The 72,089-nt window shown below is 30.9% G+C and overlaps 1 protein-coding gene across 1 annotated transcript; it reads left to right on the plus strand.

Annotated features, from left to right (window-relative positions):
* The first annotated feature begins 23,396 nt into the window (after positions 1 to 23,396).
* LOC124370914 (transcription factor Adf-1-like) lies at positions 23,397 to 27,639 on the plus strand. The gene is made up of 2 exons (XM_046829219.1): positions 23,397 to 23,758; positions 27,349 to 27,639. Exons 1-2 carry the CDS (start codon positions 23,623 to 23,625, stop codon positions 27,543 to 27,545), a joined length of 333 nt encoding a protein of 110 aa, XP_046685175.1. The 5' UTR covers positions 23,397 to 23,622; the 3' UTR covers positions 27,546 to 27,639.
* Positions 27,640 to 72,089: the final 44,450 nt, after the last annotated feature.

The raw sequence follows: 72,089 nt of genomic DNA on the forward strand, positions 1-72,089 counted from the left end.
TGCGTAAACGTTTTAATATATTATCAGGCACACTCTATGAAAACATGTTAATTATTGAAAAAAAATATTGGACTGCCTAGTATTACAATTACATTATGCATTCAAAATTTTTACAATTTATTATAGTTGACCGTTTCAAAAAGAAGTCAACTAGTATTACCGTCAGGCATGTAAAAAATCAGTCCAGCTCCGGTAGCCGAGCTGATAACAACTAGCTCGTGTCGCTCCGCTTCAAGGTCACGTGCGCTTGTCTAATCGTGCAGCTCAACCTACACATTTGTCTTATAACGTGATTTTACTTTAAGTTTTATGTTTAATATTTAATAATGTCGGCCTGTGGCGTCTGTGAATTACAGTGTGACTCGAGTGCTGAAGTTTTGAAGTGCAGTGGTTGTGACGTTGCCTTTCATCTGAACTGTGTTGTTAAGGATGGTGGTGAAGTAAGAAAAACTAGATCTGCAAAGGATTGGAAATGTAAGAACTGTGAAAGCCAAAATTCTAGCCTTCAATCTCAGCCAGGTACCTCAATTACGAAGGATTTTTTGATCAGTGTTCTAGAAAGTTTTAAGAAGGAGTTGTTTATGGAGTTAAAAAGCTTTCGCGATGAGATCAGCCCGCTCACTCAATCGGTGCAGTTTCTGTCTGATAAGGTGGACGACTCTAACAACCTAATGGAGACTCTGAGAGAGGAAATACTTTCCTTGAAAAAGGAAAATGAGTCTCTACGGGCTAAGTTAACTGATTTGGACAAAGGCGTGGCGGATCTGAGGGAGAAGGTGCGAGGCCTGGAGCAGTACACCAGGCGCCTCAACGTAGAGATCAGCGGAGTTCCTGTCTCACCGAGGGAGGACATCGTCAGCGTGGTAAAGGATGTGGGAAAGGCGATAGGCGTTGAAGTCCTAGACAGCCACATCGCAGTAGCTCACCGAGTTCCGTCACACAACAAGGAGCGCATCCCCTCCATCGTCGTACAACTCCTGAATAAAGAACTTAAGGGCACATGGATCGGCAGCTTTAAGCAGAAGAAGACAATAAGGGCTAAGGAGGTAAATGGTGCTTTCCCTAACGATCTGGTATATGTTAACGATCATCTGTCGCCTGAAAACAAGTTCTTTCTATCCAAACTTAAAAGGAAGTGTAGAGAGGTAGGGTTTACTTATGCATGGTGCCGAGACGGCAAATTCTATGCGAGAAAGGCATCTGGAGAAAAGCTTAAAAGGGTTTTTACCTATGAGGACATTGAAAATCTTGTTTAAAACCTGAAAGCAAGGCAAAAATTCATAAATGGTTTTATAAGCTGTATATATTAACCTAGTTTTATAAATAAATGATAATTTCAGACAGTCAGGTTGTAGATACAGATATTAATAGTTTTTTTGCCTTTCAAAGTCCCAATAGTGAACCCTTTTTCACCTTAATTCACGTCAATATAAGGAGTGTAAGGAAAAATTTTAATGGTTTAATTGCCGAATTGCACCAGTTAGGAACCAAAATCACTGTTATTGTTCTTAGTGAAATCTGGATAGGGACTGATGAATCTGATTTATACAATATTCCTGGCTATAATTTGTTTACCCAGTGCAATGACAAGTATAGAGCTGGAGGTGTTATGTGTTTTGTCAGGGAAGATATCGTTGCCAGTAAGCTAGATGTAAACATGACCACTGCTGATTTTATTTTATTGGATTTTAAATTAGGAAATTGTAACTATCAGTTATGTTGTGTGTATAGATTACATAGTTTCTCTGAGATCGCTTATGTAACCGAATTGCAACAAACCATTGTAAAAATTAATAAAAGCTCTTTTTACGTAGGGGACGTTAATATTGATATTTTGGATACTATTTCACCTCATGTTCAAGACTATTTAAGTCTAATGTATAATAATGGTTTTATGTCTTTTATCAACACTCCAACTAGAATAAGCTTGACTTCCAAAACCTGTATTGACCACATTTTTGTTAAGTGTCGAAATATTGATTGTTTTCAAAGCGCAGTTTTTGATATTGACTTAACGGACCACTGCTTAGTTGCCTTAAAATGTAATTACAATGGAAAATTAAATAATAATCCTGATTTTGAAAATATTCTCTATAATACGATTAATAAACCAGTAATAAATATGAAGCTTTTTGAGGAGAGAGTCAGAGATGTAGACCCTAATCTGTTTCTTAATGTTAGTGATGTGAATATTTGTTTTGAAAGTTTTATCACTGTGCTAAATAACTGTTTAAATAACTGTAAAAGCAATATTAAAAATTCCAATATTAAATTGTTTAAAGCCAAACTAATTTGTCCTTGGATTAATACAAATATTTTATATAAGATGAAAAAGAAAAAGAACTTATATAAAACTATAAAAAAAGACCTTATGATTTAAATTTTCGTACATATTACAATAAGTATTGTCAAAGGCTGAAAAGTGAAATAGAACTAACAAAAACGTGTACTTTGAAAATAAGATAAAAAATTGTAATGGTGATTCGGCTCAGCAATGGAAGGTTATTAACGGGTTGACCGGGTCGTCTTCAAACAAGTCGGTAGATAAGATAGAGCTAGATAACGGGGACATCGTAACGGAACCCAGCAAAGTTGCAGACCATATCAACAACTATCTAGTTTCAGTGCAGTCTGATAGCAGCACTAATCAGATAGTTCAGACAGCTAATCAGTTACACCGACAAATCTATCCGCAATCTTTCTTCATTCCTCCTACTAATGAATTTGAAGTTCTAAATATAATCCGTTCTTTAAAAAACAAGAAGTCATCGGGTTTTGACGGAATTACAGTTGATTTAGTCAAAAACATATCCAATTTTATTGCTCCCATTTTAACTCACATAATAAATATTAGTTTCAGTACCGGTATTTTTCCTGAGCTTTTGAAATCTAGTGTTGTAATTATGATTCTAAAATCGGGAAAGTCCATAAGAGTTGATAACCTAAGACCAATAAGTTTACTTTCAGTTTTTTCTAAAATCATAGAAAAAATCATCAGAAAAAATTTAATTGCTTATCTTACTTCAATAAATTTTTTTGATCCGAACCAATTTGGCTTCACAAAAAATAAATCTACTGAAGATGCCCTAATCCAATTCACGAACTAAATTTACAGTAGTATAAATACGGGTCAGAAGACCACGGGGCTCTTTATCGATTTTAAGAAGGCATTTGACCTTGTACCCCACCGAATACTTTTGGACAAAATGGAGGACGCAGGGGTGAGGGGCGTGGCTTTGGACTGGTTCGGGAGTTTCCTCGCCGGCCATACCCAGCGGGTGCGGGTGGGGGATCACCTAAGCCGGCCACTGCCGGTCACCAGAGGGGTTCCACAGGGCTCCGTCATCTCTGCTACCCTCTTTTTGATTTTTATAAATGATCTTTGGAAACAAGGCTTCGGTGGGAGTGTAAGTGCATTTGCCGATGATATTGCGTTTTTATACTCAAAACCTGATCCACACGAACTATATTTGGTTATTGATAGTGACCTTTCATTGTTGAGTTTGTGGTGCAAAGAAAACATGATGCAAGTAAATGTGAAGAAGACTAAGTTTATTAACTTTGACAAAAGAGGCTTTGATTTGCCTTTACCTTTGGTATACCATGATGTAGATTGAATTTAAATCCATGTGTTTGCCAACCTTTATAAAAAGTTGATAGTTTTAGATACTTAGGTGTGATTATTGATAATAAGTTTTAATTTGGAATATACACATAAATACCCTGCATAGTAAGCTTAGATCTACTGTTAGAACATTCTATTTTTTTTAAATTTTTGTGATGTCACCCTAATGAGAACCATTTATTTTGCTTTAATTGATCCGAAAATTCAGTATGGCATAACGTGTTGGGGAGGATCTTTTAATTACTTGATAAAAAAAATTAGAAGAACACAAAATTTTTTATTAAGAATAATATTGAATAAAAATAAAAGAGAGAGTTCTTTCCCCCTTTTTAATTTCTTAAAAATATTGCCTGTGCAACATCTTTATGTATTCAAAGTTTTAAAAATATTTTACGTAAGAAGTGGGAACAGAGGTACTTTTAACACTGCTTTCAACACTAGAAGTAATTACCAACTAAACTTTAGATTACCCAAAGTAAATAAATCAATTTTCAGGTTATCCTTTGCCTATGTTGCTCCCAAATATTTTAATCAATTACCAATAAATGTAAAAGAAAATAATAATTTAAATAAATTTTGTAAAGCTGTAAAAAGCTGGCTGTTTGAAAAAGAAAATCTTAGTTTTTTAAGTTTCGTACTGGAATAATATTTAACTATATTTTATTAAGATTTGTGGTTTAAGTTAAGTTTCGTTTTTTTTTGGTAGATAGTAAGTATTAGTATGTTTGATTTTACAATAAGTGCAGACGTCACTGAGCTATTTTTGTTTTTATGTTGGACTGGACTCATTTTTGTTTCCCTGTAAAGAACTGTACGTTTAAATAAGTAATGCTGCCACGCAACTTGTTATTGTGGTAGTATATGATTCCTGATTTAAATTTTGTATGTAATACGTATTTATGAAAAGGAATACAATCATTTACTTCATCATTTATTTCAGATGCTTATTGTCTGTTATTGCTATTACTCCAGGTCTTCGCCTTAGTAATTTTATAGCCAATAAACTGAGCGGATATGAGCGCCTCGCCGTCAGTCATCAAAGGGAAATTGGAAAATACTTCACTTTGACACCAACTACTCGAGTTCTATACAACGAGGAAGTGTCAATGTCGGATTTAAAAAAAGGAAGCTCAGAATTTGTTAAAATAATCTTAAAGGCAAACTTTTTGTCTTACCATTAAAGTTGTAAATACGTTAATACAAACTGAACAAGAATAAACAAGCCTATTTTACCAAGCTACTGTTAGTATAAATTAAAACTCGAAAGTTAAATGATAAATTTTGCTTTTGAGATTTAATTCACTGCTCTATACATAACTTAATGTACAAAAAAGTTATTTTTCAATATAACGGCACAAAGCTGGTACAAAACGTAAAGGTATAGCAGAAGATCGATAGATAACAATTTATAAAATATCACCAATAATACTGAAACACTCTGAAACACTAATCTGTCTTTTTATTTTGTAGTGCTATTTACTTTAGTCAATTTACTCGTAATTTTATTGTTATAAATTATTTTTACATAGGGATATTATCTAAAATAAGTATACGTGTATACTCAGGAAATTAAGCCCAAAATAGCGCTAGATTAACCTGTCTGTAAAATGTAAACTCTTATCTTACAAAAAAAACTTAAATTAAAATTGTACATGATTTTTTTAAGGTTAGATTGTGTATTATGGTTGTGTGTTGACAGTTGCCCCTTGCTTGTGGAGTATACTGTTTAACCGTCTTAAGGTGTAAGTCCGTTTCGATGGGCACCATTTAGAAGGCCCATAATTTTGGGTTTTATCATTAATCCACTGAAATCATTCTTTCGTGTAACTTTCAAACTTCAGGTGCTACATGGGGTATGAAGGACCCTGGCGTTAATGCATTATTAAATTATGGAAGGTCTCTCTATTTTTGGGACACAAGGCCTTTGAAAGCCTTATTTCTTTCAATATTCCATGATTATATATTCAACATATAAATTCTGTGAGCAAGAAGAAAGGTTCATTTGAGGATTGGGAAACCTCTATATATGATAGAATGAAGATATGTTTCAAAAAATTATTATACTACACAAAGGTTCTTCTCTGGCTATCTTGTGTTTAAAATAGTTCCGTATAACACGGATCCTTAGGTTGCAGGTAAGTATTCCACAACGTAAACAACACAACCGACAGCACATTCTCCCCAACCTATATCGGATAAGAGGATAAGTAATATGATATTACTTCTGTGCTTTTTTCGATATCCTCACGTACTCACAGTATTGAAGATTGGATATAAATAATTTTCATTAGTGGAGCCGCTTATCAATATCGCTGTGGCACTTCGACAATAACTAAAAAAATTTTCAACACCTAAATTAATATTGTAATTTAACCGTTAATCTAATAAGAATAAATCTGTTCCAATACATGTCTTAAGAGAAATATTGTTTTAAACTATCTGATGTCGAAATGGTTTTTTACTGAATATTATTCAAGGACTTGAATATTATATTGAATATTATAGTAAGGTATTATTTGTTCTTTATGCACAAATAATATCCATTGCTTACAAAGCATGTACCCTCAATCCCTTTATTTTCATGCATTACATTAGAAGTATTTTTATATTGAGAACTTTGGAGCAGGAAGATTGTTACATTAGTATTTTTCTGATTTTTTTTAAATAATTGGAAGATAAATTATTTTAATTAAAAAAACCGATGGCAATGATCATATTTGGGAATTATTTTTCCCCCTTACGTCATATTTAAAAACAGTCCCAGGAAGTAACAATGCATCCTGTCGTTCACTTAATGCAGTTACCTAAAATATACAGATATTTACCCAACGTCGTGATCCACTCAAAACTCGCTAATATTTGCATTCATCACATTGAAATAGAATAAAGTATTTTGACGTTAACGAGTTTTCAAACCTTATTATCATAGTATTAGAATTTTACAGTATAAAAGCTAATAGAAGCAAGAATAATAAGAATAAAGGCACTCAAGATTGGAGATCCACAGTACCTAATCGAGAGACTCTTGTACCGTGCGTGGGGAGGTTTCTGAACGAAATCCAGCCAGGATGTAAAGCTTTACTTCCCTAGGCTGTGGTTGGAAGTTGGGAGGAGGAGCTTCGCGTATACCAGCCCCCATTAGTTTTAATGCTCTTCCTGGACACATCAGAAATGTTTTATATTGTACTATATTTAAAGTATAAATTGTAGAAAATTATTAACTACAACATTTTATAGATAGGACTAGACTAATACATGAATTTTTGTAATGTGTATATATTACACATGTGCTTTGTTTTAATAATTCAGAGCTAGATCTTGATTTGACAGGAGTATATTTAAAAACATCGATGGTTCACTATAATATGGTCGCTAAATATAATGCATTTTTATGCAATTTGTATATTTAACAGTTTTATGTGAAGCGGCTAAAACCTCTTATTAAACGTATTGACGCAAAAACTTTCTTACAAGTCTCTCAATCAGTCCATCTTAGAGTACGGTCTGTCTCCATTTTTCAACTTTATCATATTAAGGTAGTACAGTTCCATCTTCAGTAACATTACGAATAGATGTAAAATTGATCAAAGATCGGTAATGAAGTATCACAATCGCTTTAGTTTCTACATGGTTTAGTTGACGTCAATGTTTACTAGTCCAGTTCAGAACATTTTTTATTAGTCCGAGACCCAATAACCATAATCATTGACTTAGAATATGTTAAAATACAAATAATCAAAACTCTCTAGTGAGTTTTGTTTTTACTATTCCTTTTACTTAATTTACAGTCCTAAATATTAAGTACTAACCTTTCTGGTCATGGTTTAGATCAGCAGGTCGCGCAGTCGATTTAGAAGTTATAAGCAGAGAGATGCATTATTCTTGATAAACACTCATTCTATTTATTCATGAAAGAGAAGTTTAAGTATTATTTTGTTATAACTTATTTAATTATACATTTGACAATGAAATATAGTTTTGCATATCTCTCACTATAACTTCAGTTTGAAATTTTTTTATCTATTTCACAAAGAGAGAGAGAGAGAGAGCTCTAGTGTAGGTTTTAGTAACCAATTGAATGAATAAAAATGTATAGACTATATTTTTTACAAAACTTTATATATAACACTGTATTTAAAGTTATTGAGTTTTAACAATTAAACGTTAGTTAGTAAGGCAATACTAACTTAGTCAGCTGGTACAAATTATATTAAATTTATTTTTATTATTTATCCTTCTAAAACGCTAAAAAGATTGCTTTAAACAATTAGCAAGGAAATACTTCTCACAATCAGCTGTATATTTTTATCAACTACGTAAAAGAGTTACATAATCAACACTGATTTGTCTACGTAGAATTTAATTATCACCTATTCTCGCTGGACTCTTTTGTTACAGAGAGGATTACATCTAAAACTACGGTCAATAACTTCTCTATACAAAATGAAAGGAAGTTTGTTAAAAATCCTTACATAATAATTGAAATTCGAATAAAAATATCAAAAAAATGCAAGTTTTGAAACTATTAAATATTTAAAGTTGGCGATGGCATATAATTTTGCTTATCTCTTACTTATCACATCAAATGAATATTTTTGTATCTATTCTGCAAAGGAAGAGAGCTCTAGTGTAGGTTTTAGTAACCAATCGAATGAATAAATGTGTATAGACTACGTTTCCTTACATAACGTTATAACACTGTATTACAAGTTATTGAGTTTCACAGTTTAACATGAATTAGTAAGTCAATACTAAGTTAGCCAGCTATCACATATTATTTTCTATTAATTTTAATTTTTAGCCTTCCAAAACTATAAATAAATTGATATGAACAATAAGTGAGGAAATACATCAAACAAACAGGTGTATATGTTTTACAAAGTACGTAAAAGTGTTAAAAATTAACACCGATTTGAGAATGAAGAATATTATTGATCACCTATTCTCCCTGGGCTCTTTTGTCACAGAAAGGATTAATAACATCTAATACTAAGGTTCTTCCTATATAACTTCCCTATACAAAAAAATGAAGGGAAATTCGTTAAAAGTTACAATACCTATATAACACAAAAGGAATTGAATGAAATAATAAACCAATATAAATGTTTCAATACAAATAGGATGTAAAAATGCTTTGGGTAGTAAGATATAGTAAGAGGATAAATAGTGAGGCCTAAAAGTAAAAGATTACTCAGCCATGTGAGTGCTGGTCCTGGTCCTGCCAGGACTTGTAGTGCTTCTCTGAATGCTGAGTTAAATGACTAATAAAGAAGTTGCGATTGATCAAATTAATATTTTACTTTGGTGCAATTGCCCCTATACGTGTGTTGGGGTGATGAAAACCAAGTGTCAGCCACTGAGGACAAAGAAAACCTGCCTACGCTCTTAACAATGATGAAATATCAAAGTGTGAATACACATTAAAGAAATTTAGTGAAGAAAAATAAATTTACTTCTAAGAATTCTATAGTTTTTACACACCAAAAGACGTGCTAATAGGGTCACAAAAATTTTACAAGTGTTGAGACAGTAACTATTAATGTTAAAATCGAGAAGTTTACTTTAGCAGGCAATATGTTTGTATGATCCCTGTTTAGATGTACAGTTTTTCCTATCTCAAAAGAGAAATACGCATACTATTAAACAAATGTATTCTAATACCTTTTGGTTAAGCTAGATTGACTTGGATGTAACAATGTGCAGAAGATATAGAAGCACTATAAAGGCTTTGCACGCATATTTAACTTCTGCTTGAATTAAGTAATTGCTTTCTCATTATAATGATATGTAAGTGATTTTCAGTATTGTATCAGATGTTTAGCGTATTATATACAGTAATATCAAGAATTATACCATTGTTTACATCTGTCGTACACAATCAATGAAAGACAATTTTTATTAATTTCAGTGATCAAACAGAACCACATAAATGCCCAAAAATTCCCAATCCCTATCTTAATTACAATAGGCTGAGGATGTTTAAAGCATACGATTTAAAAAATAAAGTTTCTAACATTTTCTTATGTTTTCCAAATTACACACTTACATTTAAAACTATTTTAACTCCACTAAAGTTGTTAAATTCACTGACTGATTGAATGATAATTAATTCTTGTTATTTCATTATAAAAATAAAACAACGTTCAGGGAAAATATTCGGAAAATGTAAATATTCTCCAGTCATGTAAAATAAAGATCCACTGCTTCTAGTCACAAAAATGCGATCAAAACAATAAGGAACAACGTAACCCATCATTATTTAAAATATGCTCACCAAATTTCCCCACACAATTTATTATATTTAGGCATGAAATAAATTATACTGTTATTTGTAGTGAGATTACATATAAAGGTGACAATATAATATAATAAAGCGTTCCTGTAACTGTATCACTTCAATTAGCTATTTGATTTCTCTTTTATGTGGAAGAGAGATCTGGTGGCAATCACAGTAACTAATTTAATAAAGTAAAACTTTGAGGCAATATTTCTTCTCAAACCTATACTATTCCGTTTTCAGAAGTTATTGTGTTCAAAAAATTAAACCTAATTAATATATTAATTGTAACCTGTCAAATAGTATTCACTAATTTGAACTTGTTGCCAATATTTACCCTACTATAAAATGTCAGAAAAATATATTTTAACATCTATAAGACAATAAATCTCTTAGTAATATTATCGCTTGTTATAAAATATGTATGAATAAGTTAAAACGTATCTGAGCATAGGTTTGGAAAAAACACATTGTTAAGCGATTCTGTCTGTACACTTATGGTACAAGAGAATGACAGCCAAAAACATAAATTGTTTATGCTTAAAAACAAGACTTATTTGTAAATTATGATTTATTTTATGAAACATGAAATAAACTCTTTAAAAATCCCTTTTAGATTCAAGTTAATTTAATTATAAATAATTCATAATTTCATTTGATCTGTTTTGAGTATCAATAAGTTTCAGCAGAGACTGTAACTACAGTATTAGCCATAATAAATAGTACTGAAACTGAACCAGCTGTAGTAGGCTTCTCGATCTTATAATTAAATTTATGATTGTTGCCACGGTTTCGTGTTCATTACTTCTTTCTTATTTGATGGTAGGTTTTGCTAACATGGTGCTAACAATGGTAGAGAAAGTTTTTATCGAAGAGCATTATTTTCGCTCATACGGAATTGGACGAGCGGGTAGGCCAAGCTTGCATACTCTGCATTACCTTTTCTGGAACATTTCCACAAACTCTCGCCTAGTAATGCTGTGATTCTTAGTGTTGTTGAAAAATTTCGAGGAACAGGTGTAGGACCTGGCTTTTTATGTCGCCAACTCCTGTATGTACAAAGGAAAACCACGGAAGAGTGTGTGTTGCAGCAAGTGTTACAGTCACCGAATGAAGCCTAATGCAAGCTTCTATAAAATTTAATAGCCAGTATTAAAATTTTCCATAGATAAGATAGAGTTCAATGGGGGTGCAACGTGAGGTTTATCGTACTCCAACGTGTTTTTTTTTAAATATGAAATAATCCTTGCACTGAGTGTGGCTAACGTATAAACTAGTTTATGATAATTACTGTGCGATATTATGTCTATATTTATTGTACCTATACCAATATTTTGTGTAATACTACGTTTAAATAAGTTATTGTGTTTTTCGCATTGCAGGTTTAGTAGTTGGGTTTCTTCTGTAGTATCATACCAAATACGTACTATGATAGGATTTTTACAGTAATTAACGGTTATCGTTAAAGATAAAAATCCATGTTATTAGTTACAAGTGCCTGTAGTTGTATTTCTACTCAATTTAATAATTTGTTCCTGAAAGGAGCATATATCGAAAGGTAGGACACATTCTTTTTCAGTATTTGATTCATGTTTTGTAATTGTTGCGGGGACGGTTAGCGGGCTACCCGAGTGGCAAGATAACCGGTAAAAATGTTCACCTTGAAGAGTAGGAACTCAAGATATGAGTCGTTACATCGGGTTTAAATAAGTTTATTGAAAATAGTCACTTGGCACAACTCTGTTCACAACATGTAAAATGAAAACACCTGTATAAAATTACTATTGATAATAAACTTTTAACACCATACTTTGTAGTACTTATGTTTCACAATTCCAACATCTAACTATTCAGCCTACTACCGTGACCGTTCCTCACTGTGCAGTCTGCGGAGACTGATGATTACTGCTGCGCCTTGCAGGGCTTAAATAACACAACCCATTAAGAGCGATTATCGCTCTGTACATATCATTGTCCAAAGTGCTAATGATCTGTAGATTGCTCTGTGAGCAGTGACAATTTGTTAATGATAATGTTGTATATTTATTACTTATCTAACGTCTACTCTTCTCACGCTAACACTATTCTTGTTATTGGTACACATTAAATAATACATACAATCATGGCTACATGTTCTTACTTACTAATATGATTACAAAATAATATTACTATACAACATAATGTTTTTCTATTTGTATATTAAATAATAGACCTATGTAACAGCCTAAGTATTAATACAATATACAATAAACGCTTGATTACTTTATAAAACGTTTCAGTTATGGCCAGCAATACTGACAGGTAGAGGTATGTTTTAATCACCTTTTACTTTTATAGGGTGAAATTTAAATCAGGTATTAGATCTCAAAACAACTATTTATTCATGGAATTTTTACATACTCAAATACTTACAAATCTTGAATAAATGGATGATCATCAGTATTATAATATAAAGTCTCAAAAAATCAAATTCTCAGAGATTTATTGATATTGCTATTCAATTTACATTCCTAACGAATATCTAATCACGGGTGGTCTTCTCAAGTAGGTATTCACCTGAAATAAAACTAAAGCTATCGCATATCCTGCACAACTACTTTTATTTCGTCGTAACACCGAAAATAATTATTACTTAATGGTGAAAACCTCAGTATTACAAGCGACAAATAAGTCCTAATCTTAGTTAAAAACTAAACATTGTACATTTAAAGTTCTGTGGAAGAGTGCTCTGGTTTAAACTCCCGTAACTAATTGAATGGGTTAAAAAATTATAGGCCTAATGTGTATTTACTAAATTCCACTCCTTGTTTTGAAATGTTGAATTTATTACATTTAACTTGGTTTAGTTACGCGTTCTTAATCGTTATTGGTGTTCATGCACTAGTTTAACTTAATTGTAAAAAATTTTAAAACTTTCTAAAAAATGCTGAAAGGCTTCTTACTGTGTGACATACGTAAGAATATACTTCTCAAGAAAAAACTATAAAATTTGTATCAAGTATGCACAAAACACATAAATACCACTATGGATAATATATATGTCTAATGAAATATTAAAAAGATTCTCCCTGCACACTTTGGGTACAGAGAGGATTAAAATAAGATCGAAACAAAAACTAGGCAGGTTATTTATTAGGTCAATTCCTATGAAGGCAATATCGAGTTCGATTATAGTGCATACCACTGCATAAGGATTGGCTGATCATTTGCAAATCTTTACACATTGATCTTAGGGTAAACAATGAATGAAAAGAGAAAATGTCCTAGGAGATAAAACTTTGAGCAAAATGAGTACGAAAAAATAATTTATAATTTGCGAAGGTGATTTTTATGAACAACTAGTGGATACCTTTATTTTAGGAATTTCTGTATATGCCAATAAAAATATCCTAATCTATTTTAACAGTCATTTCGTTAATCCTAAAAATTACCAAAATTGAACAATTTAAAACCTATAAATTTTAAAGATTTAAATATCTGTAGGAGATTGTAGGTTGTACATACATTTAGTTGTATTTGTTCTCATGGATATGTGCATGAGCTTGCATAGTATATCATATAATCTGGTGTTACAGAATCTCAGCCCTTTTTAACCCTTATATTGCGCGTCCTCACAGGCCATATCAAATAGAATAAGGGGGAGAGCCGATACAGTATTTACTACTGATAAAGTGCAAGGGTCACAGGCAGAATTTGAACTTGCGCTATCCGTAAGAGAGACTAAGTGCAACGTCTTATTGTAAGCTTAATTAAAGGTTATAATACTTTATTTTAAAAAATTAAATATTAAAAATTATGTTTTTTTCAACACTTAATAATAAGTGTACGATTTTATTTACGGGACTATCACAAAAATATTTTTTATTTTACGTGTATTTTATACAGAATACATTGATTAGTTTTCATTGTAACGTGAAAATATCATGACAATTTTTATTATTGTTATTTTTCAATTGACTCATCACAGCAAATTTTACATTTAATGATTAATCATCAGTTATTATTAATAATTTATCTAAACAAAGAATCACTGTACTCACAAAAACTAAACGAAGCTATTTTACTTATCATTATTTAATATATGCTATGCAATATTCTCAAGAACGTTTTATTATATTCTGCAATGGAACTGTTATTCGACACAACATTATTATTTATAGTAAAAATATAATATTGAAATACGAAAATGTAAAATAATAAGTTGTTTCTATGACTATATCACTTTATTTCGTTTCTCTTGTGAAATGGATGAGTGCTCTGGTTGTAATATCAGCAACTAATTCAATAAATTAAAAGTCACAGACCATATTTCTCTTGAGATGTGCACAATTAAGTTTTTATATTTGTTGAGTTTAAACAACTAAACTTAATTAAGTTACCAACTTTAGTCCTAAGTCACCCAGCATTCACTAATTTCAAATTTATTTACATACTTACGCTACTATAAAATGCCTGAAAGATGACTCTCAGACACAATTAAAAAATGAATTCTATAATTAATCTTTACTCTTTTTATTAAATATTTATGAAGGGATCTTAAGTAATTTTGATTTAAGCCCTAATAATTTAAGGAATAATAATAAGCACAGGAGGTCCCCCAAATGCGTCTTCCCATGGATGACTGATGACATCGACTACAACTTCGACAGCACCACGACACTTCACCCCACTGACAGGTAGCGAAAGCTACTAGAGCTTTGACCCTCGAGACACAAGGTAAAAGCCTAACCGGCAGAGGCCTTGATAGATGTGGGTGATCCACCCCCCCCCCCCCACCACAGTCACAGCGACTTGGACTAGGACTTGGAAGTAATTTTGAATCTTTAAATAAAGACAATGTTAACTGATTCCTTCACTACAGTTAGAGTACTGAAAGGATTAAAAACCTTAAGTCTGAATTTATACTGTTGGCCTACAAAGCATACTAACTTTAATTGTTGATTATGATAATCTTTACGTAATAAATACAATTGTGAAATTCCTAAAAGATTTAAATCCTGTTAATTTTAAATGTGTTATATTTACACATTAACTGTTTATAATTGTTTAACATAATATATAATAAACACATTCATATTTGGTAATATCTGCTTAATGGTGACTAATGTTTTGTTTATATGAGGTAATCCTTGATTGTGTTTTCATGAATAATCAATATTTCCTCATGTCTTAGTTGGTTATAATGTAAAAGGTTATAACACATAATTATATACTAATTTCCAAAGTTATGTAACCTTATTATAATTTATAATAAGGTTATATTATAATAATGCAAATAAATAAATAATATAAATAATAAATAAGTTTTTTAATTCATTTTCAAGAGGTTACTCTTAATTACATTGGACTCCTCGTTAATCAAATCCATTGCAAATTTAAGATATTAAACTTTGACTATATCATTGATAGTAAACGTTGGACTAGGGATACAATAGAAAAAGTGCATGCAGGTTCTTTCTCAAGAAGATATTAAGTACACTCTTATCATATTAATAATATGCAAATATTGTAAACATACCCAATATAATTTACATCGCGTTTTTATATCTAATTATATCTGTATTACAATTTAGATTAACAAATATTAATGATGGGGTAGAAAAAATCAAGTTTTGATTTAAGGTTTGATTTCATAAAGTACAAAGCACGAGATAAAGAATAATCTCATTAGAGACGGCTACAAAATACCATCATACTGTAGTAAAATAGCAAATCCTGGTAAGTATTAAAATCTTATCTTGTCAGGTTTTATTTCAGTGGCCAAAACAAAAGTTATAATTATGACTGTAAAATGTAAGAAACGTTTCAGTTGATCAGGTAAATACTTTTATTTATAAATTACAGCTACGTATAGCACTTTTTTAGATGTACTATGTTCAGACAACTAAAATGAAAATATAGCTGAATATAGAACTAAATTAATATGTGTTATATCTGCAATGGTAGCTACATTCATTACATGATATTTTTTTAAATCTATTATATAATAAAATGTTTTTAAAGCATCTTTTTAAATTAATCGTACATCGGGATTTATTCTGGTAATTTTGTAAACTTTTAAAATGTTTTCAAGTGGTCATTAGGTGCCATTTCTTTTTTACGTGTAGAATTTCAAGATTGTTTCGATATTTGTAGACTTTTGGCCAATACGATTTTGTCTTCATTTAATTAAAATCTAGTAGTTATACTTAGTTGTAGTAGTAGTAGTAGTAGTAGTAGTAGTAGTAGTAGTAGTAGTAGTAGTAGTAGTAATAGTAGTAGTAGTAGTAGTAGTAGTAGTAGTAGTAGTAGTAGTAGTAGTAGTAGTAGTAGTAGTACTGTGTGTAAAAGCAAATCCATAATTCATATGATAGATTTCTCTTTCTAGGGTAATTGTAAAACAGTTCGCTCTGTACGCTTTGGGTAAGGGGATTAACTTAACAAAGATAAAAGTGTACTAGCATGTGTACAAAAAGTATTATGTAATTTTATGACTACAGTAATATTTTTAGTCCAAGAAAGAAACTCAATAAATATTAAAAAAAAAACTAACTAAACAAGGAGTCTGGTTCTCGTCCTCGTTGCCTTCTATATTTTATTATAATTTGGCGTGCAAAAGGTTAATATAATTTTATAATAGTGAAAATGTAATAATGGTGAAAATGGAATCTAAAAAGTTATCTCTGTAACTGTATCACTTATTGAAGTGGCTTATTGAAGCCATTTACTACCCATTGTAAATTTAAAGAGCTCTTGTGGTAATTTCGGTAACTAAATTGGATAAGTCAAACGTTATAGAACATATCTCTCCTCAAATCCGAACAATATCGTTATTTAAATCTTGAGTTTAAACAATTACAGTTAATTAAGTTATAATTTTTAATCCTAATTCTACTAGCAGTCACTAATTTCAAACTATTTTTAATATTTCCCTGCTATAAAATGCCTGAGTGATATCTCTGATACATATTTAAGTAAATAGTTCTCCAAGTAATCTTTATACTTTTAATCAAATATGTATGAACTGATCTTAAACAATTTAGAACCACCCTTCAGCTTCGCAGAGTCCTGAACAACATCACCGGAGCTGTAGGAAGGAAGCACCACTCCACTTCGGTCCTGATAGACGTGTGCAAAGCCTTCGACAAGGTGTGGCACGAGGGACGGCTCTTCAAGCTTTCATCGTCTCCATTGCCTGGCAGGATTTTCCGGCTGCTCCGCAGCTATCTCCACCTCCGGACCTTCTCCGTCAGCGTTGCCCGATCCACCTCCACGACCCGCCCAGTGACATCTGGTGTGCCACAGGGATCAGTCCTCGGCCCGATCCTGTACCTGTAGTACACAAACGACTTTCCGGTCGCTCCGAGAGTGCAGCTCTCCCTGTATGCGGACGATGCGCTTCTCACGGCCACTTCTGCCAACCTGAGGATGGCTGGGTTCTACATCCAGCGGCAGCTGCACCTACTGGAGCCCTGGTTGACCAAGAGGAGGATCAAGGTCAACGTTGACTAATGTGAAGCCATAAACTTCACGAGGACAAGGAGACAAGCGGACGGCCGTCACCTGTAACTCAACGGCGACGACATACCGTGGAAGACTTCAGTCATGTACCTAGGGGTACTCCTGAACTCCAAGCTGACCTTCACACCCCACGTCAAGAGGATCTGTGGCCAAGCGAGGAAGGGCTTCGGCAGCATCGGCCCCCTGCTCAACTCCACGAAGTTACCGACCAGGACGAAGGTCCTGCTCTACACGGCTCTGATACGACCAGTGCTCACATATGCGGCCCCAGCATGGTACCACCTCACCTGCAAGACCGCAAGGAGGCAGTTGCTCGCTGTCCAGAGCGTGTGTCTCCGGCGGGCCACTGGGTCGCCCTGGTTCGTGAGGAACACCGTAGTCAGGGCTTCGTCCAACGTCCCTACCATCAGGAGCTTCGTAGAAGGCCTGACATCGAGCCTTGAGGAAGCTGCAGAGTCCTCACCGTGGGATCACATCTGTGAGCTTCGCGCCCAGGAGGTCCCCCAACTGCGTCTTCCTATGGATGACTGATGACATCGACTGCACCACTACACTTCACCCCACTGACAGGTAGCGAAAGCTACTTGGGCTATGACCCTCGGGACACAAGGCAAAAGCCTAGCCGACAGAGGCCTTGTAAGATGTGGAGGATCCACCCCCCCCCACAGTCACAGCGACTTGACTTGACTTGACAATTTAGAAATAAGATCGTAAAAGATTGTAAACTGATTCCTTATGTACACTTAGAGTACTGAAAGGATTCAAAACTATAAATAATCAGTTCTCTCAGTTTGCCCATTTAATGTACGAAAGCTATTTGTTGATCAAGACATCTTCACTAAAACATACAATTAAATAAATGTAATTTTCCTTAAATATTAAAATCCTGTTGATAACTACTTAGGAACTGTTCCACTGTTCTTTTTTTTCTTTTTTTTGCTGTGAGTAATAATCGCTAAAACTCTCATGTAATATGCTTTGTTTGAGAAGAATAGTAAGAGCAGAATATTTGATTCTTAAACTAATTAAAAACTACTCATCTATAAGTCTGTTTCTTGATTCTGGTCTTCGCCCTTGTACTCCTGGTGTTGATTTTCTGACAACTGTGATTAAACGACTCGAACGTTAAACTGAACTATGAAAAATGTCCTTGTCCTTATCAAGCTTTTTCTTCGCACTGGTTCTTGGTCGTGCTTTTACATTCCAATACAGTGTGCTTTCGATGAATTTTGTAAACATCTCTCTTGAATTTATTGAAAATTTTAAAATACTTGCACTTTGCTGTTTCTATGGATATTATACAGTATTATTATGTACTCTTTTGTGTATGTTTTACCTGTTTCTCTCTATATTTTTCTGGATACCTTCACTTGCGTTACGACTACTACTATGATTATACCGATTTTCTTGTTATCAGATTACTGTTACACATATATACTTGAGAGACAAACATCTTCAGTTGCTAGTCTCACATTACCGTGTACGTTATAAATTATTATATTTTAGATCCATTATCCAGTCACACTAATCAATGTGTAACGTTATTGATTATCAGTATTTCTGCAACTGTAGTTTTGATAAATATTTAAATTAACAGTATTGTATTATAGCTTTGGTATTGCTTAGTCTAAATTTAACCATATTAGATTGATAAAAAAGATGATATTCTATACAAATTGTTTTGGATCAGAAAGGCATTTGACCACATCCGCACAGGAAGTATAAGCTTTCACAACTTATATACTATCTTTTCACTGATGAACCACTTTAATTAAGAAAAAGCTTTTAAGATATTTTAAATGTAAGGTATTTATTTTCAGATGTATCACTATTTAATTATAATTAAAAATATGTTTCCCAAATTAAGGTGTCATACGTTTAATGTAATATGTTGTACCTAATACATTTTAAACACTAAGCTTAAAACTGATCAATTCCAAAATTTTGTATTCCAAATATTATATTGCAAAATAAAAGGCAACGAGTTAGAAAAATGCATGAGCATTTAAAACAATAACATAAATAAATGCATCGATATTCATAACAGCCACAATTTTCTAGAGAGCAAATTCCATAATCAAAGTGTATCATAAAAGAATGTTACAATTCACAGAAATTCATGTTATGGAAGTTTTATTTATCAACTAGCTATTAAACGTGGCTTTGCATAAAAGTTTTTATGGGATAACAGATAATAATTATAATTTTTTAACTGCTTAAAACACCCGGTTTTATCAAAAGTACAAATAATGTATGTTATGTATGGATGCGTAGTCGCAATATTTTCAGTAACACTAAATATCTTAATACAGGTTGTAGGTATACCAAAGCCATCACTTCTGCGGCTTGAATTGAATGAATTCTGACTAAACTTCCTTCTGTTTATGGGTAATTTTAAAACTGTAAACTGTTTAATCCCTTACGCAGTGATACATTTTGTATTGTGTTGTTAGCGTTAATGTTACTGTAACACATACTTTTGTAAAACTAGTCGGGTATAACATATATTTTAAAAAGTGCTAGTGCAACAACGACTACTACTACCACCTGTGTAACAGGTACATACAGAACACTTGGAATATTAAATATGTAAATATTACTGGATATAAGCAAAATGTCGAGTATGTGAAAAGTTTCTGACACAATATATTTTCATATTAAAATATTAACTATAATTTGTATTAACCTAAGATGAATTGTGAAAATAACAACTACAATAAACGAACAAAGGACTTATGCTCTAACCTGGAATGAAAGAATCTTGAAGAGTGAATTTGTTAGAGATTGAACACACGGAGCGTTTGTAAACATCTTCAGTGACAGGAAGGACGTCTACCAGTATGAATTAAGTCTGTCACGTTTAGTTCAAAGGAAATGTTTCTCTGGCGGGATTTCGATTTTTTATGAATGGTTTCAGAACGGTACGCATATAGGTATCAGCTTTTTATATATAAATCTCTCACATTTTAAATGTTATATATTACCAGTGTACAGTATATCATAAATGTTTTACTGTTACACCATATTAATAGCATTAGAAAATTATATAAAAAAAAATTTTAAAGCAGTTCTCCGACGTGCTGTGATTTAAGACACTTTTGAGCATAAATATTACTATTCACAAATATTTAAATACCTCAAATAATTTCTTGTTGTTTCCATGGTTATAAATAATTTTTAAATGGACTGTTTTCTCTGTTGTCCTTTTTAACTTTTGTTGCATGTGTACATCTCGTTTATTACCAATATATGACCAAATTCCTTTTATGTAACTATACATATGTAAATTATATAGTGAAAAATTCAAAAATTTTCTTAAAAAATATTGCTTTATTATTTAAATTTTCACTGGTTTTCTTGGGTAGTACATCATACAAAATTCATAGTGTAGTAATATTTTCAAATTAATCAGTAGTTGCTGCTAAAGATCAATTTTTTGTTTATGAATGTCTATAACTTTATTTTTAATTTGTACTATATATTGCATACATTTTGAAAATTTTCTTGAAAATAAATATGAATTACAACTTAGAACATTTTTACTTTTTGGCGCTCTGGATGTTAAATAATGGACATATTTAACAATCAAAAGCAGTAACACAATATATAACAAACGTTTGCTTACTTTTAATAATGTTTTTACAGTACGTGAGGATTAAAAAGTATTAAAAGACATTATTTAAAGTAATGAAAAGTATATAAATTTAGATAGTGAAAAGCAATTCTTAAGAAGTTATTAGTAGCAATTTAATCTCGTTACTGCTACTCTCAAGAGGTTGTCAAGGTTTCAACTAGGTTTAGCGTTAACTCTTTATTACGGGACGTTGTAATATCTGCCATTTATTACGTAATTAAACAGCATTGTAATAATTTATTAATTAGAATTTAATGATAGGTGTCTTCTTGTGCTCATAATAACAATTAAACGTGTATTTATATTTCAAAATAAAGTGATAAAATATAGTAACTATTTCCATAGTTTTGTATTGGCTTTCGTTACTTTTAAATATTAGTTATATACTATACCGTATTACTACATATTATTGTATGCTTTATTACATAAATATTTATTGAGTCACTCAACATTATCACAAATTACAGGATTATGTACATGTACTAGTTATACGTATAAGAGAATTTTCAGCTGAGGATATTTTACAAAGATTTTAGATGTACTTGATCTTGTTACTCTTTCTCGTACATGTAATTTCAAACCAAAGAAAGTAACATAAGTAACATGCCAACTCAGAGCGAGGAACCCCACTGAGTCTATTACCTTCCCACTGTTTCCATCTCACTCTCTCTGTCTGAAACTGTACTTCTGATCACAATCTTTCCTTCTACAGACTTACAAATTTTTAAGGCAGTTAAATGTATAAACGAACATATTATAGTATCTTCTTACTTACATTTAAAATTTAAGAAACCTGCTATCCAAAACTGTGGGAAAAAATAACATGAGATGTGTTCAATAAAATATTTTGTTTATGTAAATGTAATAAAACCTTAAATAACTGCCAATGTGTATTTTTTGTGTATATATTTTCTAATATATTATTAGTAAACTTTAATATATGTAAAGCTAAAAATGTTTTATGATTATTGATTTTCCACCTACTCCTACTTTATGTCACATTCTATGTTATTTTCGTACATATTAAATGTTCTGATAAATATTATTGGCATGGGTATAATGGTGTGATGAGTGGTAATGTTTTTTGAAGTGGAGAAGAAAAAATTAAATAGAAGCTATTTTTGCATTTTATTGTGTATCAGTAAGTAATATACCTTTTGTATAGCAATTTCTCATGCATTTATTTAAAACAATTAGTGTCTTTAGATTATGATAGTGTAGGATTATTCTACGCCGATTATAGCGTAATGGAACAAAAAAATTTAAACTAGCGCAGTGCAAGTTTTTTATACGAGCGTCACAGGAATGTAAACCCAGCACTCAATGTAACTTACTCTTTGTCCCCTCAACTGCTTTTTAAGAGAACAGTTTCATTTCAATGATTTCTAAAACGTTATCTGCTATCTTTCTTTATCAGCATATAAAATTATGTTCCTCTAAATATATGTACCTTTATGTTGTAGTTTAAAATATTTAACGACTAAAATTTAGTTCATAGAATTTTATTTTACTTTGTAATTTATATTTTAATATCCTATGAATAAAATTATATGTGCGATGGTACTAGTCATATTACATTTTCCAAGAACGTGCTTACAACAATTTCTAGTTTACACTGACTTAGACATGAGAAGATTCGAGAGCTGGGTAAATGTTATTTCTGTCTGTCTAAATTTTCAAACAATATAATGAGAACTACCAAACCCATAGACCTGAAATTTGCATGCAACTAATTTATATAAAGGTATAATCGATTTCGATTATAGTGCAGTCACTCCAACAAAGTTGGAAATCAGTTCGGCTAAAATTATTACATTTTTGTTATCGTGGTGGAAACGAGAAAAACTGTAGAATAGATAAATATTCAAGCAAACTGATTACAATGCAAATAATTGCTAAATTTTTGCAAAGATAGTTTTAAGAAACTGCGTGTGGCTACTTTTAAAGCAATAATTTATGTTTTTGTGAATTAACAGCTATGCTTTACTAACAGTCTTCACGGCAACAATGAAAATTATCATACCAAAACTATTTATTTTACGTATTATCTTTTACATGCCAATCATATAGAAATGTATTATCAGGCAGAAACTCTAAGGATAGAATTTTTTACATGTATACGTCGTATCTTAAATATGTGTTCTTTGTTTGAAGGTTATTTTTGACGATGGAAGGATTGTGAAAGAAACAGGATTTTTCCGGACATTTGCCTTCGTGCAGTGAAACAAGAAAACAGTAAACACTACGTTTCGAGATCTGCAATCTGATCTCTTCTTCAGGTAAAGAACTAACCTAATACATAATTACAAACTAGGTTAAAATAAACAAATCTTACTAAAGCGTTGTGGCACGCCTAAAGGTTGGGACACACATAACCGCACCGCGCCCGACACGTGAGTCGGCCGATTGTTGGCCGTCACACGGTGAAACAATTGCTGCGCAGTATTTAACCTGCAAGTTCAGACACGTCCGCACCGACACCAGACCGTCGTGGCCGCACCGTGGCCGCACCGTCACCGATAGTTCAGGTTTGAATTTTGACGGGCACGGTGCGGTCTGAGAGATCTCTTTTGAGCGGCATCAGCCATGGATGTGGAGAAACTTATTGAAGAAATAAGGAAGTTTCCTGTAGTTTATGACCAGTCGAATGACAAATATCGGAATACAGAATACAAGGAGAAAGTGTGGAAGAAAATTGCTGACAATTTGGAGCTTGGAGAGGGTAATTATAAATTTAAAAAGAGTTGGTCACATTTGCGTTCTTCTTTGTAAAAATATTTCAGCAAACGTTTTATTTAATTGAATTATTTAGTATACTAACCCTACATCGTGCGCTGACATTTTGTACGTTTTTTATTATTTTAACTGCAATATACTTAAAATTAAAATAATTAATTTACAATATAGTTTTCAAGTACGGAAAATAAACATGTACTCTAGTACTGCTATACAATTGTACTCTTTGTCTCCGCAATAAATACTTGACTATTGACTATATTATATATTTTACTAATATTTACTATGTTTTACCCATTATTATAAAAACTATCTGCAACATGGCAAACTATGGCCTCACACTAAACGTTCTTGTGTTAAAGTAATACAAAATATACTGTTTGTAGTGTATTTTATTGAAATTCAAAATCAAATTTATTGATAAAAGTATTGGAAATATTTTTTAGAGTAAACTGGTCATATTTTCTTATTGTGCTAATAAAATACATCAGTTGGTATTTTATATTGTTCTAAATAATAAGTAATTATAAAACTATGTTGTATATTAAGTAATTTTAAATAACTAAATTAGAATTATGTAATGTATTGGATTTATTTGGTAAAATTTATCCCGGTATTTCGCATGGGCAAATTTACAATGTTTCTATGAAATTTTGTACGTTTTATTATTTTAACTGCATTAAAGGTCAAATAAAAAATAATTTATTTACAATAAAGTTTCTTAGTACGAAAATAGTAGCGAGTATACATTTTAATTCGCCGCTTTTCATTAACACCGTTGGATTATACAGTTAGAGTTGGGATAAAAACTTGAAATTTCACAATTTTGTAGTCAATACTATGGCAATGACGATGTAGTAGATAAATATTTTAAAAGTTTATTACAAGTGCTATAAAATAAATATTAATTAATTAAAACCAAATTGAGCTTTGGCGATGAACATGAAATAATGAGTCGGCTGCTACTTTTTTTATATTTATTGGTCAGGCGAGTTTCGTCTGCGAGGAAAGTTTGAGATAATAAACCAAATTTTACCGTAGTATTTTTTATAAATTTTTGGAGTAAACAGTTTGTCGAGAAACGAGGTATAAAGCAGATACAAAATTTCATGCGGCGCAAAACACGTGCCCGCTGCTTCGCCTCCATACGCTGCAATAGGTTAAATGTTTTAAATGCTCAACCTCTTTTATACTCAAATCTATAAACATTAGTAACTTATTATGGGAATATATCTAAATTTGATTAAATCAACTAATCGTTGTAGTGGGTTTCAAAAACAAGAAGTACATAATAAAATGAAATATGATATGTATTTAAAGCAATAGCCTCTAAATTAAACCTTTTACAATACGGAATAACTTGAATGTCTAACTTAAATAGTAAGTTAACTTTTTATGTAATGTTACAGTTTACAATGTTACTGTTTATTTGGTGTTACAGTATATATCAATGAATGATTTCTAACATTCTATACAGGTTACAGTATAGTTTTTTACAGTATCTTTATGGGTATTTAGTTTATATTCCTTACTTACAAGGAAATAAAATGTACACCCATTCCATCGAAGTATATTTTAGTTGATCATTCTTAAAAAAAACTTCCAATAATACACATTATATAATCCACCACGTATATATATATATATATTAAATAATTATATATATATATATATATATATATATATATATGAGTTATTACTTGTATGATATCTTTTTATTTGTGAAAATAACTGAAGAACAAGACTGACAGAATATGAAGTCTACTACCCAAGGAATATCACAGCTTTCGTTAAATGATTACGAACTCTCTGTTTATGTAATTTTTCGTTATACAATTTCGAAAAATGGTGAGCCTGACTTTAAAAATATTTTAGGACATATTGCCTTAATAAGTAATATGAAATGGTTAGTGTCTGGATCTTGATGTGTAAAATGATTGTCAGTTGTGAAAATTTCCCTACCAATGCAGTGTTGCAATACTTTTGATGTCATAGAATTAATTAAATTATTTTTCTTTGCAATAAAACTGCTGTCTAAAATTTCAGACTTAATCAATTTTTCACATATCCTGCATACAAAAGAAACTCCATTTGAGGGCTGTAAAAGTCCACCCCTATTCTTACAAGATATCAAAGAATTTCTATTAGTGGCACACACCAATAGCGGCCCTGCCTGCCGCCACACACGGACGCTCGGTAGTGGGTGACTCATCCACTTCCATCCCCACCACTCTGGTGATTACCGGCTTCAGCCGCGCGCCCCGATTGCCAGTCTATGTTCTTCTTTGGTCGCTGATATTTACTATGTTTTACCCATTATTATAAAACGATCTGCAACATGGCAAACTATGGCCTCACACTATACGTTTCTTGTGTTAAAGTAATACAAAATATACTGTTTGCAGTGTATTTTATTGAAATTTGCTGCAATGAAAACACAATAAACAAGAATAATAGGGAAAAAACATAATCATGATATTGTTATTAACAAATTTTACGCACTAGCTGTTTGTACCAATTAACATTGAAATTAACATTCATTTCTTAAGCAATGAACTAAACGACTGAAGTAGATTGTTCTTGCCAGCTCACAGATCCTTCTGGCGAACTAAAGAAATGTTTAAGGTGTTCTCTCACAGCGAATGCTTCTTCCGTAGACCTTCCACGAACCCGAGGCAGTCTCTGTAGAGTTATTGGTCTTCCTTCTGAAGACTCTTCTGCATGGGATTGATTTTCAGAGCTCTCACGCAAATTCCAACCTTCATTTTTTCCTAATAAAGTTGTGTAATATGCAAGCAGCTAGTGTAGCCATTGTTATGTTTCTCGGGTTTCCTTGTATCCTTCTAGTAAATATTCGGAACTTTTGCTGCAAGATACCGAAAGCATTTTCTGAGACCCTTCTTGCTCTACTTAACCGGTAGTTTGAAAACAGTCTTTTCATCTGTCAAGCCTTTACCTGGATATGGCCTCATCATGTACGGTTTTTGAGAGCGAATGCTTCGTCAGCAACACAAACCAGTGGAAGTTCTAAGTTTGTTCCAGGAAGAGCTCTTTTCTTTTGGAATATTAAGTTTTTCACTTTCCAATGCTTTACCAAATTTTGAATTTGAGAAAATACCTCCATCTGAGTTTTTTCCATATCCACCCACATCTACTACAATAAAGTTGTAGCAAGGATCAACCAGAGCCAACAGAACAATTGAATAAGTTTTTTTATAATTCCAATAGAGACTTCCTGATAACTTAGGGGCTTGTATTGTGATGTGCTTACCATCCAAAGCACCAATACAGTTTGGGAACTGCCACTCATTCCAAAAAATTCGTTTGCTATGGTATGCCACCCTTCTTCATTAGGTATTGGCATAACTTCGTTTAAGAGAACCTTCACTATTGTTCTACAAGTGTCATGAAACAATTGCTGCTACTGTTGATCTGCCCAGTCTGTAGCTGAAAGAAATAGTCTTGAATGAATCTCCAGTAGCCAGAAATCTGCAACAAGCAATACAAATACTTCGTGTCAAAAATTAACAGTCGTAATAAATATTTTATATAAATGTTTTTGCTGTTTTGGTATAGGTGGAGTAGAAGAATGCAAAAGAAAGTGGAGCTCTATTCGAGACCAGCTTCGTAGGACACTACAAAAAAGAAAGACCAAATCTGGACAGGCAAGTGTTGCATTCCGGAAGTATAAATACGAAGATATTCTTTCATTCCTGGTACCTTTTTCTTGGAGAACGAGAAGGAATCACCAATGTGTTCTCACAACAAAATGAGGAGGAAGTAAATGAGCAGGAGCTTGTTGAAGAAAAAAACCTTGAAGAAAATACTCATGAACAACCAACAAGTGAAGATGAAAACACTAATATCGCCAAAAACACCATCATCAAGTACTGCATTGGAAGATAACAAGTTCATTAAACCAAAAACCGATAAAACGGGAAAATGGCAGGTTTTCAAGAAAGTGGAAAGTCTATTCACTACGAATCTCCATCTAGTCAGCTTATGGCCTTCATACTAGCTGAGAAAGGCAGCTGAGAAAAGGGCTTCCTCAACAACTAGAACAACATCCAGTAGATGCTTTTTTAGCTGGTATAGCACCTTCCTTGAAATCACTAAATCCTGAAACATGCTAATTGAAGCCAAAGGGAAAATATTTAACATAGTGCAGGAAATTGAATTAAAACAAGTTCAGTTTAATTGCCAAGGGAATTTCTCGATGGGACATTTCATGACATTTTCTTCGTCTTCATCGACATCCTCAGCTACACGTGGATCACCCATAGATGAGACAAGTAATGCTGACCAAGAAGTAACTTATGATTTTGAAAAATATTAATTTTCTTAATACAATTGTTTAAAAATTTAAAGTGTAAATTTCAGAACATAATGTAACCTACTAATGGATTTCATAATGTTTTTTTTTTCTGAATTTGTAGTTTTCCTTAATAATAATTTTGTTTGAAATGTCACAGAGTTGTATTCTCACCTTTTTCCACTTTTATTGTAGTTTTAGTAGGTGTATGGATTATTCTTGTTACTATTTTACCTATAGACTCACCTTGGTGGACACCTCCATAGTTACCTATATAAGCTACTATTAGTTTTCCCAAATATTTAAAAATAGCACAATATTATACAAGAAAATAAATAATATCAGAAATTGTATAGTGATATTTATGCTTCAAAATTAAGTAATATCTCATGTTATAACATTAAATCAACACTTACCTTAAACACACAGCCAAACGATGTTTTGGAGTTATAGCTTGCCTCCAAAATGTATCTTCTTTGTGCAAAATGTGCTTCTACTTTCGATAACAGTTTATGAAATGTGAATTAGAGACATCCTAAAATACTCATAAAAATTTTGTTTCGTTTATCAATGAGATGAGGCATCAATGTGTAAAACTCTCCTTCTATCGTCCTTCTCTTCCAAGCGTTATCAACCCCACTTTCGTCTTGTAAACAGGTCGCTGTTTTCGTCTTTCTTCGTCTTCTTCCCTCCAGAGCCATAGCAATTATTCCTAAGTCACTACTTTTGAATTTGCTGAACATGCTTCTAACTGGCTCAAGGTAGATAAAGCAATAATTTTTTTTAAATCAAATTCATAAATTGCACAAATATTATCCGTCACTCCGAAATACAAAAGACATACGCTCTATTTACAAGCAGTGAGATCGTTACGCTCGGACAGCGTACGGACAAGTGTGGCCTCGCGGTAACCGAGCCGAGCCCGCACCGACACTCGGCCGACTCACGTGTCGGGCGCGGTGCGGTTATGTGTTGTCCCAACCTTAAGTCAGGAATCACAAACCTACATGTTGTTTGTCAACTTCACTAACTCTAAAGACATGCACTCAATACAAAACTATACCAAACACTAGTCATTAAACTAAACTACGGAATACAGGTCACAATACGTCTTCACTCGTCTACTAACCACCTACGACTGACCAGAGGGACTAGCCAATGGTAATCGTAACGGCTGGCTAAAACAAGATTGGCGGAAAATACAAGGGAAGGGGAGACAGGAAATGGGCCCTTTCGTTATTATTGGTTCATGCGAGATGAACTTCTTAAAACCATATTGTGACTCCGCATTGGTTTATTACAAATATCCGATCCGTTTTTGATATCACCAGATATCACAGTATTATATACCAGATGGTGTTGTCAGATACTGTATCTACGTATCCATATGGCATAATACCATATCTTGTAATACATGAATTCTTCCTTACCCAGTGTGATACACATTTAATACTGTTATTATATTAAAGTATATATGAATTAAGTTATTTAGCCCAATTTTAAAACACAATACAGTCAGATTCTGATTGCATTTGTGCAATTTAATATTTTTATAAGTAATAAATAGTGAAAATATAAATGAGAATTACTCGTATTACAGTGTTTTCAGGATTTTAATCCTAAAAGAAACGATTATAATTTTTATTTCAAATAAAAATAGTCTTTAAAATTATGAAAGTAATTTTCCGCCTATTATAAAGAATTGACTTATTTAATCTACAATAGTACTAAAATAATTGTATGGCTATTTTTAGCTTTGTTTCCTAATACATAGTGGAGTGATTAGATGATGTGTTCATCTGGCAATAGCCAATGAGTCCCTTATTAAATAACATTTAAATTTAGTGAAAAATAAATTAATTATACACATTTATAAATTTTAAACAAAGAAAACACTCTTGCAAACTAACCAAAAACTACAAGAAACCACACGATCTGTTTAATATTTAAAATAATTTCATTAATATTCTCCACGATTGCATTATGTTTCCAAATGAAACATTACTTTTAATTTATAGTAAAAAATTCAATATTTAAGGGTTGAAATTGAATGAAATAAGTTGTTTTAATAACAATTTCAATGAATTTTAAATATCAACGCCTACTACACAATGATAGAAAAGATGTCTGTTAGATATCTTTAAATAAATAATTATCTTAGCAATCTTTACACATTTATCAAATATGTATAAATGAATATGAAAAAATTAGGATTTTTTATTTAAAAAATTTTAAACAGACTATTTTTGTACATATAGGAATACTGAAAGATTAAAAAAAAACCCCAAGACAGATGTTATTTTCAAAAAATAATACTATTTGATTTATTTGTTGGTTATATGATATGTGAACGGTTAATATGAATTCTAATCCTTAGTCAGCTAGAAATCAATGTTTTCAGTTAGGTTTATTCATTATAATATTATTGATTAATTTAAATTAGGTTTACTCCTAAAATATGACTAAAGATGACTCCTAGACATAATTTAAGTAAATAATTCTTTTAGTAATCATTATATTTTGAATCAAATATATATGAACAGATCTTAAAACAATTGAATATTGTAAAAAGAATTAATTATAAACTGATTCTTTCTATATACTTTAAGAGTACTGAAAGGCTTAAAAGCCCCATATCAGAATTCTTTTTTTTGGTCTTCAAAAACATACGAGCGTTATTAGTTAATTACAATATGCAAATCGTTGATATAAAATATTAACTTTTAGTCAGTTGGCATTCACCAATTACAAAATGATTTTAAATATACAACTTTAATATTACAATGATATAAAGATGTATGTTTGACATAAGTTTTTAAGTTATTTTTTAGCTCACAAAATATACGAAGATAATTCTCTAAGTAATCTTTACACTTTTATCAGATATGTCCTGGACGGATAGAATATAGCTTGGACAATGTGTTGGAAATGATTGTAAACCGATTCTTTCTGTACACTTTAAAGTAAACAGAAAGGATTTAGAGTACTGAAAGGATTTAAAAACATAAATCTCAAATTGGTTTTAGCTCACCAAAATATATGAAAACAATTCTACAAATAAACTTTAACAATTTTTATCATATATGTATAAACGGATAGTATATAGCTTGGAGGATGTGCTGGAAATGATTGTAAACTGAATATTTGTGGACATTTAGAGCAACCTGAAATTTAAAGACATAAATCTCAAGTTCCTTTTTATCTCAAAAAATATACGAAAGTTATTTGTTGATTAAGATAATATTCCTTATTGTAAAAAATTGTTAATTGTAAAACGCGTTTTAAACTAAATAGAAATCTGTTTTCCACTGTACAATATGCATTTAAACAGCAATTATATAATTCCTTAGGAGAAGGAAAAATACTCTTTTTGATTTATTTAAAACAATCAATGATTTGAAAAATTAGTGTGAAATCAATATTAAATATATTTAATTTAATTTTCTAAAATTTTTACGTGATTTATTTGTAATTATTAACTCTTGTCTAGTACTGATAAAACGAAAGAATAACTCTTTTTATATAACCATTCTGCAATGTTCATACACACTACCTTAACTCTTTTAGGGTAATCACACTAGCATAATTAAACTTTCCATATTTATTGCATAGTTGACAATAATAATTTTCGCGTATTTTAAGGAATTATAATTTTATTTTTTTTGCGTAAGTTGCGGCAAAAAACTATGTTTCATATTCAAATATGATATGGTATTTTGCTCAGATATAAATATAAACATATTAGAGAAGTGTAAAATAATAAGCTGTAATATACTTGATTTTTTGCTTAAAGAGGCCTTAGACCACACCTGCACAGGACGTAGAGGTTTTCACCAAATATATTCTCTCTTTGTGTTAAGAAAAACCAATTCAATTAAGTTATTTTCTTTGGAAATATTTAAATCCAGTATTCTACAATACGTTATAACTTTTCAAGTTACATCAAATTTATCAAGAAATATGAAAATATATAATTACTACACAAATACTTCACTAGTTAAGTTATAAACACGGTTGACTCAGAATATTGATATTTTCATTCATAACTAGCACCCGTGTACATTGTTAGTGAATAGTGCGTTCGATTCGGAACTCAAAACTCTGACCCTTTACGTGGAATAGACGAGTCAGTAAACACATACTACCATTCAGAAGAAAATTTAATATTACTTTAGCGTGTACCCAATAGATGAGAAGGTGCAGGTATTGTAATATTGTCTCGAAAAGAATATTATACAATTGTTTAATGCATAATGTTTAATTTATGAAAGCCATAATGGAGTCCAATAAGAAAGTGAGTGATTAAACTTTCGACAGGAGAGAGAGTTCTGGCGTACGATTCAGTAACTATTTCATGAAGGTAAAATGTATATAATATTTTTAATTTAAAAAACTACCTTTTAATGTTTTTCTAATATTTAATATAAACAGTTTAACATGATTTAATAAAGCACCGATATTATTAATCAGCTAGAATACGCTAATTTAGATTTTAATAATTTATTCAACAAAAATAAGTTAGAATGAAGGCTGTTTGACATAAGTAAGAAGATTGCTTCTCTTCTAAAATTTTTTCATTTCTTATAACATTATGTAAAACAGGTCCAATTCCACTCTGGCTTATTTCTTAAATATGTTAAATTACAAAATGATTTTCTCTGTATTCCATTTAGCACAGAGCCTATTAAAAACAGTCTACAACACAAGTCTTGCAGTTTTAAAACAAATTTTAACACACAACTCAACGAAATAGTAAGACATTTTAATGTTGTTTACGTGTTGTCACTTCATTTTAACTGTTCCGGTGTTCTGTCACTAAGACTAGGATATGTAACTGCTTTGTTAGTGAGCGATCAAGGAGCAGAAGCTGTGATTTCTAAACATATAAAATAAGTAAATCACCTGTAAGTTTCGTCCTGGTCCTGGCGTTAATGTATTCTTGTGTGGTTTTTCCCAGAAATTTCCTCGAAATAGAACAATTTTGATAAAAACTGGGATATAGAAAAATTACCGAACAAAAACCTGGATCTTGTTGTTTCTATGGAAATACATACACATTTTATAACACATTTTATATACACATTTTATAAATGTTTTATAAATTATTTATAAAATATTTTTAAAATTTACGTGGGTTTTGTACAACGTAACTCTGACCTTTACGTGCTATAGCTGAGTCGGTAAACAAATACTACCAGTTGAAGATGTCTACTAGGCACATTCTAGTAATATTTCTTTAGCGTGTGCTCAATAGATGAGAAGGTGCAGGTATTGTAATAATGTCCTGAAAAAGAATTTTTAAAAGTATTTAATGTGTTTTTTAATTAGTGAAAGCTATAATGGTGTCGTACATTCTCTAGTTACAAATACATCAATAAACATATTTATATGATGCGTGTTTCGAAATCAAACCCACAGGCAACTTTTGACATGACATTTACTATAAAGCTACATCTACAAAACCTACATAAACAACATATCAGATTCAAGTAGTCTGCCATACAAAGCACTTTTAAATGTCCTTTAAGATTTATTCCCAAACGTTACTTCACGAATTACTAATAATATTTTTGAAGGAAACAGGATTATACCCGACATTTTCCACCGTCTGAGTGATAAAAATAAAATCCATCTACATTCATTCAACATCTAGAATCTGATATCTTCTTTAGGTAAATGACTAAATCAATTCATAACTACAATCTAGGTTTAAAGTAAACAAAAGAAACATACGAAAGCGTTGACATGCATAAGTCTGGAACTATCAACATCCTTATTGTGTGTCTTATTCCATGCACCCTTACTCGAAACATGCACTTAATAAAAACCAAATACTAATTATTAAAAAAGAACCACAGAATACATAAAATACACTACGTCTGATCACGTATTCTTTGAAGAATCTCGTGAAGTAGACGGGTAATTATAAAATGATTCATTAAGGTTTACGATTCTTAAAAAAAAAAACAAAGTAGATAAAAGTGCTAGATAAAACTATTTCTTTTACTTAGACAATAATACGTTTTTTGATGGTGCACGTATCTATGAACCGGTTTATGGCCTGTCCCATGCCTATTTTATCACTTGTCACTTAGGAATTGGTGTCCCTCAGGTTTTCATTAGAGCCTGAGTGGGTTTGTGCCAAAAGGTTTCATTTCTTTGTATGGTTTGTCCTGCCTTGACAGTCTATTCCGCCGCAATTATCTAATTAACTTGATTTACTATTGCATGGTAGTCATCCGGGTGCAGCAGTAAAATTGTCAATTATATTAATTTTTCGAGTAAATAAGCCTACAATAAAACATCGTCCTCGTACTAACTGTAAACAGAATTTAAATAATCCCGTCCTTAATTTCTGAATCTCTGCCTTATGGAGACAGAGTTGTGTACTTATCTGAGAATTCATTCTTGTATATGGAGAGATTAATATTCATCTTTCACCAATTATTACATGACTTCTATAAAATTCGTATCTCAACAGTAAGTGCTGCTATACTTTATTAAATATATCACATTTTATTATTACCTTTATTTTGAAGTGCTTCAAATACTCTATCAATTTACGTTAGTCTCGTGACTAAACTATTCAGTCAATTATTAATCACCTATATAATACATATTTTTAAACTTTTCGGCTAACCCTTCATCATAATCCCATCTCAAGTTGACATACTCTAAGGTTTTATCCCTGGGTGACCACAGATATAGAAAAACAGGGAAAAATTATCAAATAAATATATACGTCAGTTAACGTATCTATATGTCGATGTACGGTTGCGAACATAACAGATAGTTTTATGAAATAACAAATTTTTATATATCTTCTTCGAGTTAAAGTCTATTGATAAGCCTAATTCTAACTGTAACGATTTTTTTCATCCTTATTTGGTCCCATGAAAAAAATTAATGTATGTGTGTATTTTAAATGCTGTAAAATATATCGCGAACACTTCAACTTTTTAATTGATTCAGTGTTCTGAAATGTTGATAGTAATTAATTGCTGATGTGACAACATGTTAATAACTTTATCCAGCCAGGGTAACATTCAATACAGATGGATAACAATCTGCTATAAATATAATTAACTATACTTACCGTTTATTGAGACGGCTTCCATTATATCCATCCGTAGCCTACACTATAATAACAAATCCTGGTAATTCTTAAAATCTCACATATCAAGTATTTACTTATTTCAATGACGATATTGTGGTTATTGTAATATTGTTAAATTTAAAAACTTTTTTAATGTCATATGAATCTTCAGCATGATGTAAAGACCTTAGAGGAAGTTTACGAAATCGTTAGAGTAATACGAAATAATCCTGGCAAATATCAGAAATTATTTTTATCTTGAGATATTTATTTTTTTTCCCTTTGATTTTACACACAATAAAAAAAATTATCAAGAATACACATAAAATAACCAGCAAATTTCACAATCAGTGACAATATGAAGTGGATAGTATTCCGGATCTGTTATATTGATGGTTGGCTGATTATTGTTTTTGACTATCAGTTTATTTTCGTATAACTGGGAGCTTTTAAGTATACCTAAAGCAGGGAAAAATAAAATTCTTTACTTTTCAAACCCGTTTTTTTCTATCAGATTTCGTCAGCTCTCCTCAACAACTTATGCATGAGTATTGATTGGTTTCTTTTTAGTGTAAATTTTGTCTATAGTGATACTCCTAGGGTTGTGTGAATATATCTATAAAACTAAGAGTCTAGATATGGATTGAAAACTTCTGTTAAAAACAGGGACCCCAGTGTTTATAGAAGTGCTCTTTAAAAATAAAAAAAAAATGACTAAAAACTAATTTTTTCATGGTCTTTAAGTTATTATTAATTCTGAAGTATATAAACTTAACCTGCTTCACCTCTTAAAGACGTTACTTCAAAATACAAAGGCAAAGATCATATTAATATTTAGTACGCGTAGAACTGTATTTTAAGGAATATTGTGCTTATTACAGGAAATCTTTTTAAATAATGAGAATTATTATGTTTTATTATATCTCTCAAAAGATGCACTGACCGTCAGTTTTTTTAAAAAGCCTCCTCATTTGCATAACGAAGATGGTGTAGATTCGGTTATTCAGGGCCCAATGGTTCAATCCAGTAGGGGGTTGTTCCTCGTCGATTTTAGCTCAAGCGTTATTCTCCAAATTCTCCAAACACGATTATATTTTATATTTAAATCATTGATAGTAGAAAATTAAATTATTATTAGGTTTATAAAGATAAGGCCAATTCAAATATATTAAATGTATCTTACACATATGAACGTTTAAATAGAACATTGTTTAACCACTGGGATAAATTCTTTTTAAAATCGAACCCCTTTTATTTCCTATTTTTACTGTCGGAAAGAGGAAAATCTGGCCGCGATGAAAATTATCAGTAAACTAATAGAATTGAGTTAAAACTTCTAGGACATATTGTTGTGATGCAACCAATTGTTTTGGAACTGAATTATAAATTATTAACTTTTTAACTAAATGAAAAAGAATTGATTCGTATTTAATATATTAAAATTTAAAAGTAATTATAACTAACTTATTCACTTCATTACAAAATATCTTGCTTTAGTAAAAATTCTACAAAAGATTTTCCATAAAAATGTAAAGTTGAAAAATGTTTTCTCATAAAACGGATATATAAATATTTTTAAACAAAAACAGCTTTTTTAAAAATTCCGAAATATATTTTGGGATCAGCGTGAATCCTGCAAATGAAAATAATGATAACTGATTCCTCTCCTGATACTCTATGGGTACTGAGAGGATGTATTGCACAACACACCAAACATAAAATTAGTGGCTTTTACACACAAACACATAAACATATGAATTTAATGTGGTTAACGTATATTTTAATGTTGTAATTACTGTTAGAAATACCGAATGAAAGAGTTCCAAGTGGCTTTGAGCTGTGTATTATATGGATCCATTTGAAAATAGGACAAACATTGCTTTGGGGGTAAACGATAGAATATAGTTTATGTGTTATAGGGAGCTTTAAAATAATTTATTATAGAATAATAGTAATGAAAGTAAACTCAAGTAGAATTCTGATCCTAGTCCTGCTCCTAGCTTCTGGCTGTCCCGCCGTTTGTTGTTCCCTATGGTATTTCCGGGGCTTGTTGTGATGAATTGAACACAGTTTTATTGAAAATTGAGGTGCGACAAAAACACTTTAGAATTATTTAAAAAAATTTAATATATTGTAAAATGCCTGTGTTGTTTTCCATGGATAACTAAATAATTAAATTTTATGGAAAACTGCTGCTTATTGTCCTCACCTGTCCGCCTTGTGTTGCTGACGGTACACTGACGACTACTTACTAACCACTAAACAGAAACGTCTTGTTATCCGTTTTTTTTACCCCCATATCACAATTACATTTTAAGGATTTGCACAACGTGTGAATATAAACATAATTATACACATTTTAATGAAGGATTGTCCCCCGACTCAGTGTATGTGGCCTACAATTATTATTGTTGTAAACACAATAATTCAGGGACACTATTCTTCATTGCATTTTATACATATACTATTGTTTATTAATTATTCTATATAATATGTAAAATTTAAATTTGAAAAACAAATACTTCGGCACATAACATAACTATAATTCCATAGAATCACTCATATGTATACAAAAAATTATAAAGATATTACGCGTTCAAAATGTACCCGTAGATTATAATCATTCTGCTGAATCGCGGTATGGAAAAGTAGGCTCTTTGTTTAACTTAGAACGTGGTACGTGGACATTTATTTTTGTTGGTTTGACCCTCTCGTCCAGCTGTTAGCGATGTCAACGGTGATAGGTTCCCAGAGCCGGTCGCGGTTTGGTTATGTGGAGAGAGGGGTGGTCTCTTCAAGTCGGTGATCATAGGAGCGGTCCACAACGTTGCAAGTTCAGAAAAGCCATAGTACTTCCTCTATTCCTATATCATTTGGGTTATATGATGTTAAATTTTTACCCGGTGTGTTTTTAATGCTCATAGTTTTTAAATTATCATTTTTTTTTCCTTTAGTGCGTATAGTTTTTCAGCCTCCATGAGTCTTCAAAAGTAGTAAGTCCCGTACCAGCGTTTTATAACATTCTTTTTGTTTTATACTGTTGTGTTATAATTTTCTAAATTTTTGCATTAAAACAGTAGTTCTAATAATTAATAATTCAACATTTTTGAAGTATTGTTAATTAGATTTTGATCCCTAAAGTTTTTACATCAAGCTATTGTGTAATTTTTGTTTTATTGAATATTTTGAGAAGAGTAACTTTTTTATTATTATTTTGTTTAATTTAAACCTTTTTGGTGGAAGTTATACATTTTTAGATTTCATTTTAAATTTTTCATCAGACTCTAAATTAGATTTGTTTTTTTTTTTTTTTTTTTTTTTTTTTTACCGAATTAGAGTGAAATTTTGAAGAAAAACCCAAAATCAAGATTTTGTTAAATTTGAGTTGAAGTTTAAAATTCGGAGATAAATTAAGTATTATCCGGAAAAGTTGTTCCTAATTTATAGAAAATTAGCATCCAGAACCGGTACAAAAATATAAATGTAAACAATAAAAACATATTACATAAGAAGACTAAATGAAGGAAATGTATTGAAAAACATTCAAATTATCAATTACCTAAGTTTATATTATAAATGGTCAATCTTATTATGTATAATATTCCTTTAAACTTACAGGACACGATCTAGTCTACAGATGTAGTCTAATTTGATATGTCCTATCACTTAGGTACAAAATATATAAAGATGCGCATTCAGTATTTAAAAGTATTTCCTGAACTTTTGTTGTGAAATTTTGGTTTCATTTCAAACTTAAAACTTATACATGTAATTTAAATTTAAAATTAAACAGTATAGTCATTTCGATGTTAATGACACTATTCGCCATTTACTCAATTTTTGTTCATAGTTAGTAAAATAAACATCAAATGTTCGTATTAAGTATAAAAAATTGTAACTGATACAAGGTACGATTTGGGTATTATATATAGATTGGCACAATGAAATATTAAAACCAAATTTTGTATATTATATCTTATACTATCCTTATATTTAGATTGTTGAAACATTTGCAAGAAACCTATTTAATAGGCGAGTGTTAATTAGGCAAAAAGGTCCTCCATTGCGAGATAATCGGTAGACGCCCCGGATTTATCCATCATGAAGATAGCAAATTAAAATTCCTTATAAGTTAATACAAATGTAGTGAGCTCACAAATAAATATGAAAAGAAGAATTTGGACCACAGGAGAGATTATTTATTTTTTTACTTCTTACGTGAGCAGCAATGGTTTCACCTCTATATTTAACCAGTTCAGTCTCTCTGACGGATTATTCTCCACATCGACCTTTTTTATAAAAAAAAATTTATACTTATATTGGTAATCAAACTTTACAGTGAAAATATTAAATATTTTTAATTATATTGGGACCTAAATCAGGCGTTTCTATTACTCGTATAATTCTTCTTCGTCTTATTTACTGCTTCTGTAGAAAAAGAGATCAATGGTATTATTTTATGAAACTAAATTTTGAAAAATCTCTTAAAAATTATAGAACCACACTTTCAGATACAAATTCCGCAAAATATGTTTTTATAAGTTAACAACACCAAACACATAATTTATTAAGGTATATTAATAAACCTTGTCGGCTAGCATGACACCTACTTCAACTCATTTCGATATTGATCCTATTTGAACATTGTTGTACGACATAAGTATAGTATAGAATGCTTTTCATAAACATATCTTCTTATTTTACACTAGGCCAAAAATTGCTTCTAAAATTACTATGAAGTACTTTGTCAGGATAATAATTTGATTAACACATATTATCTCTGTACGCCTTTGGTACCAGAGATGATTAAAAATAACTTAGTATTACCTACTACTAGTTTAATAGCTTTTCTACATATATAAATTGATTAGGTAATAATATTAGAATGTATACGAGAGAAAATATTAGAATGTAACTCGTAGAAGTCACATTTTCTTGTCAAATTCCGAAATATTTATTCCATACAAGATTAAATTATTCCAATTCTTTATATGTTGAGAATAATAGCATCTAGAATGTACACCTGCATTGGTATATCCAAGAGAATAGTGTGAATATAATATATAAACGATTATAAACAACTGATTATCCTTCCTTGTGATTTTTGACTCCTTCTCCCCTTGGTCCTACTTCTGGCCATTATCTCATGTTCCCTGATGGTGCTTCATTTTGACGTGCAGCTAGTTGGTGCGACCATTAAAACTTATTAACTGAATTAAAACCAATGTTAAACACTAGTAATCCACTTTTGTTTCCTTGGATATTAAATTATATTTATGTAATAACACATGTTGTATTTCAGTGGGACGTTTTTATAATTTTTATTTTTATCTTGACTAGCTCGTATATTACATCTACGACGGACGACAGGTAATCCACATTCTACTATATCAACAGGTTTGTAAATACTATAACGAGACTAAATTATGTGAATACAGCAACAAAAAGCCAATGTTGAATTATGTAATCCACAACAAGATGGTCAAATAAGGGCAAACTTTCCTTGAGTTCTTTGGTAAACATAGCCTTATGGGCAGATAGTCTGTGGTAGGAGAAAGAAAAAACTTGAGAATTTCCCTTATTTTAAGCAGATATTCAAACAACAGGGAAATCTGGATTAAAACACATAAATATGCATTTCCTCAATAGGGGGACATTAATGTTACAATCAAAAAAATAATAAATGGATACTTTGATTTATTCGTCACTACTATATTACTTTAAATGTAAGTTTAAAGAACACTGATTTTTATACAGTTTATACTTTGTTGCATTAAAAATACTTTAAGTTTATAAACTTACAATTATAATTTCAAAAACTCAGAGAGAGCGGTCGGACTGGTCCCGGAGAGCCTACCACTCAATATATAAGAAAATATCTGTAAAATATTTAACAAAGTAATTTTAGTACTGATAAGAGGATGGCAGAACGACAGACATATCTCGGATGGCGAGAAATAAATTTTAAGGCTGTGTGGGAGGTTGTTCACACGTGAAACAGTGCAAAAGGTCAGCTAAACGGCAAGAAAAAATGGTTACTTTGGATATTAAATGGGGAAAAAAATCGTTTTTTAAAACCTAGTGAAATTACAAATTCATTCAATAAACTCTTTTGTACGTGTTGGGAAAGATTTATAAAACTAGATGTTTTATCCTCTGCAAACCTTTTGGAGAAAAACCATGAAGAGAACATATTATAAACAATATATTTGTTTACCCATCTGACACGGAGGAAGTTCAGAGAATTATAATGAGCCCTTAAGAGCACAAACTCGGCTGGGTGGGTTCATTCCAAAGTATGTTTTTGATATATTTTTATAGCTTTCGATACCCTATGATTTCGACTTTCACTAAGGAATGTAATCCCACCCAGCCGAGTTTGTGCTCTTAAGGCTCATTATAATTCTCTGAACTTCCTCCGTGTCAGATGGGAACAAATATATTGTTATATATGTCTTTCAGGTTTTCTCCAAAAGGTTTTGCAGAGGATAAAAACATCTGTTTTTAAATCTTTCCCAACACGTACAAAAGATTTATTGAATGAATTTGTAATTTCACTAGGTTTTAAACGATTTTTTTCCCATTTAATACCAAAGTAACATTTTCTTGCCGTTTACTGACCTGTTTGCCTGTTTCACGGTGAACAACCTCCCACACAGCCTTACATTTATTTCTCGCATCCGAGATATGTCTGTCGTTTGCCATCCTCTTATCAGTACTAATTACTTTTTTAAATATTTTACAATATTTCTTATAATGAGTGGTAGGCTCGGGACAGTCGACCGCTCTCTGAGTTTTAAATTATATTGTATATAAACTTAAGTATTTTAATGCACAAAGTATAACGTGTAAAAATCAGTAGTTCTTTAAACTTACATTTAAAGTATATAGTAGTACGAATAATCAAAGTATCCATTTATTATTTTTGATTGTAAATTATGTCCACCCTATTGGAATGCATATTTATGTGTTTTATCCAGCTTTCCCTGTTGTTTGATATCTGCTTCAATAAGGAATTCAAGTTTTTCTTTCTCCTACACAGACTATGCCCATAAGGCATGTTTACCAAGAACTCAAGGAAAGTTTCCTTATTGACATCTTGTTGTGATTAATAATTCAACATTGCTTTTTGCTGTATTCACATATTTATCTCTTATGTATTTAAAACCTGATAGGTAGAATGTGGATTACCTGTCGTCGTGATGTAAACGAGCTAGTCAAGATAAAAATAAAAATTATAAAACGTCACTGAAAATACAACAGTGTATACATAAAATAATTTAATATCCATGGAAACAAAAGAGGATACTAGTGTTTACATGGTTTTAATTCAGTTAAAAGTTTTATGTCGCACCAACTAGCTGCACGTCAATGAAGCACCATCAGGAACATGATATAATGGCCAGAAGTAGGACCAGGGAGAGGATCAAAAATCACAAGGATCAGTTGCTTTTTATCGTTTATATATATATATATATTTCACACTATCTCTTGATATACCAAGCAGGTTACATTCTAGACTATTATTCTCTACATAAAAATTGGAATAATTAATCTTGTATGGAATAATTTCGGAATTGCAAAGAAAATGTGACTTCTACGAGTTACATTCTAATATTATCTTCGTATATTCTAATATTATTACCTAATCAATTTTATATATGTAGAAAAGCTATTAAACTAGTAGTATACTAAGTTGTTTTTTAATCATCTCTGTACCAAAGGCGTACAGAGATAATATGTTAACAATTATTATCCTGACAAGACTTCATAGTAATTTAGAGCAATTTTGGCCTAGTGTATAAGATATATGTTTATGAAAAGCATTCTATAACTTATGTCTTACAACAATGTTCAAATAGGACCAATATCGAAATGAGTTGAAGTAGGTGTATGCTAGCCGACAAGGATTAATATACCTTAATAAATTATGTTTGGTTGTTTAACTTATAAAAACATATTTTGCGAAATTTGTAACAGAAATGTGGTCTATAATTTTTAAATTTTTCAATTAGTTTCATAAAATAATACCATATCTCTTTTCTACAGAACAGTAAATAAGAGAAGAAGTTATACAGTAATAGAAACGCCTGATTAGGTCCCAATACAATTAAAAATATTTTATTTTTCACTGTAAGTGATTACCAATAATAGTATAATTTTTTTTTTATAAAAAAGGTCGATGTGGAGAATAATCCGTCGAGCTGAACTGTTAAATCTAGAGGGAACATTGCTGCTACGTAAGAAGTAAAAAAATAATAATCTCTCCTGTGTCCAAATTCTTCTATTATATTTATTTGTGAGCCACTACATTTGTATTAACTTATAAGGAATTAATTGCTATCTCATGATGATAAATCGGCGTACACGATTATCTCGCAAAGTGACCTTTTTGCCTATTAACACTCGCCTATTAAATAGGTTTCTTGCAAATGTTCAACAATCTAAATATAAGGATAGTATAAGATATAATATACAAATTGGTTTAATATTTCATTGGTGCCATCTATATAAATACCAAATCGTACTTGTCATTACTATTTTTATCTTAATACGACATTTGATGTTTATTTACTGAATAAACAAAAATTGAGTAAATTGCGAATAGTGTCATAACAGCGAAATGCTATACTGTTAATTTTAAATTTAAATACATGTTTAAGTTTTGAAATGAAACCAAAATTTCACAAAAAATGTTCAGGAAATACTTTTAAATACGAATGCGCATCTTTTATTTGTACCTAAGTGATGGACATATCAAATTAGACTACATCTGTAGACTAGATCTGTCCTGTAAGTTTAAAGGGAATATTATACATAATAAAGATTGCATTTATAATATAAACTTAGTAATTGATAATTGAATGTTTCAATACATTTCCTTCAATTTAGTCTTCTTTGTAATATGTTTTATGTTTCTTTATATTTTTGTACCGTCTGGAGCTAATTTTCTATAAATTAGAACAACTTTTCGGAAATACTTAATTTATTCCGAATTTTAAACTTCACTCAAAATTTAACAAAATCTTGATTTGTTTTTCTTCAAAATTTCTCTCAATCGGTCAAATCTAATTTAGAGTCTGATGAAAATTTAAAATGAAACTAAAAAGGTATACTTCACCAAAAAGGTTTAAATTAACAAAATAAAATAAAAAGTTCTCTTCTCAAAATATTCAAAAACAAAATTACACAATGCTTGATGTAAACTTTAGGATCAAAATCTAATTTACAATACTTCAAAAGTTGAATTATTAATTATTAGACTCTGTTATATGGCAAAAAATTTAGAAATTTTAACACAACAGTATAAAACAAAAGATGTTATAAACGCTGGTACGGGACTTACTACTTTGAAGACTATGGAGGCTGAAAAACTATTACGCACTAAAGGAAAAAAAAAGAAATTTAAAACTTGACTTAAAACACACCGGGTAAAAATTAACTCTATATCCCAAATGTATAGGAATAGAGGAAGTACTATGGCTTCTGAACTGCACGTGTGGACGCTCTGCACTCGACTTGAAAACCACCCCTCTCTCCACAAACCAACCGCGACCGGCTCGGGAACCTATCACCGTTGACATCGCTAACAGCTGGAGAGGTCAAACCAACAAAAAAATGTCCACGTACCGCGTCTAGTTAACAAAGAGCCTACTTACTACCGCGATTCAGCAGAATGATTATAACTACGGTACATTTTGACGCGTAATATCTTTATAATTTTTTTATACATATGAGTATTTATGAAATATAGTTATGTTATGTGCCGAAGTATTTTTTTCAAATTTAAATTTACATATTATAGAATAATTAACAATAGTATAAAATGCAATGAAGAATAGTGTCCCTGAATATTGTGTTTAAACAATAATAATGTAGCACATACACTTGAGTCGGGGGACAATCCTCATTAAAATGTGTATAATTATGTTTTATTCACACGTTTGCCTCCTTAAAATGTATGTGATGGGGTAATCGGATAACAAGCGTTCTGTTTAGTGTTAGTAGTAGTCGTGACGTCAGCAACACAAGGCGACAGGTGAGACATAAGCAGCAGTTTCCATAAAATATTATTTTATATCCATGGAAAACAACACAGCATTTACATAATTAAATTTTTTTAAATAATTCTAAAGTGTTATGTCGCCTCAATTTTCAAACTGTGTTCAATTCACAACAAGCCCCGGAAATACCATAGGAACACGGCGGGACAGCCAGAAGCAGGACTAGGATCAGGATTTACTTGAGTTACTTTCATTCTTTATTTATAAAAATTATTTTACTCCCTATCTATATCTATCGTTACCCAAAGCAATGTTTGTCCTATTTTCAAAGACCATTAATCACAGCTCAAAGCACTGGAACTCTTCATCGGTATTTCTAACAGTAATACAAATTAAATATAGTTAACACAATAATTCATGTTTTATGTTTTGTGTAAAAGCCACTAATTTATGTTTGGTGTTGTGCATAATCCTCTCAGTACCCATAGAGTACAGGGAGAATCAGTTATCATTATTTCATTGCAGATACGCTGATCCAAATATTTTCGGAATTTTAAAACTGTTTTGTTAAAAATATTTATATATCCGTTTATGAGAAACATTTTTCAACTTTACATTTTTAAGGAAATCTTTGTAGAATTTTTATAAAGCAAGATATTTGTAATGAAGTGAAATTAGTTAATTCTTTTAATTTAATATATAAATACGATCAATTCTTTTTCATTAGTAAAAGTTAATAATTTATATTCAGTTCCAAAACATTGTGCACACAAATATGTCCTAGAAGTTTTAACTCATTCTATTAGTTACTGAAATTCACGCCAGATTTCTCTTCCACAGTAAAATAGGAAATAAAGGGTCTATTAAAATTATCCAGTGTTAACAATGTCTAATTAAAGTTCTATGTTACATTTAAATATTGAATGCTATCTTTATACCTAATAATAATTTAATTTCTACTTCATGATTAAAATATAAATATATCGTTTTGGAGAATAACGCTTGAGCTAAAATCGACGGGACACCCTACTGGATTGAACCATTGCCTGAATAACCGAATCACACCTCTTCGTATGCAATGAGAGGCTTAAAACTGCGTCAGTGCATCTTTGAGTTAATAAAACATAATATTCATTATTAAAGTTTCCTGTATAAGACAATATCCCCTAAAATACAGTTTACGCGTACTAAAATTAATATGTTGCCTTGTATTTAGTAACGTCTTAAGAGTGAAGGTTGGTTATATATCCAGATAAAATAACTTAAACATGAAAATAGTTTTTAGCATTTTTTTATTTTTAAGAGCACTTCTATAAAATGGGTCTGTTTTTACAGAAGTTTCAATCCAATTCTCTTAGTATTATACACACAACCTGGATATCACTAGACAAATTTACACTAAAAAGAAACCAATCAATACTCATGCTAGTTGTTGAGGAGCTCGAAATCTGATAGAAAAAACGGTTGAAAAGTAAGAATTTTATTTTTCCCTGCTTAGTATACTTAAAAGCCAGTTATACGAAAATAAATGTTCAAACCAATATCAGCCAACCATCATATACAGTCCGAATACTATCCACTTCATATTGTCTGATTGTGAATTGCTGTTATTTATGTGTATCTTGATAATTTTTAATTGTGGTAAATCAAGGAAAATATATCTCAGATAAAAATAATTTCTGATATTTCCATGATTTTCGATACTCTACGATTTCGACTTCCTCTAAGTTTACATCAGCTGAAGATTCATATCATTAAAGTTTTAAATTTACAATTAAACCACAACGTCATTGAAATAAAACTTGATATGAGATTTTAAGAATTACCAGGATTTGTTATTATAGTGTAGCACGATGATATATGGAAGCCGTCTCAAACGGTAAGTTAGTATTTATTATGCAGATGTTATCATGTATGAAAGTTACCCTGGCTGGAAGTTATAACATGTTGTCACATCAGCAATAATACTATCAACATTTCACACTGAATCAATTAAAAGTTGAAGTGTTCGATATATTTACAGCTTTAAAAACATACATACATTAATTTTTTCATGACCAATGAGGATGAAATCGTTACAGTTAGATTAGGCTTATCAAAGACTATAACTCGAGAAGATATAAAATTGTATTTCTAACTATCTGTATGTTCGCACGTCATGACATATAGAACGTTAACTGACGTATATATATTTGATATTTTTCCTGTTTTTCTATATCTGTGTCACAGGGATAAACCTTAGAGTATGTCACTTGATGGGATTTGGATGAGGGTTAGCGAAAAGTTTAAAATTGTATTTATAGGTGATTATAATGACGAATAGTTAGTCACAGACTAAGTAAATTGATAGAGTATTGAGCACTCAAATAAGGTATAATAAAATGTGATATATTTAATAAAGTATAGCAACTTATGTTGAGATAGATTTTATAGAAGTCTGTATAATGTGAATGAATATTAATCTCTCCATATACAAGAATGAATTCTCAGATAAGTACAACTCGTCTCCAATAAGCAGAATCAGAATTAAGACGGATTATTTAATTCTGTTTACAGTTAGTAAGAATTTTTATTTAGGCTTTTACGAAAATATTTTGAAATTTTACTGCACCGGATGCACTGCATAGTAAATCAGTTAATTAGCATTGCGCGAATAGACAGTCAGGCAGACAACCATACAAAGAAACTTTTGCACAAACCCACTTAGGCTAAAGAAAACCTGAGACACCATTCTAAGTGACAAGTGTAAATGATGGACAGCCTAAACCGTTATAGATACGTGCACCATCAAAAAACGTATTATTGTCTAAGTAAAAGAATAGTTTTATCTAGCACTTTTATCTACTTTGTTTTTTTTTTTTTTAGAATCGTAAACCTTAATGAATCATTTTATAATTAGCCGTCTACTTCACGAGATTCTTCAAAGATTACGTGATCAGACGTAGCTGTTTTATGTATTCTGTGGTTCTTTTTTAATAATTAGTATTTGGTTTTTATTAAGTGCATGTTTTCGAGTAAGGGTGCATGGAATAGACACACAATAAGGATTTTGTAGTTCCAGACTTATGCATGTCAACGCTTTCGTATGTTTCTTTTGTTTACTTTAACCTAGATTGTAGTTATGAATTGATTTAGTCATTTACCTAAAGAAGATATCAGATTCTAGATGTTGAATGAATGTAGATGGATTTTATTTTATCACTCAGCGGTGGAAAATGTCGGGAATAATCCTGTTTCCTTCAAAAATATTATTAGTAATTCGTGAAGTAACGTTGGAAATAAATCTTAAAGGACATTTAAAAGTGCTTTGTATGGCAGACTACTTGAATCTGATATGTTGTTATGTAGGTTTTGTAGATGTAGCTTTATAGTAAATGTCATGTCAAAAGTGCCTGTGGGTTTGATTTCGAAACACGCATCATATAAATATGTTTATTGATGTATTTGTAACTAGAGAATGTACGACACCATTATAGCTTTCACTAATTAAAAAAACACATTAAATACTTTTAAAAATTCTTTTCAGGACATTATTACAATACCTGCACCTTCTCATCTATTGAGCACACGCTAAAGAAATATTACTAGAATGTGCCTAGTAGACATCTTCTACTGGTAGTATTTGTTTACCGACTCAGCTATAGCACGTAAAGGGTCAGAGTTACGTTGTACAAAACCACGTAAATTTATAAAATATTTTATAAATAATTTATAAAACATTTATAAAATGTGTATATAAAATGTGTTATAAAATGTGTATGTATATCCATAGAAACAACAAGATCCAGGTTTTGTTCGGTAATTTTTCTATATCCCAGTTTTTAATCAAAATTGTTCTATTTCGAGGAAATTTCTGGGAAACCACACAAGAATACATTAACGCCAGGACCAGGACGAGAACTTACAGGTGATTTACTTATTTTATATGTTTAGAAATCACAGCTTCTGCTCCTTGATCGCTCACTAACAAAGCAGTTTACATATCCTAGTCTTAGTGACAGAACACCGGAACAGTTAAATGAAGTGACAACACGTAAACAACATTAAAATGTCTTACTATTTCGTTGAGTTGTGTGTTAAAATTTGTTTTAAAACTGCAAGACTTGTGTTGTAGACTGTTTTTAATAGGCTCTGTGCTAAATGAATACAGAGAAAATCATTTTGTAATTTAACATATTTAAGAAATAAGCCAGAGTGGAATTGGACCTGTTTTACATAATGTATAAGAAATGAAAAATTTTAGAAGAGAAGCATCTTCTTACTTATGTCAAACAGCCTTCATTCTAACTTATTTTTGTTGAATAAATATTAAAATCTAAATTAGCGTATTCTAGCTGATTAATAATATCGGTGCTTTATTAAATCATGTTAAACTGTTTATATTAAATATTAGAAAAACATTAAAAGGTAGTTTTTAAATTACAAATATTATATACATTTTACCTTCATGAAATAGTTACTGAATCGTACGCCAGAACTCTCTCCTGTCGAAAGTTTAATCACTCACTTTCTTATTGGACTCCATTATGGCTTTCATAAATTAAACATTATGCATTAAATAATTGTATAATATTCTTTTCGAGACAATATTAAAATACCTGCACATTCTCATCTATTGGGTACACGCTAAAGTAATATTAAATTTTCTTCTGAATGGTAGTATGTGTTTACTGACTCGTCTATTCCACGTAAAGGGTCAGAGTTTGAGTTCCGAATCGAACGCACTATTCACTAACAATGTACACGGGTGCTAGTTATGAATGAAAATTTCAATATTCTGAGTCAACCGTGTTTATAACTTAACTAGTGAAGTATTTGTGTAGTAATTATATTTTCATATTCTTGATAAATTTGATGTAACTTGAAAAGTATAACGTATTGTAGAATACTGGATTTAAATATTCCAAAGAAAATAACTTAATTGAATTGGTTTCTTAACACAAAGAGAGAATATATTTGGTGAAAACCTCTACGTCCTGTGCAGGTGTGGTCTAAGGCCTCTTTAAGCAAAAAATCAAGTATATTACAGCTTATTATTTTACACTTCTCTAATATGTTTATATTTATACTGAGCAAAATACCTTATCATATTTGAATATGAAACATAGTTTTTTGCCGTAACTTACGCAGAAAAAATAAAATTATAATTCCTTAAAATACGCGAAAATTATTATTGTCAACTATGCAATAAATATGGAAAGTTTAATTATGCTAGTGTGATTACCCTAAAAGAGTTAAGGTAGTGGTATGAACATTGCAGAATGGTTATAAAAAGAGTTATTCTTTCGTTTTAGCAGTACTAGACAAGAGTTAATAATTACAAATAAATCACGTAAAAATTTTAGAAAATTAAATTAAATATATTTAATATTGATTTCACACTAATTTTTCAAATCATTGATTGTTTTAAATAAATCAAAAAGAGTATTGTCCTTCTCCTAAGGAATTATATAATTGCTGTTTAAATGCATATTGTACAGTGAAACAGTTTCTATTTAATTAAAAACGCGTTTACAATTAACAATTTTTTACAATAAGGAATATTATCTTAATCAACAAATAACTTTCGTATATTTTGTGAGATAAAAAGGAACTTGAGATTTATGTCTTTAAATTTCAGTGCTCTAAATGTCCACAAATATTCAGTTTACAATCATTTCCAGCACATCCTCCAAGCTATATACTATCCGTTTATACATATCTGATATAAATTGTAAAGTTTATTTGTAGAATTGTTTTCATATATTTTGTGAGCTAAAACTAATTTGAGATTTATGTTTTTAAATCCTTTCAGTACTCTAAATCCTTTCTGTACTTTAAAGTGTACAGAAAGAATCGGTTTACAATCATTTCCAACACATTGTCCAAGCTATATTCTATCCGTCCAGACATATCTGATAAAAGTGTAAAGATTACTTAAAGAATTATCTTCGTATATTTTGTGAGCTAAAAAATAACTTAAAACTTATGTCAAACATACATCTTTATATCATTGTATATTAAAGTTGTATATTTAAAATCATTTGTAATTGGTGAATGCCAACTGACTAAAAGTTAATATTTATATCAACGATTTACATATTGTAGTTAACTAATAACGCTTGTATGTTTTGAAGACCAAAAAAAAGAATTCTGATATGGGGCTTTTAAGCCTTTCAGTACTCTTAAGTATATAGAAAGAATCAGTTTATAATTAATTCTTTTTACAATATTCAATTGTTTTAAGATCTGTTCATATATATTTGATTCAAAATATAATGATTACTAAAAGAATTATTTACTTAAATATGTCTAGGAGTCATCTTTAGCATATTTTAGGAGTAAACCTAATTTAAATTAATCAATAATATTATAATGAATAAACCTAACTGAAAACATTGATTGCTAGCTGACTAAGGATTAGAATTCATATTAACCGTTCACATATCATAACCAACAAATAAATCAAATAGTATTATTTTGTGAAAATAACATCTGTCTTGGGTTTTTTTTTTAATCTTTCAGTATTCTATATGTACAAAAATAGTCTGTTTAAATTTTTTTAAATAAAAAATCCTAATTTTTTCATATTCATTTATACATATTTGATAAATGTGTAAAGATTACTAAGATAATTATTTATTTAAAGATATCTAACAGACATCTTTCTATCATTGTGTAGTAGGGTTGATATTTAAAATTCATTGAAATTGTTATTAAAACAACTTATTTCATTCAATTTCAACCCTTAAATATTGAATTTTTACTATAAATTAAAGTAATGTTTCATTTGGAAACATAATGCATCGTGGAGAATATTAATGAAATTATTTTAAATATTAACAGATCGTGTGGTTTCTTGTAGTTTTTGGTTAGTTTGCAAGAGTGTTTCTTTGTTTAAAATTTATAAATGTGTATAATTAATTATTTTTCACTAAATTAAATGTTATTTAATAAGGAACTCATGGCTATTGCCAGATGAAACATCATCTAATCACTCCATTATGTATTAGGAACAAAGCTAAAATAGCCATACATTTATTTTAATACTATTGTAGATTAAATAAGTCAATTCTTTATAATAGGCGGAAAATTACTTTCATAATTAAAAACTATTTTATTTGAAATAAAATTATAATCGTTCTTTTAGGATTAAAATCCTGAAACACTGTAATACGAGTAATTCTCATTTATATTTTCACTATTTATTACTTATAAAAATATTAATTGCACAAATGCAATCAGAATCTGACTGTATTGTGTTTAAAATTGGCTAAATAACTTAATTCATATATACTTTAATATAATAACAGTATTAAATGTGTATCACACTGGGTAAAGAAGAATTCATGTATTACAAGATATGGTATTATGCCATATGGATACGTAGATACAGTATCTGCAACACCATCTGGTATAATACTGTGATATCTGGTGATATCAAACGGATCGGATATTTGTAATAAACCAATGCGGAGTCACAATATGGTTTTAAGAAGTTCATCTCGCATGAACCAATAATAACGAAAGGGCCCATTCCTGTCTCCCTTCCCTTGTATTTCCGCCATCTTGTTTTAGCCAGCCGTTACGATTACCATTGGCTAGTCCCTCTGGTCAGTCGTAGGTGGTTAGTAGACGAGTGAAGACGTATTGTGACCTGTATTCCGTAGTTTAGTTTAATGACTAGTGTTTGGTATAGTTTTGTATTGAGTGCATGTCTTTAGAGTTAGTGAAGTTGACAAACAACATGTAGGTTGTGATTCCTGACTTAGGCGTGCCACAACGCTTTAGTAACATTTGTTTATTTTAACCTAGTTTGTAATTATGTATTAGGTTAGTTCTTTACCTGAAGAAGAGATCAGATTGCAGATCTCGAAACGTAGTGTTACTGTTTTCTTGTTTCACTGCACGAAGGCAAATGTCCGGAAAAATCCTGTTTCTTTCACAATCCTTCCATCGTCAAAAATAACCTTCAAACAAAGAACACATATTTAAGATACGACGTATACATGTAAAAAATTCTATCCTTAGAGTTTCTGCCTGATAATACATTTCTATATGATTGGCATGTAAAAGATAATACGTAAAATAAATAGTTTTTGGTATGATAATTTTCATTGTTGCCGTGAAGACTGTTAGTAAAGCATAGCTGTTAATTCACAAAAACATAAATTATTGCTTTAAAAGTAGCCACACGCAGTTTCTTAAAACTATCTTTGCAAAAATTTAGCAATTATTTGCATTGTAATCAGTTTGCTTGAATATTTATCTATTCTACAGTTTTCTCGTTTCCACCACGATAACAAAAATGTAATAATTTTAGCCGAACTGATTTCCAACTTTGTTGGAGTGACTGCACTATAATCGAAATCGATTATACCTTTATATAAATTAGTTGCATGCAAATTTCAGGTCTATGGGTTTGGTAGTTCTCATTATATTGTTTGAAAATTTAGACAGACAGAAATAACATTTACCCAGCTCTCGAATCTTCTCATGTAAACTAGAAATTGTTGTAAGCACGTTCTTGGAAAATGTAATATGACTAGTACCATCGCACATATAATTTTATTCATAGGATATTAAAATATAAATTACAAAGTAAAATAAAATTCTATGAACTAAATTTTAGTCGTTAAATATTTTAAACTACAACATAGAGGTACATATATTTAGAGGAACATAATTTTATATGCTGATAAAGAAAGATAGCAGATAACGTTTTAGAAATCATTGAAATGAAACTGTTCTCTTAAAAAGCAGTTGAGGGGACAAAGAGTAAGTTACATTGAGTGCTGGGTTTACATTCCTGTGACGCTCGTATAAAAACTTGCACTGCGCTAGTTTAAATTTTTTTGTTCCATTACGCTATAATCGGCGTAGAATAATCCTACACTATCATAATCTAAAGACACTAATTGTTTTAAATAAATGCATGAGAAATTGCTATACAAAAGGTATATTACTTACTGATACACAATAAAATGCAAAAATAGCTTCTATTTAATTTTTTCTTCTCCACTTCAAAAAACATTACCACTCATCACACCATTATACCCATGCCAATAATATTTATCAGAACATTTAATATGTACGAAAATAACATAGAATGTGACATAAAGTAGGAGTAGGTGGAAAATCAATAATCATAAAACATTTTTAGCTTTACATATATTAAAGTTTACTAATAATATATTAGAAAATATATACACAAAAAATACACATTGGCAGTTATTTAAGGTTTTATTACATTTACATAAACAAAATATTTTATTGAACACATCTCATGTTATTTTTTCCCACAGTTTGGATAGCAGGTTTCTTAAATTTTAAATGTAAGTAAGAAGATACTATAATATGTTCGTTTATACATTTAACTGCCTTAAAAAGTCTGTAGAAGGAAAGATTGCGATCAGAAGTACAGTTTCAGACAGAGAGAGTGAGATGGAAACAGTGGGAAGGTAATAGACTCAGTGGGGTTCCTCGCTCTGAGTTGGCATGTTACTTATGTTACTTTCTTTGGTTTGAAATTACATGTACGAGAAAGAGTAACAAGATCAAGTACATCTAAAATCTTTGTAAAATATCCTCAGCTGAAAATTCTCTTATACGTATAACTAGTACATGTACATAATCCTGTAATTTGTGATAATGTTGAGTGACTCAATAAATATTTATGTAATAAAGCATACAATAATATGTAGTAATACGGTATAGTATATAACTAATATTTAAAAGTAACGAAAGCCAATACAAAACTATGGAAATAGTTACTATATTTTATCACTTTATTTTGAAATATAAATACACGTTTAATTGTTATTATGAGCACAAGAAGACACCTATCATTAAATTCTAATTAATAAATTATTACAATGCTGTTTAATTACGTAATAAATGGCAGATATTACAACGTCCCGTAATAAAGAGTTAACGCTAAACTTCTAGTTGAAACCTTGACAACCTCTTGAGAGTAGCAGTAACGAGATTAAATTGCTACTAATAACTTCTTAAGAATTGCTTTTACTATCTAAATTTATATACTTTTCATTACTTTAAATAATGTCTTTTAATACTTTTAATCCTCACGTACTGTAAAACATTATTAAAAGTAAGCAAACGTTTGTTATATATTGTGTTACTGCTTTTGATTGTTAAATATGTCCATTATTTAACATCCAGAGCGCCAAAAAATAAAAATGTTCTAAGTTATAATTCATATTTATTTTCAAGAAAATTTTCAAAATGTATGCAAATATAGTACAAATTAAAAATAAAGTTATAGACATTCATAAACAAAAAATTGATCTTTAGCAGCAACTACTGATTAATTTGAAAATATTACTACACTATGAATTTTGTATGATGTACTACCCAAGAAAACCAGTGAAAATTTAAATAATAAAGCAATATTTTTTTAAGAAAATTTTTGAATTTGTCACTATATAATTTACATATGTATAGTTACATAAAAGGAATTTGGTCATATATTGGTAATAAACGAGATGTACACATGCAACAAAAGTTAAAAAGGACAACAGAGAAAACAGTCCATTTAAAAATTATTTATAACCATGGAAACAACAAGAAATTATTTGAGGTATTTAAATATTTGTGAATAGTAATATTTATGCTCAAAAGTGTCTTAAATCACAGCACGTCGGAGAACTGCTTTATAATTTTTTTTATATAATTTTCTAATGCTATTAATATGGTGTAACAGTAAAACATTTATGATATACTGTACACTGGTAATATATAACATTTAAAATGTGAGAGATTTATATATAAAAAGCTGATACCTATATGCGTAACGTTCTGAAACCATTCATAAAAATCGAAATCCCGCCAGAGAAACATTTCCTTTGAACTAAACGTGACAGATTTAATTCATACTGGTAGACGTCCTTCCTGTCACTGAAGATGTTTACAAACGCTCCGTGTGTTCAATCTCTAACAAATTCACTCTTCAAGATTCTTTCATTCCAGGTTAGAGCATAAGTCTGTGTTCGTTTATTGTAGTTGTTATTTTCACAATTCATTTTAGGTTAATACAAATTATAGTTAATATTTTAATATGAAAATATATTGTGTCAGAAACTTTTCACATACTCGACATTTTGCTTATATCCAGTAATATTTACATATTTAATATTCCAAGTGTTCTGTATGTACCTGTTACACAGGTGGTAGTAGTAGTCGTTTGTTGCACTAGCACTTTTTAAAATATATGTTATACCCGACTAGTTTTACAAAAGTATGTGTTACAGTAACATTAACGCTAACAACACAATACAAAATGTATCACTGCGTAAGGGATTAAACAGTTTACAGTTTTAAAATTACCCATAAACAGAAGGAAGTTTAGTCAGAATTCATTCAATTCAAGCCGCAGAAGTGATGGCTTTGGTATACCTACAACCTGTATAAGATATTTAGTGTTACTGAAAATATTGCGACTACGCATCCATACATAACATACATTATTTGTACTTTTGATAAAACCGGGTGTTTTAAGCAGTTAAAAAATTATAATTATTATCTGTTATCCCATAAAAACTTTTATGCAAAGCCACGTTTAATAGCTAGTTGATAAATAAAACTTCCATAACATGAATTTCTGTGAATTGTAACATTCTTTTATGATACACTTTGATTATGGAATTTGCTCTCTAGAAAATTGTGGCTGTTATGAATATCGATGCATTTATTTATGTTATTGTTTAAATGCTCATGCATTTTTCTAACTCGTTGCCTTTTATTTTGCAATATAATATTTGGAATACAAAATTTTGGAATTGATCAGTTTTAAGCTTAGTGTTTAAAATGTATTAGGTACAACATATTACATTAAACGTATGACACCCTTAATTTGGGAAACATATTTTTAATTATAATTAAATAGTGATACATCTGAAAATAAATACCTTACATTTAAAATATCTTAAAGCTTTTTCTTAATTAAAGTGGTTCATCAGTGAAAAGATAGTATATAAGTTGTGAAAGCTTATACTTCCTGTGCGGATGTGGTCAAATGCCTTTCTGATCCAAAACAATTTGTATAGAATATCATCTTTTTTATCAATCTAATATGGTTAAATTTAGACTAAGCAATACCAAAGCTATAATACAATACTGTTCATTTAAATATTTATCAAAACTACAGTTGCAGAAATACTGATAATCAATAACGTTACACATTGATTAGTGTGACTGGATAATGGATCTAAAATATAATAATTTATAACGTACACGGTAATGTGAGACTGGCAACTGAAGATGTTTGTCTCTCAAGTATATATGTGTAACAGTAATCTGATAACAAGAAAATCGGTATAATCATAGTAGTAGTCGTAACGCAAGTGAAGGTATCCAGAAAAATATAGAGAGAAACAGGTAAAACATACACAAAAGAGTACATAATAATACTGTATAATATCCATAGAAACAGCAAAGTGCAAGTATTTTAAAATTTTCAATAAATTCAAGAGAGATATTTACAAAATTCATCGAAAGCACACTGTATTGGAATGTAAAAGCACGACCAAGAACCAGTGCGAAGAAAAAGCTTGATAAGGACAAGGACATTTTTCATAGTTCAGTTTAACGTTCGAGTCGTTTAATCACAGCTGTCAGAAAATCAACACCAGGAGTACAAGGGCGAAGACCAGAATCAAGAAACAGACTTATAGATGAGTAGTTTTAATTAGTTAAGAATCAAATATTCTGCTCTTACTATTCTTCTCAAACAAAGCATATTACATGAGAGTTTTAGCGATTATTACTCACAGCAAAAAAAAGAAAAAAAAGAACAGTGGAACAGTTCCTAAGTAGTTATCAACAGGATTTTAATATTTAAGGAAAATTACATTTATTTAATTGTATGTTTTAGTGAAGATGTCTTGATCAACAAATAGCTTTCGTACATTAAATGGGCAAACTGAGAGAACTGATTATTTATAGTTTTGAATCCTTTCAGTACTCTAAGTGTACATAAGGAATCAGTTTACAATCTTTTACGATCTTATTTCTAAATTGTCAAGTCAAGTCAAGTCGCTGTGACTGTGGGGGGGGGTGGATCCTCCACATCTTACAAGGCCTCTGTCGGCTAGGCTTTTGCCTTGTGTCCCGAGGGTCATAGCCCAAGTAGCTTTCGCTACCTGTCAGTGGGGTGAAGTGTAGTGGTGCAGTCGATGTCATCAGTCATCCATAGGAAGACGCAGTTGGGGGACCTCCTGGGCGCGAAGCTCACAGATGTGATCCCACGGTGAGGACTCTGCAGCTTCCTCAAGGCTCGATGTCAGGCCTTCTACGAAGCTCCTGATGGTAGGGACGTTGGACGAAGCCCTGACTACAGTGTTCCTCACGAACCAGGGCGACCCAGTGGCCCGCCGGAGACACACGCTCTGGACAGCGAGCAACTGCCTCCTTGCGGTCTTGCAGGTGAGGTGGTACCATGCTGGGGCCGCATATGTGAGCACTGGTCGTATCAGAGCCGTGTAGAGCAGGACCTTCGTCCTGGTCGGTAACTTCGTGGAGTTGAGCAGGGGGCCGATGCTGCCGAAGCCCTTCCTCGCTTGGCCACAGATCCTCTTGACGTGGGGTGTGAAGGTCAGCTTGGAGTTCAGGAGTACCCCTAGGTACATGACTGAAGTCTTCCACGGTATGTCGTCGCCGTTGAGTTACAGGTGACGGCCGTCCGCTTGTCTCCTTGTCCTCGTGAAGTTTATGGCTTCACATTTGTCAACGTTGACCTTGATCCTCCACTTGGTCAACCAGGGCTCCAGTAGGTGCAGCTGCCGCTGGATGTAGAACCCAGCCATCCTCAGGTTGGCAGAAGTGGCCGTGAGAAGCGCATCGTCCGCATACAGGGAGAGCTGCACTCTCGGAGCGACCGGAAAGTCGTTTGTGTACTACAGGTACAGGATCGGGCCGAGGACTGATCCCTGTGGCACACCAGATGTCACTGGGCGGGTCGTGGAGGTGGATCGGGCAACGCTGACGGAGAAGGTCCGGAGGTGGAGATAGCTGCGGAGCAGCCGGAAAATCCTGCCAGGCAATGGAGACGATGACAGCTTGAAGAGCAGTCCCTCGTGCCACACCTTGTCGAAGGCTTTGCACACGTCTATCAGGACCGAAGTGGAGTGGTGCTTCCTTCCTACAGCTCCGGTGATGTTGTTCAGGACTCTGCGAAGCTGAAGGGTGGTTCTAAATTGTTTAAGATCAGTTCATACATATTTGATTAAAAGTATAAAGATTACTTGGAGAACTATTTACTTAAATATGTATCAGAGATATCACTCAGGCATTTTATAGCAGGGAAATATTAAAAATAGTTTGAAATTAGTGACTGCTAGTAGAATTAAGATTAAAATTTATAACTTAATTAACTGTAATTGTTTAAACTCAAGATTTAAATAACGATATTGTTCGGATTTGAGGAGAGATATGTTCTATAACGTTTGACTTATTTAATTTAGTTACCGAAACTACCACAAGAGCTCTTTAAATTTACAATGGGTAGTAAATGGCTTCAATAAGCCACTTCAATAAGTGATAAAGTTACAGAGATAACTTTTTAGATTCCATTTTCACCATTATTACATTTTCACTATTATAAAATTATATTAACCTTTTGCACGCCAAATTATAATAAAATATAGAAGGCAACGAGGACGAGAACCAGACTCCTTGTTTAGTTAGTTTTTTTTTTTAATATTTATTGAGTTTCTTTCTTGGACTAAAAATATTACTGTAGTTATAAAATTACATAATACTTTTTCTACACATGCTAGTACACTTTTATCTTTGCTAAGTTAATCCCCTTACCCAAAGCGTACAGAGCGAACTGTTTTACAATTACCCTAGAAAGAGAAATCTATCATATGAATTACGGATTTGCTTTTACACACAGTACTACTACTACTACTACTACTACTACTACTACTACTATTACTACTACTACTACTACTACTACTACTACTACTACTACTACTACTACTACTACTACTACTACTACTACTACTACTACTACTACTACAACTAAGTATAACTACTAGATTTTAATTAAATGAAGACAAAATCGTATTGGCCAAAAGTCTACAAATATCGAAACAATCTTGAAATTCTACACGTAAAAAAGAAATGGCACCTAATGACCACTTGAAAACATTTTAAAAGTTTACAAAATTACCAGAATAAATCCCGATGTACGATTAATTTAAAAAGATGCTTTAAAAACATTTTATTATATAATAGATTTAAAAAAATATCATGTAATGAATGTAGCTACCATTGCAGATATAACACATATTAATTTAGTTCTATATTCAGCTATATTTTCATTTTAGTTGTCTGAACATAGTACATCTAAAAAAGTGCTATACGTAGCTATAATTTATAAATAAAAGTATTTACCTGATCAACTGAAACGTTTCTTACATTTTACAGTCATAATTATAACTTTAGTTTTGGCCACTGAAATAAAACCTGACAAGATAAGATTTTAATACTTACCAGGATTTGCTATTTTACTACAGTATGATGGTATTTTGTAGCCGTCTCTAATGAGATTATTCTTTATCTCGTGCTTTGTACTTTATGAAATCAAACCTTAAATCAAAACTTGATTTTTTCTACCCCATCATTAATATTTGTTAATCTAAATTGTAATACAGATATAATTAGATATAAAAACGCGATGTAAATTATATTGGGTATGTTTACAATATTTGCATATTATTAATATGATAAGAGTGTACTTAATATCTTCTTGAGAAAGAACCTGCATGCACTTTTTCTATTGTATCCCTAGTCCAACGTTTACTATCAATGATATAGTCAAAGTTTAATATCTTAAATTTGCAATGGATTTGATTAACGAGGAGTCCAATGTAATTAAGAGTAACCTCTTGAAAATGAATTAAAAAATTTATTTATTATTTATATTATTTATTTATTTGCATTATTATAATATAACCTTATTATAAATTATAATAAGGTTACATAACTTTGGAAATTAGTATATAATTATGTGTTATAACCTTTTACATTATAACCAACTAAGACATGAGGAAATATTGATTATTCATGAAAACACAATCAAGGATTACCTCATATAAACAAAACATTAGTCACCATTAAGCAGATATTACCAAATATGAATGTGTTTATTATATATTATGTTAAACAATTATAAACAGTTAAAGTGTAAATATAACACATTTAAAATTAACAGGATTTAAATCTTTTAGGAATTTCACAATTGTATTTATTACGTAAAGATTATCATAATCAACAATTAAAGTTAGTATGCTTTGTAGGCCAACAGTATAAATTCAGACTTAAGGTTTTTAATCCTTTCAGTACTCTAACTGTAGTGAAGGAATCAGTTAACATTGTCTTTATTTAAAGATTCAAAATTACTTCCAAGTCCTAGTCCAAGTCGCTGTGACTGTGGTTGGGGGGGGGGTGGATCACCCACATCTATCAAGGCCTCTGCTGGTTAGGCTTTTACCTTGTGTCTCGAGGGTCAAAGCTCTAGTAGCTTTCGCTACCTGTCAGTGGGGTGAAGTGTCGTGGTGCTGTCGAAGTTGTAGTCGATGTCATCAGTCATCCATGGGAAGACGCAGTTGGGGGACCTCCTGTGCTTATTATTATTCCTTAAATTATTAGGGCTTAAATCAAAATTACTTAAGATCCCTTCATAAATATTTAATAAAAAGAGTAAAGATTAATTATAGAATTCATTTTTTAATTGTGTCTGAGAGTCATCTTTCAGGCATTTTATAGTAGCGTAAGTATGTAAATAAATTTGAAATTAGTGAATGCTGGGTGACTTAGGACTAAAGTTGGTAACTTAATTAAGTTTAGTTGTTTAAACTCAACAATTATAAAAACTTAATTGTGCACATCTCAAGAGAAATATGGTCTGTGACTTTTAATTTATTGAATTAGTTGCTGAGATTACAACCAGAGCACTCATCCATTTCACAAGAGAAACGAAATAAAGTGATATAGTCATAGAAACAACTTATTATTTTACATTTTCGTATTTCAATATTATATTTTTACTATAAATAATAATGTTGTGTCGAATAACAGTTCCATTGCAGAATATAATAAAACGTTCTTGAGAATATTGCATAGCATATATTAAATAATGATAAGTAAAATAGCTTCGTTTAGTTTTTGTGAGTACAGTGATTCTTTGTTTAGATAAATTATTAATAATAACTGATGATTAATCATTAAATGTAAAATTTGCTGTGATAAGTCAATTGAAAAATCACAATAATAAAAATTGTCATGATATTTTCACGTTACAATGAAAACTAATCAATGTATTCTGTATAAAATACACGTAAAATAAAAAATATGTTTGTGATAGTCCCGTAAATAAAATCGTACACTTATTATTAAGTGTTGAAAAAAACATAATTTTTAATATTTAATTTTTTAAAATAAAGTATTATAACCTTTAATTAAGCTTACGATAAGACGTTGCACTTAGTCTCTCTTACGGATAGCGCAAGTTCAAATTCTGCCTGTGACCCTTGCACTTTATCAGTAGTAAATACTGTATCGGCTCTCCCCCTTATTCTATTTGATATGGCCTGTGAGGACGCGCAATATAAGGGTTAAAAAGGGCTGAGATTCTGTAACACCAGATTATATGATATACTATGCAAGCTCATGCACATATCCATGAGAACAAATACAACTAAATGTATGTACAACCTACAATCTCCTACAGATATTTAAAATTTTAAAATTTATAGGTTGTTAAATTGTTCAATTTTGGTAATTTTTAGGATTAACGAAATGACTGTTAAAATAGATTAGGATATTTTTATTGGCATATACAGAAATTCCTAAAATAAAGGTATCCACTAGTTGTTCATAAAAATCACCTTCGCAAATTATAAATTATTTTTTCGTACTCATTTTGCTCAAAGTTTTATCTCCTAGGACATTTTCTCTTTTCATTCATTGTTTACCCTAAGATCAATGTGTAAAGATTTGCAAATGATCAGCCAATCCTTATGCAGTGGTATGCACTATAATCGAACTCGATATTGCCTTCATAGGAATTGACCTAATAAATAACCTGCCTAGTTTTTGTTTCGATCTTATTTTAATCCTCTCTGTACCCAAAGTGTGCAGGGAGAATCTTTTTAATATTTCATTAGATATATATATTATCCATAGTGGTATTTATGTGTTTGTGCATACTTGATACAAATTTTTTAGTTTTTTCTTGAGAAGTATATTCTTACGTATGTCACACAGTAAGAAGCCTTTCAGCATTTTTTAGAAAGTTTTAAAATTTTTTACAATTAAGTTAAACTAGTGCATGAAAACCAATAACGATTAAGAACGCGTAACTAAACCAAGTTAAATGTAATAAATTCAACATTTCAAAACAAGGAGTGGAATTTAGTAAATACACATTAGGCCTATAATTTTTAACCCATTCAATTAGTTACGGGAGTTTAAACCAGAGCACTCTTCCACAGAACTTTAAATGTACAATGTTTAGTTTTTAACTAAGATTAGGACTTATTTGTCGCTTGTAATACTGAGGTTTTCACCATTAAGTAATAATTATTTTCGGTGTTACGACGAAATAAAAGTAGTTGTGCAGGATATGCGATAGCTTTAGTTTTATTTCAGGTGAATACCTACTTGAGAAGACCACCCGTGATTAGATATTCGTTAGGAATGTAAATTGAATAGCAGTATCAATAAATCTCTGAGAATTTGATTTTTTGAGACTTAATATTATAATACTGATGATCATCCATTTATTCAAGATTTGTAAGTATTTGAGTATGTAAAAATTCCATGAATAAATAGTTGTTTTGAGATCTAATACCTGATTTAAATTTCACCCTATAAAAGTAAAAGGTGATTAAAACATACCTCTACCTGTCAGTACTGCTGGCCATAACTGAAACGTTTTATAAAGTAATCAAGCGTTTATTGTATATTGTATTAATACTTAGGCTGTTACATAGGTCTATTATTTAATATACAAATAGAAAAACATTATGTTGTATAGTAACATTATTTTGTAATCATATTAGTAAGTAAGAACATGTAGCCATGATTGTATGTATTATTTAATGTGTACCAATAACTAGAATAGTGTTAGCGTGAGAAGAGTAGACGTTAGATAAGTAATAAATATACAACATTATCATTAACAAATTGTCACTGCTCACAGAGCAATCTACAGATCATTAGCACTTTGGACAATGATATGTACAGAGCGATAATCGCTCTTAATGGGTTGTGTTATTGAAGCCCTGCGAGGCGCAGCAGTAATCATCAGTCTCCGCAGACTGCACAGTGAGGAACGGTCACGGTAGTAGGCTGAATAGTTAGATGTTGGAATTGTGAAACATAAGTACTACAAAGTATGGTGTTAAAAGTTTATTATCAATAGTAATTTTATACAGGTGTTTTCATTTTACATGTTGTGAACAGAGTTGTGCCAAGTGACTATTTTCAATAAACTTATTTAACCCGATGTAACGACTCATATCTTGAGTTCCTACTCTTCAAGGTGAACATTTTTACCGGTTATCTTGCCACTCGGGTAGCCCGCTAACCGTCCCCGCAACAATTACAAAACATGAATCAAATACTGAAAAAGAATGTGTCCTACCTTTCGATATATGCTCCTTTCAGGAACAAATTATTAAATTGAGTAGAAATACAACTACAGGCACTTGTAACTAATAACATGGATTTTTATCTTTAACGATAACCGTTAATTACTGTAAAAATCCTATCATAGTACGTATTTGGTATGATACTACAGAAGAAACCCAACTACTAAACCTGCAATGCGAAAAACACAATAACTTATTTAAACGTAGTATTACACAAAATATTGGTATAGGTACAATAAATATAGACATAATATCGCACAGTAATTATCATAAACTAGTTTATACGTTAGCCACACTCAGTGCAAGGATTATTTCATATTTAAAAAAAACACGTTGGAGTACGATAAACCTCACGTTGCACCCCCATTGAACTCTATCTTATCTATGGATAATTTTAATACTGGCTATTAAATTTAATAGTAGCTTGCATTAGGCTTCATTCGGTGACTGTAACACTTGCTGCAACACACACTCTTCCGTGGTTTTCCTTTGTACATACAGGAGTTGGCGACATAAAAAGCCAGGTCCTACACCTGTTCCTCGAAATTTTTCAACAACACTAAGAATCACAGCATTACTAGGCGAGAGTTTGTGGAAATGTTCCAGAAAAGGTAATGCAGTGTATGCAAGCTTGGCCTACCCGCTCGTCCAATTCCGTATGAGCGAAAATAATGCTCTTCGATAAAAACTTTCTCTACCATTGTTAGCACCATGTTAGCAAAACCTACCATCAAATAAGAAAGAAGTAATGAACACGAAACCGTGGCAACAATCATAAATTTAATTATAAGATCGAGAAGCCTACTACAGCTAGTTAAGTTTCAGTACTATTTATTATGGCTAATACTGTAGTTACAGTCTCTGCTGAAACTTATTGATACTCAAAACAGATGAAATGAAATTATGAATTATTTATAATTAAATTAACTTGAATCTAAAAGGGATTTTTAAAGAGTTTATTTCATGTTTCATAAAATAAATCATAATTTACAAATAAGTCTTGTTTTTAAGCATAAACAATTTATGTTTTTGGCTGTCATTCTCTTGTACCATAAGTGTACAGACAGAATCGCTTAACAATGTGTTTTTTTCCAAACCTATGCTCAGATACGTTTTAACTTATTCATACATATTTTATAACAAGCGATAATATTACTAAGAGATTTATTGTCTTATAGGTGTTAAAATATATTTTTCTGACATTTTATAGTAGGGTAAATATTGGCAACAAGTTCAAATTAGTGAATACTATTTGACAGGCTACAATTAATATATTAATTAGGTGTAATTGTTTGAACACAATAACTTCTGAAAACGGAATAGTATAGGTTTGAGAAGAAATATTGCCTCAAATTTTTACTTTATTAAATTAGTTACTGTGATTGCCACCAGATCTCTCTTCCACATAAAAGAGAAATCAAATAGCTAATTGAAGTGATACAGTTACAGGAACGCTTTATTATATTATATTGTCACCTTTATATGTAATCTCACTACAAATAACAGTATAATTTATTTCATGCCTAAATATAATAAATTGTGTGGGGAAATTTGGTGAGCATATTTTAAATAATGATGGGTTACGTTGTTCCTTATTGTTTTGATCGCATTTTTGTGACTAGAAGCAGTGGATCTTTATTTTACATGACTGGAGAATATTTCCATTTTCCGAATATTTTCCCTGAACGTTGTTTTATTTTTATAATGAAATAACAAGAATTAATTATCATTCAATCAGTCAGTGAATTTAACAACTTTAGTGGAGTTAAAATAGTTTTAAATGTAGGTGTGTAATTTGGAAAACATAAGAAAATGTTAGAAACTTTATTTTTTAAATCGTATGCTTTAAACATCCTCAGCCTATTGTAATTAAGATAGGGATTGGGAATTTTTGGGCATTTATGTGGTTCTGTTTGATCACTGAAATTAATAAAAATTGTCTTTCATTGATTGTGTACGACAGATGTAAACAATGGTATAATTCTTGATATTACTGTATATAATACGCTAAACATCTGATACAATACTGAAAATCACTTACATATCATTATAATGAGAAAGCAATTACTTAATTCAAGCAGAAGTTAAATATGCGTGCAAAGCCTTTATAGTGCTTCTATATCTTCTGCACATTGTTACATCCAAGTCAATCTAGCTTAACCAAAAGGTATTAGAATACATTTGTTTAATAGTATGCGTATTTCTCTTTTGAGATAGGAAAAAAATGTACATCTAAACAGGGATCATACAAACATATTGCCTGCTAAAGTAAACTTCTCGATTTTAACATTAATAGTTACTGTCTCAACACTTGTAAAATTGTTGTGACCCTATTAGCACGTCTTTTGGTGTGTAAAAACTATAGAATTCTTAGAAGTAAATTTATTTTTCTTCACTAAATTTCTTTAATGTGTATTCACACTTTGATATCTCATCATTGTTAAGAGCGTAGGCAGGTTTTCTTTGTCCTCAGTGGCTGACACTTTGTTTTCATCACCCCAACACACGTATAGGGGCAATTGCACCAAAGTAAAATATTAATTTGATCAATCGCAACTTCTTTATTAGTCATTTAACTCAGCATTCAGAGAAGCACTACAAGTCCTGGCAGGACCAGGACCAGCACTCACATGGCTGAGTAATCTTTTACTTTTAGGCCTCACTATTTATCCTCTTACTATATCTTACTACCCAAAGCATTTTACATCCTATTTGTATTGAAACATTTATATTGGTTTATTATTTCATTCAATTCCTTTTGTGTTATATAGGTATTGTAACTTTTAACGAATTTCCCTTCATTTTTTGTATAGGGAAGTTATATAGGAAGAACCTTAGTATTAGATGTTATTAATCCTTTCTGTAACAAAAGAGCCCAGGGAGAATAGGTGATCAATAATATTCTTCATTCTCAAATCGGTGTTAATTTTTAACACTTTTACGTACTTTGTAAAACATATACACCTGTTTGTTTGATGTATTTCCTCACTTATTGTTTATATCAATTTATTTATAGTTTTGGAAGGCTAAAAATTAAAATTAATAGAAAATAATATGTGATAGCTGGCTAACTTAGTATTGACTTACTAATTCATGTTAAACTGTGAAACTCAATAACTTGTAATACAGTGTTATAACGTTATGTAAGGAAACGTAGTCTATACACATTTATTCATTCGATTGGTTACTATAACCTACACTAGAGCTCTCTTCCTTTGCAGAATAGATACAAAAATATTCATTTGATGTGATAAGTAAGAGATAAGCAAAATTATATGCCATCGCCAACTTTAAATATTTAATAGTTTCAAAACTTGCATTTTTTTGATATTTTTATTCGAATTTCAATTATTATGTAAGGATTTTTAACAAACTTCCTTTCATTTTGTATAGAGAAGTTATTGACCTTAGTTTTAGATGTAATCCTCTCTGTAACAAAAGAGTCCAGCGAGAATAGGTGATAATTAATTTCTACGTAGACAAATCAGTGTTGATTATGTAACTCTTTTACGTAGTTGATAAAAATATACAGCTGATTGTGAGAAGTATTTCCTTGCTAATTGTTTAAAGCAATCTTTTTAGCGTTTTAGAAGGATAAATAATAAAAATAAATTTAATATAATTTGTACCAGCTGACTAAGTTAGTATTGCCTTACTAACTAACGTTTAATTGTTAAAACTCAATAACTTTAAATACAGTGTTATATATAAAGTTTTGTAAAAAATATAGTCTATACATTTTTATTCATTCAATTGGTTACTAAAACCTACACTAGAGCTCTCTCTCTCTCTCTCTCTCTCTCTCTCTCTCTCTCTCTCTCTCTCTCTCTCTCTCTCTCTCTCTCTCTCTCTCTCTCTCTCTCTCTCTTTGTGGAATAGATAAAAAAATTTCAAACTGAAGTTATAGTGAGAGATATGCAAAACTATATTTCATTGTCAAATGTATAATTAAATAAGTTATAACAAAATAATACTTAAACTTCTCTTTCATGAATAAATAGAATGAGTGTTTATCAAGAATAATGCATCTCTCTGCTTATAACTTCTAAATCGACTGCGCGACCTGCTGATCTAAACCATGACCAGAAAGGTTAGTACTTAATATTTAGGACTGTAAATTAAGTAAAAGGAATAGTAAAAACAAAACTCACTAGAGAGTTTTGATTATTTGTATTTTAACATATTCTAAGTCAATGATTATGGTTATTGGGTCTCGGACTAATAAAAAATGTTCTAAACTGGACTAGTAAACATTGACGTCAACTAAACCATGTAGAAACTAAAGCGATTGTGATACTTCATTACCGATCTTTGATCAATTTTACATCTATTCGTAATGTTACTGAAGATGGAACTGTACTACCTTAATATGATAAAGTTGAAAAATGGAGACAGACTGTATTCTAAGATGGACTGATTAAGAGACTTGTAAGAAAGTTTTTGCGTCAATACATTCAATAAGAGGTTTTATCCGCTTCACATAAAACTGATAAATATACAAATTACATAAAAATGCATATTATTTACGACCATATTATAGTGAAACATCGTTGTTTTTAAATATACTCCTGTCAAATCAAGATCTAGCACTGAATTATCAATACAAAGCACTTGTGTAATGTATACACATTACAAAAACACATGTATTAGTCTAGGCCTATCTATAAAATGCTGAACTTAATAATTTTCTACAGTTTCTACTTTAAATATAGCGCAATATAAATGGCTGGAATGCGCGAAGCCCCTCCTCCCAACTTCCAGCCTCAGCCTAGGGAAGTGAAGCTTTACGTCCTGGCTGGGTTTCGTTCAGAAACCTCCCAACGGTACAATGGCCTCTCGATTAGGATTGTGGATCTCCAATCTTGAGTGCCTTTATTCTTATTATTCTTGCTTCTATTAGCTTTTATACTGTAAAATTCTAATTCTATGAGAATAAGCTTTGAAAACTCATTAACGTCAAAATAGTTTATTTTATTTCAATGTGAGCAATGCAAGTATTAGCGAGTTTCGAGTGGATTATGACGTGGGGTAAATATCTGTATATTTTAGGTAACTGCATTAAGTGAACGACAGGATGCATTGTTACTTCCTGGGACTGTTTTAAATGTGACGTAAGAGGGGGAAATAATTCCAAAATACGATCATTGCCATCATTTTTTTTAATTAAAATAATCTATTTTCCAAACATTTTAAAAATCAGAAAAAGAGTAATGTAACAGTCTTCCTGTTCCAAAGTTCTCAATGTAAAGTACTTCTAATGTAATGCATGAAAATCAATGGATTGAGGGTACATGCTTTGTAAGCAATGGATATTATTTGTGAATAAAGAACAAATAATACCTTACTATAGATTTCCTTGAGTAATATTCAATAAAAAACCATTTCCACATCAGATATTGGACATGTATTGGAAAAGATTTATTCTTATTAGATTGACGGTTAAATTACAATATTAATGAAGGTGTAGACAATTTTTTTAGTTTTATTGCCGAAGTGCCACAGCGATATTGATAAAAGGCACAACTAATGAAAATTCTTGATATCCAATAATTAATACTGTGAGGACGTGAGGATATCAAAAACAGCACAGAAGTAATATCATATTACTTATCCTCTTATCCGATATGGGTTGGTGAGAATGTGCTGTCGGTTGTGTTGTTGTTTACGTTGTGGAATACTTACTTGCACCCTAAGGATCCGTGTTAAACGGAACTATTTTCAACACAAGATAGCCAGGAAGGACTTTTGTGTAGTATAATAATTATTTTCAAACATATATTCATTCTATCATATGGAGAGGTTTCGCAACCCTCAAATGAACCTTTCTTCTTCCTCAAAGAATTTGGTCCTTTATACCTCATGTAACACCTGAAGTTTGAAAGTTTAAGGAAATATTAATTTAAGTGGATTAATGATAAAACCCGAAATTTGGGGCCTCCTAAAATGGTGCCTATCGAAACGGACTTACACCTTAAGACGGTTAAACAGTATCCTCCACAAACAAGGGGCCAACTGTCAACACACAACCATAATACACAATCTAACCTGAATATAATCATGTACAATTTTAATTTAATGTTTTTATTTGTAAGATCAGAGTTTAAATTTTTACAGACAGGTCAATCTAGCGCTATTTTGGGCTTAATTTTCTGAGTAGACACGTATACTCCTTTAAGATAATATTCATATGTTTGACAAAAATAGTTTATCACAGTTAAATTACGAGTAAATTGTCTACAGCAAATAGCACTACAAAATAAAAAGACATATTAGTGTTTCAGAGTGTTTCAGTATTATTAGTGATATTTTATTTTAAAAATAAAGTTTTGAACATTAAGTTATGTATTGAGTAAGGAACTAAATCTCAAAGGCAAAATTTATTATTTAACATAAGAGTTTTAATTGATTCCAACAGTAGCTTGATAAAATAGGCTTATTTAGTCTTGTTCCGTTTGTATTAACTTATTTACAATTTTATTGGTAAGACAAAAAGTTAGACTTAAAGGTTACATTAAACAAATTCTAAGCTTCTTTTATTTGAAATCCAAGATTGACAGTTTCTCGTTTTACTGAACAGAAGTAGTTGGTGTCAAAGTGAAGTATTGTCCAATTACCCTTTGCTGTCTGACGGCGAGGCGCTCATATCCGGTCAGTTTATTAGCGATAACATTACGAAGGCGGAGACCAGAGATTAATATTAATATCAGACAATAAGTATATGTTATTTGGCTGATATTAAATTATTAACGTAAGTAAGTACTAAACTAGTACTACGTACTAATAAGTTAAACTAAAGTTTCATTTTTTGAAATAGTCTACTGTAATAAATTGTCCAAATTTTGTATGCGTAATCTAATTTTAATACAGTGTGATATAATATTTGTTTAATTCAATAACATTTTCTTTCTGTGTACACCAGTTCTATATTACAGCATTTCACGCCGTAAAAATATAACTGTATTTTAATTCATTTAAAAAAAATAAAATAAAGTTTTACTACTTCTTTGCATAATTATATTTTCTCGAATAGGTCCAAACCGTATTTCCTGAAAAAATAAGAAGGAGCAACTTTCGCACAACTACTGGGATAGTAACTGAACTACTCCATACTTTTGGCAGGAAGAATTTAGTCCTCCTAGACTCAACTACTGTGACCTCAGCCCGTGTTCCACACACTAGTGACATCACAAAGGTTGCTTTTTAGGAGGGAATTCTTTAGGGGATTTATACCAAAAATGCGAGAAGGT

This window comes from Homalodisca vitripennis, unplaced genomic scaffold (genome assembly GCF_021130785.1).
Source record: "Homalodisca vitripennis isolate AUS2020 unplaced genomic scaffold, UT_GWSS_2.1 ScUCBcl_548;HRSCAF=2813, whole genome shotgun sequence".
Lineage (NCBI taxonomy): Eukaryota > Metazoa > Arthropoda > Insecta > Hemiptera > Cicadellidae > Homalodisca > Homalodisca vitripennis.

Excerpts from the sequence above, each read along its gene's own strand:
- LOC124370914 (XM_046829219.1), top strand. The coding sequence starts at position 23,623 with ATGGATGTGGAGAAACTTATTGAAGAAATAAGGAAGTTTCCTGTAGTT. Across the intron at positions 23,759-27,348 it reads CAATTTGGAGCTTGGAGAGG|GTGGAGTAGAAGAATGCAAA; the intron begins GTAATTATAAAT and ends GTTTTGGTATAG.